This window comes from Triticum urartu, chromosome 4A (genome assembly GCF_056163025.1).
Source record: "Triticum urartu cultivar PI428250 chromosome 4A, HENAU_Tu73, whole genome shotgun sequence".
Classification (NCBI taxonomy): Eukaryota; Viridiplantae; Streptophyta; class Magnoliopsida; order Poales; family Poaceae; genus Triticum; species Triticum urartu.
The window spans coordinates 437853412-437925500 of record NC_141876.1 but is presented as its reverse complement, the minus strand read 5'-3'; the positions used below and the strand labels follow the sequence as shown (position 1 = coordinate 437925500).

The window sequence follows — 72089 nt, the reverse complement described above, 5'->3', positions numbered from 1 at the left end:
TTCTTGTCTCCAAGTCCGGGATTGGTGCTAGTAGGTTGCTAGTAGTGTTAATTACTCCTTGTAGTTGATGCTAGTTGGTTCAATTGGTGGAAGATCATATGTTCAGATCCTATATGCATATTAATACCCCTCTGATTATGAACATGTTTATGCTTTGTGAGTAGTTACTTTTGTTCCTGAGGACATGGGAGAAGTCTTGCTATTAGTAGTCATGTGAATTTGGTATTCGTTCGATATTTTGATGAGATGTGTGTTGTCTCTCCTCTAGTGGTGTTATGTGAACGTCGACTACATGACACTTCACCATTATTTGGGCCTAGAGGAAGGCATTGGGAAGTAATAAGTAGATGATGGGTTGCTAGAGTGACAGAAGCTTAAACCCTAGTTTATGCGTTGCTTCGTAAGGGGCTGATTTGGATCCATATGTTTCATGCTATGGTTAGGTTTACCTTAATACTTTTGTTGTAGTTGCAGATGCTTGCAATAGAGGTTAATCATAAGTGGGATGCTTGTCCAAGTAAGGATAGTACCCAGGCACCGGTCCACCCACATACCAAATTATCAAAGTACCGAATGCCAATCATATGAACATGATGAAAACTAGCTTGACGATATTCCCATGTGTCCTCGGGAGCGCTTAACATCATATAAGAGTTTGTCCAGGCTTGTCCTTTGCTACAAAAAGGATTGGACCACCTTGCTGCACTTTATTTACTTTTGTTACTTGTTGCTCGTTACAAATTATCCTATCACAAAACTATCTGTTACCACTTATTTCAGTTCTTGCAGAGAATACCTTGCTGGAAACCGCTTATCATTTCCTTCTGCTCCTCGTTGGGTTCGACACTCTTACTTATCGAAAGGACTATGATAGATCCCCAATACTTGTGGGTCATCATATGTATGTTGTCTTTCCTCTAGTGGTGTTATGTGAACGTCGACTATATGACACTTCACCATTATTTGGGCCTAGGGTGAGGCGTTGGGAAGTAATAAGTAGGTGATGGGTTGCTAGAGTGACAGAAGCTTAAACCCTACTTTATGCGTTGCTTCGTAAGGGGCTGATTTGGATCCATATGTTTCATGCTATGGTCAGGTTTACCTTAATACTTCTTTCGTAGTTGTGGATGCTTGCGAGAGGGGTTAATCATAAGTGGGAGGCTTTCCCAAGGAAGGGAAGCACCCAAGCACCGGTCCACCCACATATTGAATTATCAAAGTAACGAACGCGAATCGTATGAGCATGATGAAAACTAACTTGACAACAATTCCCATGTGTCCTCGGGAGCGCTTTGCTTTATATAAGAGTTTGTCCAGGATTATCCTTTGATACACAAATGATTGGGACACCTTGATGCACCTTAGTTACTTTATTTACTTGTTACCCGTTACAATTTATCTTATCACAAAATTATCTGTTACCGATAATTTCAGTGCTTGCAGAGAATACCTTGTTGAATACCACTTGTCATTTCCTTCTGCTCCTCGTTGGGTTCGACACTCTTACTTATTGAAAGAACTACCATAGATCCCCTATACTTGTGGGTCATCAAGTCTCTTTTCTGGCGCCATTGCCGGGGAGTGAAGCACCTTTGGTAAGTGGAATTTGATAAGGAAGCATTTATATAGTGTGCTGAAATTTATTGTCACTTGTTACTATGGAAAATAATCCCTTGAGGGGCTTGTTCGGGTTATCTTCACCTCGACCGGAACCACAATTAGTTGCTCCTCAACCTACTGCACCTACTGAAAATATTTATTATGAAATTCCTTCGGGTATGATAGAGAAATTGCTAGCTAATCCGTATGCAGGAGATGGAACATTACATCCCGATATGCATCTAATCTATGTCGATGAAGTTTGTGGATTATTTAAGCTTGCAGGTATGCCCAAGGATGTTGTCAAGAAGAAGGTCTTCCCTTTATCTTTGAAGGGAAAGTCATTGACATGGTATAGGCTATTGGATGATATTGGATCATGGAACTACAACCGACTGAAATTGGAATTTCATCAGAAGTTTTATCCTATGCATCTGGTTCATCATGATCGCAATCATATATATAATTTTTAGCCTCGTGAAGGAGAAAGTATCGCTCAAGCTTGGGGGAGGCTTAAGTCAATGTTATATTCATGCCCCAATCATGAGCTCTCAAGAGAAATTATTATTCAAAAATTTTATGATCGGCTTTCTCATAATGATCGATCCATGCTCGATACTTCTTGTATTGGTTCCTATATGAAGAAGGATATTGAATTAAAATGGAATTTATTGAAATAATTAAATGCAACTCTGAATATTGGGATCTCGACGAAGGTAAAGAGTCAAGTATAAACCTTAAGTTTGACTGTGTTAAATATTTTATGGATGCCGATGCTTTTCATGATTTTAGCACTAAATATGGAGTTGACTCTGAGATAGTAGATTCTTTTTGTGAAGCTTTTGCTACTCATGTTGATCTCCCTAAGGAGAAGTGGTTTAAATATCATCCTCCCATTGAAGTTAAAGTAGTAGAACCTATTCAAGTTTAAGAAGAAACTATTACTTATAATGTTGATCCTATTGTTCCGACTGCTTATATTGAGAAACATCCTTTCCTTGTTAGAATAAAGGATCATGCTAAAGCTTCAGCTGTGGTAAACAAAAGCAATATTAGATCACCCAAACCTTCTGAACAAATTAAAGTTGAACCTAATATTGCTATGGTTAAAGATCTCTTGGTTGATAATATTGATGGGCATGTTATTTATTTCTGCGATGAAGCTGCTAGAATTGCCAAACCCGGTATGAAAGGTAAACATAGACCTGTTGTTGGCATGCCTGTTGTTTCTGTTAAAATAGGAGATCATTATTATCATGGCTTATGTGATGTGGGTGCTAGTGTGAGTGCAATTCCTTATACCTTATATAAAGAAATTATGAATGATATTGCACCTGCTGAGATAGAAGATATTGATGTTACTATTAAGCTTGCTAATAGAGATACTATATCACCAATTGGGATTGTTAGAGATGTTAAAGTATTGTGTGAGAAAATTAAATATCCTACCGATTTTCTTGTTCTTGGTTCCCCAAAAGATAATATTTGTCCCATCATATTTGGTAGACCCTTCTTGAATATTGTTAATGCTAAGATAGACTACGAGAAAGATATTGTTACTATTGGTTTAGGGGATATGTCTCATGCTTTTAATTTCTCTAAATTTCGTAGACAACCCATGATAAAGAATTTCCTAGTAAGGATGAAATTATTGGTCTTGCTTCTATTGTCGTGCCTCCTGCTAATCCTTTAGAACAATATTTGCTAGACCATGAAAATGATATGTTTATGAATGAAACAAGGGAGATAGATGAAGTATTCTTTAATCCGGGACCCATTTTGAAACACAATTTGCCTGTTGAAATACTTGGGGATCCTCCTCCACATAAGGGTGATCCCGTGTTTGAGCTTAAAATGTTACCTGATACTCTGAAATATGCTTATCTTGGTGAAAAGAAGATATATCCTATTATTATTAGTGCTAACCTTTCAGAGCATAAAGAAAAGAGATTATTGAAAACTCTGAAGAAGCACCGTGCCGCTATTGGATATAGTCTTGATGATCTTAAGGGCATTAGTCCCACTCTATGTGAGCACAAAATTAAATTGGAGAAAGATGTTAAACTAGTTGTTGATCATCAACGATGGTTAAATCCTAAGATGAAAGAAGTGGTAAGAAATGAAATACTAAAGCTTCTGGAGGCAGGTATAATTTATCCTATTGCTGATAGTCAATGGGTAAGCCATGTTCATTGTGTCCCTAAGAAGGGAGGTATTACTATTGTTCCTAATGATAAGTATGAATTGATTCCTCAAAGAATTGTTACAGGTTATAGAATGGTAATTGATTTCCACAAATTAAATAAAGCTACTAGAAAAGATCATTACCCTGTGCCTTTTATTGATCAAATGCTAGAAAGATTATCCAAACATACACATTTTTGCTTTCTAGATGGTTATTCTGGTTTCTCTCAAATACGTGTGTCAAAAGACGATGAAGAGAAAACCACTTTTACTTGCCCTTTCAGTACCTTTGCTTATAGACGTATGCCTTTTGGTTTACGCAATGCACCTGCTACCTTTCAAAGATGTATGACTGCCATATTCTCTGATTTTTGTGAAAAGATTGTTGAGGTTTTCATGGATGATTTCTCCGTTTATGGAACTTCTTTTGATGATTGCTTAAGCAACCTTGATCGAGTTTTGCAGAGATGTGAAGAAACTAATCTTGTATTGAATTGGGAGAAGTGCCACTTTATGGTTAATGAAGGTATTGTCTGGCGGCATAAAATTTCTGAAACAGGTATTGAAGTTGATAATGCTAAAGTAGATGTTATTGAAAAGATGTCGTGTCCTAAAGATATCAAAGGTATAAGAAGTTTCCTTGGTCATGTTGGTTTCTATAGAAGGTTTATTAAAGACTTCTCTAAAATTTCCATGCCTCTCACTAATCTCTTGCAAAAAAGATGTTCCTTTTGTTTTTGATGATGATTGTGTAGAAACATTTGAAATACTTAAGAAAGTCTTGATTTCCGCACCTATTGTTCAGCCACGTAATTGGAATCTACCCTTTGAAATTATGTGTGATGCTAGTGATTATGCTGTTGGGGCAGTTCTAGGACAAAGAGTTGATAAGAAATTAAATGTTATTTAGTATGCTAGTAAAACTCTAGACAGTGCCTAGAGAAATTAAGCTACCACCGAAAAAGAATTTTTAGTTGTTGTATTTGCATGTGACAAGTTCAGACCTTCTATTGTTGATTCCAAAGTAACTGTTCACACTGATCATGCTGCTATTAAATACCTTATAGAAAAGAAAGATTCTAAACCTAGACTTATTAGATGGCTTCTCTTGCTACAAGAATTTTATTTGCATATTATTGATAGAAAGGGAGCTGAGAACCCCATTGCGGACAACTTGTCTAGGTTAGAGAATGTTCTTGATGACCCACTGCCTATTGATGATAGCTTTCCTGATGAACAATTAAATGTCATAAATGCCTCTCATAATACTCCATGGTATGTTGGTTATCCTAATTACATTTTTGCTAAATTTATACCACCTAGTTTTACATACCAGCAAAAGAAAAAGTTTTTCTATGATTTACGACATTACTTTTGGGATGACCCACACCTTTATAAAGAAGCAGTAGATGGTGTTATTAGACGTTGTGTACCTGAGCATGAACGTGAACAAATCCTACGCAAGTGCCACCTCGAGTCTTACGGAGGACACCACGCTGGAGATAGAACTGCACATAAGGTATTGCAATCCGGTTTCTACTGGCCTACTCTCTTTAAGGATGCGCATAAGTTTTGTCTTGTCTTGTGATCAATTTCAAAGAATTGGTAATATTAGTAGACGTCAGGAAATGCCTATGAACTATTCACTTATTATTGAACCATTTGATGTTTGGGGCTTTGATTATATGGGACCTTTTCCTTCCTCTAATGGGTATACCCATATTTTAGTTGCTGTTGATTACCTTACTAAGTGGGTAGAAGCTATTCCAACTAGTAGTGTTGATCATAACACTTCTATTAAGATGCTTAAACAAGTTATTTTTCCAAGGTTTGGAGTCCCTAGATATTTAATGACTGATTGTGGTTCACACTTTATTCATGGTGCTTTTCGTAAAATGCTTGCTAAGTATGATGTTAATCATAGAATTGCATCTCCTTATCATCCTCAATCTAGTGGTCAAGTAGAATTGAGCAATAGAGAGATTAAATTAATTTTGCAAAATACTGTTAATAGATCTATAAAGAATTGGTCTAAGAAACTTGATGATGCATTATGGGCTTATAGAACTGCTTATAAGAATCCTATGGGTATGTCTCCATATAAAATGGTTTATGGAAAAAGCATGCCACTTACCTCTTGAGCTAGAACATAAGGCATATTGGGCTATTAAAGAGCTCAATTATGATTTCAAACTTGCCGGTGAGAAGTGGTTATTTGACATTAGCTCATTTGATGAATGGAGAACCCAAGCCTATGAGAATGCCACGTTGTTTAAAAAAAGTTAAAAGATGGCATGACAAGAGGATACAAAAGCGTGAGTTTAATATAGGTGGTTATGTTTTGCTATACAACTCTCGTTTAAGATTTTTTGCAGGAAAGCTTCTCTCCAAATGGGAAGGTCCTTATATTATCGAGGAGGTCTATCGTTCTGGTGCCATAAAAAAAAACAACGCCGAAGGCACGAATCCAAAGGTGGTAAACGGACAAAGAATCAAACATTATATCTCAGGTACTCCCATAAATGTTGAGACCAATATAATTAATACCGTAACACCGGATGAGTACATAAGGGACACTTTCTAGAATGTTTCAGACTCCGAAAAGGAATAGGTATGCGGTATGGCAAGTAAACCGACTCCAAAACGTTTCCAATGATAATTTTTCTCTGTTTTGGAATATTTAAAAAATAGGAAAATTAAAAGTAGTCCAAAACAGACACGAGGCGTCTACAAGGGTGGAGGGCGTGCCCCCCGTCCTTGTGGCCACCTCGTGTGCCTTCCGGACTCTGTTTTCTTGCACGATACTTCTTTTGGTTGGTAAAAATTCATTATATAATCTCTTGAAGGTTTTGACCACCGTACCATGCAAAAATCTCATGTTTTTGTTTCGAGCTGTTTTTCCCGACAGATCTAGATCGCCATGACGTCCCCAAGCGCCCGCAAGGACAAGTTTTTTGAGAAGGTCATCAACCCCTACCTCGCGGAGGTGCTGCGGCACCCTCAAGCCATTGAGTTGCGTGAGGGGGTGCTGCAAACCCGTGATGTTGAGGGGCCGAAGAAGACCGAAAGCTGCTACCTCTTGAGCATTGCGTTGGTTTTCCCTTGAAGAGAAAAGGGTGATGCAGCAAAGTAGCGTAAGTATTTCCCTCAGTTTTTGAGAACCAAGGTATCAATCCAGTAGGAGACTACACGCAAGTCCCTCGTACCTACACAAACAAATAAGAACCTCGCAACCAACGCGATAAAGGGGTTGTCAATCCCTTCACGGTCACTTACGAGAGTGAGATCTGATAGAGATAATGATAATAAGATAAATATTTTTGGTATTTTTATGATATAGATTGAAAGTAAAGATTGCAAAATAAACGGCGCCAGCAATAGCTAGTTGACGGAAGATTAATATAATAGAGAATAGACCTCGGGGCCATAGGTTTCACTAGTGGCTTCGCTCAAGATAACATAAGTATTACGGTGGGTGAACAAATTACTGTCGAGCAATTGATAGAAAAGTGCATAATTATGAGAATATCTAGGCATGATCATGTATACAGGCATCACGTCCGCGACAAGTAGACCGAAACGATTCTGCATATACTACTATTACTCCACACATCGACCGCTATCCAGCATGCATCTAGAGTATTAAGTTCATAAGAACAGAGTAACGCATTAGGCAAGATGACATGATGTAGAGGGATAAACTCAAGCAATATGATATAAACCCCATCTTTTTATCCTCGATGGCAACAATACAATACGTGCCTTGCTGCCCCTGCTGTCACTGGGAAAGGACACTGCAAGATTGAACCCAAAGCTAAGCACTTCTCCCATTGCAAGAAAGATCAATCTAGTAGGACAAACCAAACTGATAATTCGAAGAGACTTGCAAAGATAACCAATCATACATAAAAGATTTCAGAGAAGAAACAAATATTGTTCATAGATAAACTTGATCATAAACCCACAATTCATCGGATTTCGACAAACACACCGCAAAAAGAGTTACACCAAATAGATCTCCAAGAAGATCGAGGAGAACATTGTATTGAGATCCAAAGAGAGAGAACAAGCCATCTAGCTAATAACTATGGACCCGAAGGTCTAAGGTAAACTACTCACACATCATCGGAGAGGCTATGGTGTTGATGTAGAAGCCCTCCGTGATTGATTCCCCCTCCAGCGGAGCTCCGGAAAGTCTCCAAGATGGGATATCTTGGGTACAGAAGGTTGCGGCGGTGGAAATAGGGTTTCGTGGTGCTCCTGGATGTTTTCAGGGTATATGGATATATATATAGGAGGAAGAAGTAGGTCGGTGGAGCTACGAGGGGCACACGAGGGTGGGGGCGCGCCTCCCTGCCTCGTGGCCTCTCCTCGTTGATTTCTTGACGTCCACTCCAAGTCCCCTGGATCACGTTTGTTCCAAAAATAACTCTCCTGAAGGTTTCATTCCGTTTGATATTCCTTTTCTGTGAAACACTGAAATAGGAGAGAAAAAAACAGCAGTTTGCACTGGGCCTTGGGTTAGTAGGTTAGTACCAAAAATAATATAAAAGTGTATAAATAAGCCCATTAGCATCCAAAACAGATGATATAATAGCATGGAACAATCAAAAATTATAGATACGTTGGAGACATATCAGAAGCGTGGAGACGAGGCTCGAAGCAATGGAGCAACAAGTTTTCAAGTGCCAAGGGATGGTGGAGCATGGAATCAACGCAAACCACATGATGATTGCGGAGTTCACCGACAACCACAAGTTGGATCCCAAGAGCATAAGGAGGCCATCTTCAGGCTTCATGAGAAAATCGAGCATCTCCAAGCCCATATCTATGACCTGCAAAACCAAAACTGTGAGTATGAATATAGATTCAAGAGGATGAGTTTGGCTGCACATTCGAGGATCCCGGAGACTCGTTCATCTTTCTATGATGGTGAACATATGCCTTGGAAGATGGATGACAAGCCTACTTCATCAACAATTCTTTCATCACCACCTCCAAGGAAAGAGATCTAAATACATGGGTATGGACACTCCCCTTGGCAACTGCCAAGCTTGGGGGAGTGCCCCGGTATCGTATCACCATCACATCTTTATCTTTATCATTTTTCTTAGTTCAATCCTTTTGGTTATATCTTGATCTAGTAGAATAAAGTTTTGGTGCGATCTAGCCTTGAGTTTTGCTTTATGTTCCCTCTATGTAATCGAGTTCGTGAGTTATATATAATAAAGAGTAGTTTTGAGTTGAGGGCTTTGATTTTTTGCTATGATCTTGAGGGAATTAAATAAAAGAAAGAACAAAAAGAAATAAAAAGATCATATATTAATCTTATGGAGAGTAATGGCTTCACATATAAAGAGTATGATGAATAAAAGTTGTTGAGAGTTGACAAACATAGTTCTGGTCATTCTTGCAATTAATAGGAAGTAATAAAGAAAGAGAGGCTTCAAATATAAATATACTATCTTGGACATCATTTGTAATTGTGAGCACTCATTAAAATATGACATGCTAAAAAGTTGATGTTCGACAAGGAAGACAACATAATAGATTATGTTTTCTTATATCCGAACAGAAGTTATATTGTCATTGATCATACAACATGTTGAGCTTGTCTTTCCCTCTCATGCTAGCCAAATTCTTTGCACCAAGTAGAGATACTACTTGTGCTTCCAAACATCCCTAAACCCAGTTTTGCCATGAGAGTCCACCATACCTACCTATGGATTGAGTAAGATCCTCCAAATAAGTTTTCATCGGTGCAAGCAATACAAATTTCTCTATAAATATGTATGATCTATTAGTGTGAAGAAAGTAAGCTTTATACAAACTAGTGATATGAAAGAAATAAAAGCGACATACTGCATAATAAAGGTCCTTATCACAAGCGGCAATATAAAGTGGCGTTCTTTTGCATTAAGATTTTGTGCATCCAACCATAAAAGCGCATGACAACTTCTGCTTCCCTCTGCGAAGGACCCATCTTTTACTTTTATCTTCTACCCTTATACAAGAGTCATGGTGATCATCACCTTTCCTTTTTATACTTTTCCCTTTGGCAAGCACTATGTGTTGGAGAGATCCTGATATATATGTATATATATATATATATATATGTATGTATGTATACTAGCAAAAATGCCCGTGCGTTACAACGGAAAAAAAATCACATGCCTTTAGCCCAATATGTATGAATCATGACGCATAGATCCATGTCCTATACTTTAACATGGCACCGTAGCTGTGTTGCCGCTTATCCTTCTTAGGCCCTTTAACAGTCGTGGTCGTGTTGTCCACCTGAATGTTGAACTATCATATATAGTAAATGAGCCCGTGCATTGCTACGGGGCATGCATGCTCTATCTTTAGGATGCACATTCTATGGTTCTATGCCAATTGTGTGTATCATATATCTTTAGGACTCATGTACATTAGGCGTCATCGTCGACCTTTTTAACCTTCGAATTACTCCTTCCTCCACTCTACATCTCTGTCTCTCTTTATGTTTGGCGTCATTTCGCAATGACTCTCTCTCATGTATATTCAGCAAAAATAAACTATTAATACTTGTAATAATTATTAACAGTCTAGAAAATACATTATGTTTCAGACGGATTGATCATGATGTTTATCAAGCTGTTAATAATTTCTTCCTCATACACACTTTTTGGGTAGTTGATGTATTTCGCATGAGTAATAATTATTTTTGCTAGACTGTTAACAAATTGATAGTCATATTCAGCAACAAACTTGTAGGTCAATACCTATAAAACATAAGCTATTTCAAATATGATGCTTGGAATAGCTTGATAAAAGTTGGAAGAGCACAATGTGACTAAACAGGCTAACATGGATTGGCATGTGACTGAAAGATCAATCTCCACTGATCCGAACAGAACACCAACAAATGTACCCATGAACTGCCCGCACAGGTGTGATAGCAGAGACCTCAAAGAGCTTCCTGTTTCTTTCCTTGAAATTACAACTCCCGACTATTTAATTATTTATTTACAATAAGCAAGTGAATAGATAAGCAAAACAGAGGGATAACAACTATACAATCTTACTATGAAATAACCAGTAATGTTTTCCAGATCACAAAAATCAAATATTGAACAGTTATGAAAAACTAACAAAGTTATGGCTGATTTATATTGAACAGTTGGCTCTTTGAAGTGCAGCTCTTGGTCAGTTTAGCAACTGAACATGGATTGAGCAAATCTATCATCTTTTTTTAATCTACTTTAGCTTACTATTTGTAATGAATATAGCTCACCTGAATTTAACACTACATGGAAACTAAACTGAGCGAGACTCTATGTGTAAAGCGTACCCGATGCCTTGAGCTCTGGAATGGTACTGCATAAATGTAGAAACACAAATGTCAGACATAAACTGGTTGATCTTTAATCAAGCAACAACTGATAAAATCAGGCCATTTGCAAGTTGTAAACATATAGGCAGAGCCGCGCAAGCATATTTCCGAATGATATATATTGAAGCCATGTCGCCGGAATAATCTATCAACTTCTATTTCACCTGGCTCGGTTTGGCTTCAGTGTAGATCATATTGTAAGCTTGGAACATCAGGTACACTTGTTTAAGGTGCATATCCGACATCAGATACACATGCTTCTTCATTTTCATTTTCTAAATAGAGGTAAGAGTTTGACCAGAAAATTAAAATGTGTCTCAGTCTGTTGTACGCATAACATCAAACAGGTTGTGGGTGGATGCTCATGAATAGCAAAAGATGGTTCACACTAAAGAAAGAACCGAGAAAGTACTTTCCCATTACAAATCCATGTACATGAGAGAGAGGGGCGCATGCTAGCAGCTAGCTAGTTGTCGCTGCTTCTTGCTGCTCCTCCTTGATGCTAGTCACCGCTCCTGCTATCCTACCTCAAAGCTCAAACACCTACGCATGTAGCCAAAGAAGAATCAGAGAGATAAGTTGACAAAATAAGGGCAGAGAGCATGGGGACAACAGGAGAGGATGCGTCGTTAAGCCACCATCACCCCGAGCGCCGTCAACAGGTCGCACACACAATCAAGCTTGGTCGGGAGGAGCAGGAGGTCCACGCGTCCCCATCCAGCCTGCGGCACATCAAACATGGGTTGCAGACGGGGTGTTGTGGAGGAGCTCGGCCAGGAGGAGAATGATGTCTGCGCCCGGCAGCGCCAGTATCCATCCATCCGGCGTTCAAGTTCTGTTTGCCGTGCCCATCCTCTCCTCTATGCTGCACCCAGGAAAGTGGAGCTCTCATCTAAGCAATGAAAAAAATAGCGCGCTACAGCAAAATAGCGGCAACCTAAAAATATGCTATTAGCATGCTATATCGCGCTATAGCGTGCTATTGGCGAGATGTTGTACACCGATATATTTAGCGAGGCAATTCTCAATATGCTATAGCGTGCTATTTTTTCAGTGCATCTAAGCTGCACCCAGGAAAGGGGTGGATCCGGATCGAGCACACACACATAGAGGAGGAGGATCGAGAGGCGATGACTCGTGGGAGTTGGTCGGCCGATGGAGAGGAGCGGCGGCGGCAGAGGAGAAGGAGAGAGAGGAGTTAGGGAAGGTGCAACGCTGGTGGTGGAAAGCTGCAGGGGCTTGGGGCACATCGGGTAAGGGTGGGCGCGGCGGCGGGCAGGGGCGGCGCGGAACGAAAGGGCGGGGGCGGCGCGCGGCGGATGGGTGGGGGCCGGCGGGGGCGGCGCGTGATGGATGGACGGAGACCGGTGGTGGCGGCGCCCTGGAGGTGGTGATGGGCGGCAAGGTCGTGGGTCGTTCGGGTGGTTGTTTTTCTTTTCTGTCCCTGTACCGGTTCGCATAGACTTGAAAATTAGGATTGCGGGTATAATTAACAAAAAAAACAGGGACTTCATTGAAAAAAGCCATGACGGTGAACCCGGAGACTCAATCCGTGCTTTATTATTACTAGCACAAGGGCCCGTGCGTTGCAACGGGAAAAAAAATGCCTCAATCTTAAAAAGATGGTTCAAGTCCCCACACAGGTATACGCCCACCATTTGAACACAGCGGAGAAGCACTAATAGCATAAACCGTGAATATGAAATATTAATCAAGCTTAGTTTCCCTGTTCAAGTTTAATAGTGCCAAAAAAAGTTACAAAGGCATGCATTGTTTTGTACATGGATTGATAGCTATAGAGTATCTACTGCTAGTGTGGATTTTCTAGCTTGAATTGTACCCTTCTTGCATAGAATAAGAGATTTTTACTATGCCAAATCTCATTTCATGACATTAATAACAAATTTTCAAAATTTAAAACACTATCCTACTGTATGAATTTTAAATTAAATTGATGGAATCTAACAGGCTAATATTTCTTTTAGGTGAGACCCTATATTCATTTTTTTTCTTATGAATATTCAAAATCTCATTGTTAGTTTATTTAATTTTCTAAAATGAAGTTTTATTTTTTATATGATCTTCCTTGGTCATTGTACCTGAAATATGACTATGTTTGTAGGAAATATAAAACAAAAACTTAAATGTGTAGTTTATTTTATTTTATTTAGAAATATGAGCATACATGTTTTGATTGTTTGCACCTGATTATATTTTTGGAAAGATGTTTTGATTGTTTACACATAATATTATTTTTTGGTAATAAAAAAAGCCTCAAATGTGTAGTTAATTTTGTCATCCGCATGAGGCAATTTTTTAAGCGTGTGTGAGTTTTATACAGTTTTTTGGTGTGTGTTTGCCTCGGCTTCCATCGCAATCAGCATATGTCCATGCCGGGATCCCGCTACTTCCACCACACGCCGTCGTGCTGCTGAATCTCCATCAACTTCTTCTCCCTCCTTACTGGATCAAGAAGGAGGAGACGTCTCCGCTCCGTACGTGTGTTGAACGCGGAGGTGCCGTCCGTTCGGCGCTAGGATCATTGGTGATTTGGATCACGACGAGTACGACTCCATCAACCCCGTTCTCTTAAACGCTTCCGCTTAGCGATCTTCAAGGGTATGAAGATGCACTCCCTCTCTCTCGTTGCTAGATGACTCCATAGATTGATCTTGGTGATGCGTAGAAAATTTTAAATTTCTGCTACGATCCTCAACATTATGCATAGCCTGTAAATCCATTTTAATTGTAGTTGACACCGCAATGATATTTCTTTGGCCAGTGCTAGGCGCCATCCGGATGTAGGAAGAAAAAAAACAGAAAAACAGGGTCCGCATTCTGATCCGTCTCCCTGTAACTGTTAATCGCTATCCACTTTACACACTTGTTGTTTCACATTTATCCTCATGCGCCTCGTCGATGCACCTAGCTCGCCGACACCGACGACCACTGCTATAACCCCTGTCGCAGTCGGCTCGCCGTTACCCGCCACGGGCATGGTAATTTCTTGGGACTTGGGAGTCTAGATTTTCATTTTGGCGAAATAATAATCAGTTTTATGTCGGTTTTATCTTGTGAAGAGCAAGCAACGTATAGTTTGTACTAAACATTTTGACATTCAGCATATATGTACTACAGTTTGCAACCAATCTCATTTTAATTCGGTATTTTATTTGGTGATTAAAACATTTAGTACCGGTGCATAAAACCTGAGCTTTTGTAGGAAAAGAAGGCTAGCGTAGTATGGGCCTGCTAATTCCCATCAACCAGACGTGCAGCAAGCTTGGAACCACGCGGCACATGAATCGGACGATTGCGTGTGGTATCGTGACGCAGACGAGCCTCGGTGCCCTTGGTCATCCGCGCGCCGTTTCTCAACTCCGGTCCCTCCCCAGCCGGTGATCTGCACCAGCAGTAGCACGACCCTGCCGGTGTGCACCTCACCCCTTGTGACCCGGTCTCCTCTCTTCCCTCCTATCTTTCCTCACCTTTTCAGGATGCTCATTGATTCCTTCTTTGACCAACTCTTTCAACGCTGCTTTTTGCCGTCAACTCATAAACATATTTAAACTGGTGAGATTGAGTACAAGAAGACGATGTGGGACTATCTATTAACCAGAACCTTCTCCCTTTTCACAAGTTTAACAAACACCGGCAGAAATCGTAGCGGACAGAGAAAAAACATAGTCGGGCCGAATCCTGCAGAACTGGGCTACACAGGAAGCATGCGAGGAATAGCAAAACGTGCACCGGGTGAGGATTAGCAGGCAGTGCTCACATTGGGCCAAAAGGCTGTGGATCTGGGCGTTCACGCGGACGGGGCTAGGCCAGGGCGCCTGGGGCAGGCCCATGCGCACGAAGCATGGGGCGGCTGGCGAGCGAGTGCCTCGCTCGTTCCCGAGCGAAACGACACCAGGCGGCAGCGATGTGGTTCCCAAATTAGTACCACCTCGCGTATATGATTTAAATTAAACTGAAAGCATAAATTCATACGAAGAAAGCGTATTGTGACGGTGAACCCACTGAGTCAATCCGTACTTTATTATTAGGGATAGACTAGCAAAAGGACCCGTGCGTTGCAACGGGATAAAAGTATTACTTATTCTTGTCCTCATTGTTGACGGTGGCATGATGTCCATCTAATCGCAATGGGTGTGAACATTGCTCAATCCAAGGCGATCAGCTCGGCCATGACACGACACACATGTCACAAAGCCACGCCGGAGCAATGGAATGTTTAAAACTTTAAAATTCTAACCTCATCGAACTTGACATGGGGGCAGCCCTGCAAGGGATACTCCTTGCACCACCCCTCACATTTCTACTTGTTTTTACTTCTAGTGTTGATAGTAGGCATTAGGAGGATATCTTCATTAAGTCCCCGAATTGCGACACAAAATATGATCGATTATAAAATTCAGCACACACACAATAGAGGGAAACTATCAGTATACACAGGATACACACAATAGAGGGATACTTCCGAGTAGTTAATCTCATGCAGAAACATATTATTGTAGTCAAAATTCATCGAGGTTGAGCATTGGGAGTTCTTTCTAATTGCAAAAGGAATTGGAAACAAATTGTTGGTTTTAGCAAAACCATGAATAAGTTGGTGGACACATGATAAAAGAATACATGATTTAGTTCTTCCGGACATTATACATCAGAATTATACCATGAATAATTTGTATATACACAAAAGAATTTGTCTCATTGAAGACAGCTTTTGCTCCATTCATCACTATGGGCAGCACATATATAAGCATTGGTATTTCGATCAAATTGCAAAAGAAATTGGAAGCAAATTGTTGGTTATAGCAAAACCATGAATAAGTTGGTGGACACGTGATATAAAAAAATGAATCATTTTGTTCTTGATAACATTATACATGAGAATTATATCATGAATGGTTTGTATGTACACAAATGAACTGTCTCCTTGAAGACAATCAAGTTCTGAATTCTAACTGCGAAGTTATCACTTGGCTGCAATTTGGTCCCGGTTTAAGGTACGCCGGTCAGTCTAGACGATTTAAGAGAAAATGAAGGGTTCGATTGGGTCATTTTTTTGACCGGACACTGATCGGACCGGGCATGCGTTTCGAACGTTTAGGGACGAAATAGGGTCCGGCTGTACTTCTCTTAGTATCTCTAACTCTAATGCAGCTTCTCGGTCCTTGGGATCCCTTACCCTATTAAAAACAATCTTGTGTGTCACTTGGTGTGGGTACGGGTGCTAGTGCTATGGAGAGGAGAGAGGTCGTATGTGGATGGGGATCAGTGGAAAGAAAATGACTAGACCAGGAGAGATGAGGTAGCGGTGCGTGGGACCCCCAGTCTGCTGGATTAGATCAATTCCCCATCGAGAGACCTGCAAACAGCTACACAGCGCAGCCCTTTTCTCTCCCAGATCCCACTGCTCCCGAGAGCGCTTCCTCGCACCCTCGTCCACGAAGAAGCAGGCAGCCTCCCAGTCGCTCCTCTCCGGCAGCTCGAACCCGAGTGGGTCGAGCCAGCCAGCCCCGCTGGCGATCTACAGCAACAGCAGTAGGACCCCGCCAGTGAGCCGGTTCTTCCCCGCTTCTCCCTCCCAATTCTAGCACCGGTCTCATCTCTCTCCTCACCCTCTCTATTCTGTATCGAACAGGAAAACTCAGAACAACAACAATGGCGCCGCAACCATAGAGTTTAGAACTGCCACCGTCACGCCCGCGTCCAGTCGCCGGAACCTGCGCACCGACACCTGCCGTTGTGACCCAGCATGCCCGCGTCGGCGGTATCTCCAGCACTGGCCTCGACCGCCTCCCTCTCTTCGAGAACCCCGATGATTCGGACTGCCCAGAAGCATCCGTCACCTGCCCGCTTCATCCTCGAGTTCCTCCTCTGCCGTCGTCCGATCTGGCCCGCCTAGTCGCTGTCCTGTGCTCCGGATCCGGCCAGCAGCCTCCTCCGACCCCTCCTCCTTTGCCGTCTCCGACCCTCCTCCTTTGCCGTCATCCGCTCTGGCTCGCTTCGGATCCGGCCAGCAGGCTCACGCCTCTGCCCCCTCCTCACGCGAGGGATAAACATAACAAAAGATTTTTAGGAAAAAATACTTTATTAGTACCACCTTGGATAAAAAATTAATATAATATGAGTGAACGGATCAAAAAACGGAGAAACGCACCGTGCTTTATTAGAAAAAAAAATGTTTGTGCGTTGCAACTGGAGAAAAATCACATACTCATGCTTTAGGGAGCAAACACCCTTGCTATAAACCAGGTGAAAATATAGCTAAATGGAATGATGAAGATGTAAGGTCACCACGGCCTTCAATGACTGGCGGCGACTGCCCGACACGGCCGTCTATGAAGATGTAAGGTCACCCCAGGCACCAAACCAACCTTCTACACATCCTCACGAGACGATGGCCTAACACCCGCTCGAGTGTTGCTATCGCCGCCATCGTCAACCCACACACCATCCTCCTGCTAGCACCAGGTACAGATGATAATTGAAACTGTAGGTATATCCAAATATTTTCATGTGTTGCAATAGAGAAAAATATTTCTTTGGCATTATTTTTTATGATTATTCCAATAGATTGACTTAAAAAATAATGCAACCATGGATGTTATTTTTCTCTTAATGCATTCTTTCCTCAACATACATTCATAATACTATCAAGTAAGCCCTCGAAAAATAATAAATAACAAAATAATAATACTATCATGTATGCCACGTGGTGATTCCACATTTTACTTCACTTCCCATTTTTAACCATACTTCATGTAGGCTTTTTGATTAATCCGAATAGTCACTTTGGAGCATGGGCACATTGTAGTCGTTTTTAGAAACATGTTTTTATCCAAAAAGTAAAAAAAATGTAGTATATTTGTGTGAATTTTCATCAAAATTCGTGTTTGTATGTGAAAGATTAAAAGGAAGACAACTACATGCAAAAAAACAATTTATTTTTCGCTGGATTTTTGTCTTTTTTTACTTTTAATAAAATTTGGCATGTACTTGGATTTTCATATTTTTCAGGTTTATTATCTCCTTCAATTTTTTGGTGGCGACGTTGTCTAGTCACGCACATACATTTGTTCCTACTTTTATGGATGTACAGATGCATTTTTCCTAGCAAATATTGGGCGTACACATACACTTTTTCAAACCAGCTACCAAATTTTTTTTTGAGAATATTCAAACCAGCTACCAATGCAGCACCATCCCAGGCCGTGCCCACAATCACGTTTTATTAGAGAATCCAATCAGCTTTAATTAAGAGCCATGCATGAGGTGGCTACGCGGCTGGGCCAGGGAGGCTAGGCTTGGGCGCGAGCGCTGTGCTGGGCCTTGGAGGGTCACGCGGCCCACCACACGAGCGGCAGGCTTGGTCGACGTTCTCCTCGAACAAGGGCATAGGCAGGAGGTGGCTTGCGGCGGCGCTGGAGGCAAACTCCGACGAGGACGGCAAGGGGCGGTGCAGATCTAGCGTGGGAGTGGTGGGGATGGGTTTCCCGCAGCCGGATCTCGCCGGATCCGAGCACGGACAACTCGTGGCGGCGGCTGTGGAGCTCCTGGCGTCCTGAAGAGAGAGAGATGTGAGGAAGAGAGCAGAAGGAAGGGAGAGAGAGATGCGCTGCTCATCTGCTGGTCCGGCGAGGGTCTGGTCGCCGGCGGCGAGGCGAGGTGGAGGAGGTCTGGCCGGGGCGGTCGGGCGCAGGAGGGAGCTCGAGGGGTAGCTTAGGGAAGCGACGGCGTACTGGCGCAGCTCGTCCCGAATTAGCAGTACAAAGCGTTTTTTTTTACTTATTTATTGTGGTTATGTAATTTGGTAGCGGTTTTTTTAGTACCACCTCGAGTATATGCTTTAAATTCAAACTGAAAGTGTAAATTCACAAGAAGAAGCGTATTGTGACGGTGAACCCACGGAGTCAACCCGTGCTTTATTATTAGGGATAGATTATTATTATTATTACTAACACAAATGCCCGTGCGTTGCAACGGGAGAAAGAAAATCCTCGGACCCTTTTACAAAATGAACCCAATGTGTAGAACACAAGATTGAATCTGGTTGTGCAGATGTGGTAGCGATAAAAGATCTCAAGTGTAGATGTTTGCCCCCTTGTCTTCGCGGACTTGAAGCTTACACATAAATTTGAGTTCACATACATGTTGTTTATCCTCAATTCTCCATGGGTAGAAGTGCTTAAGCGGTAAGTTTTGATAAATTTACATACTACAAAAAAATTGGGTGCAATAACATCAGAGGGGAAATTCAGTAATTAGTATCTGAAAAATTAGTGACATGCATAAGTGAAGTTTGTTTACTTGATGTTTCGTACGTATACATATAATAGCTGGTTACTTTATTTATAAAGTAGGGTAAAAGCCTATTTCAAGAGATACGTATCGTAGCCATATATAGTATTGCGTTTGCCTTGAACACTAAATTCAGTCTTTCAAAAAAAATTCTGTAGCCATAGTGAAGCCTTCTGGCATGTGCATGAACCAAACACTACATTAGCTTCCCTTTGAATTATGAAGGCACCAACTACAAGTTATGTAAGTGTATGGAAACCAATCATCAAAGCTGCAAAAATAAAAATGCATCAGAAACAGAAACCAATGTAGGAGAAAAGCACTGGCATCATCACGGTCATGCTCATGACCAAAACACACGAAAGATTGGCTGGCTAGAAGCCGTCGACAGCATCACGCACATAGAGCGTGCCGGCTGGCCGTTCCAGCCTATGCATAACACGCAGGCAACATCACCACGACACCTAATCCGCCGGCCCGCCTAAATCACGGCCACTGCACGCGTTGGCTGCCCTGCTGCTACGTAACCTGGTTGTTGCTGTCGCAAGCGCTGGCTCCCACCATCGCGCATGCACCCAGCTGCTTGACGCCTCCTCTGGCCGGCCGCGTCGTGCACTGGCTGTCGCCCGCCAGATGCCACCTCCGCTGGGCCGACAACACTGCTCCTCCCAGTCCCCGGCGAGCACCCCTACCTTGCCGTCTTCTCCTTCCATCCTCCATCAGGAGCCTGACCGCAAGGCTTGTCGCCTCGTCAGCCACGCCTTCGCGCGCCTGTGCGCTGAAGCTCAGGAAAAAAATTCGTAAGGCGAGCGGCGCAAACTTGGTGGCTATCGGGATCACTCTTAGCCGGCGCATGGAGTCTCCTCTCGGCGGCTCTCCTCTGCCCTACCTGCTCGGAGTCCATCGTTTTTGTCAATCTGAAATTTAGTTGAGTTGTTGGATGCTCTTGGTAGGTGAGAGGGAAGATCCATGGAGGGAGATTACAGAGAAAGGCTGAGAAAAGAGAAGAATAGAAGCAGGGAAAGCAGAGGAAAGGATGAGATCTTAATCTTGAACTTGGTGTCGGATGCCGTGGGCCTAGTTGGGGCGCAAATGGTAGAAGATCGAGCCGCCGAGGAGGAATTTGCGCCGAGTCCTTGCTCGGCGCCGCCGCATCGTCAGGTCGTGGCATCTTTGATGCGGATCCCTGTGCCCTGGCTCCCGACTGCTCGCCCGCCTAAGGCGATGATCTTGGCTCTCCGCCAGCGCTCCTTCGTGGCCTCTCTCGGGTTGACCTTGATTTTACCCTCTTTCTCAATCCGATCTCTCTATTTGAGAAATGAATTTGATCCCGGGTTTGATTCCACGTCGGGGAGGACATACAGGATCACCTTTACCTGGACTCCTCGAAGAAATTAAAGAGGGATGGAAGCTTCAAGAGAGTTCGAGCACCATCTCCAGCACCGCCCGCTTCGATGCCAACCACCGTCGGTCCCTGCATCATGCCAGACGATCTCGGCGCTGACCAAGCGCTCAATCTAGAAGCCCACGCGCTCGCCCGTGGGTAATTTTCAGAATTAGTACCATCTTGTTTATATTACAATTTTGTTTATATTAATCGTAAAAGCGTATTATGACATGAGAAAAAGCGTATTATGACGGTGAATCCACGGAGTCAACCCGTGCTTTATTATTAGGGAGAGATTAGGGAAAGATTTCCCTGAGACATCTTATGGAGGGTTTCACCAATAATATAAGGGAACGTTCCAATTTGTAGACTGGGCGCGTTCGTTCCCTGCTGCTGCAGTCAGTCATGATGGATCACTATGACTCCATCAATTAGCTAGCTAGGTGCTGCTAATGGTACGACATGATCAGACTTTAAGCTAAATAAACCAATGATATACGTTGTTTTTAGATAGTTGCGTCCAGCCAGATGAGACCAGAAGAGGAGACCAGAAGTTGCGTCCAGCATGCTATTAGTACCGCCTCGTTTATATTACGATTTTATCTATACAAATCATAAAAGCGTATTATGACATGAGAAGAAAGCGTATTGTGACGGTGAACCCACAGAGTCAATCCGTACTTTATTATTAGGAAAAGACTGGCAAAAAGGCCCGTGTGTTGCAACGGAAGAAAAAGAGACTTAACATCATAAGTAAGCATAACTCGAGGCCCCTTAGCAGACTTGCACGTACTAAATATGCAATACTTGGCAGGGAGGTAACGTTGACAATTCCCTACTAACGCTGATAGTAAACTATAATATATGGATCCTAGAGGTCAAGGAAATGAGCAGTTATTTTTCCCCTGTTTATGTGCTCTGACCGTGGTACTGCCGTTGTTGAAGGCATACATGTGGGCCCCGCTGTCGACAACCGCTATGGTATAAGCTCTGGCCATGATGCAGACCCTGCCACTGTCGAAGCTCTCCACCGCTGACGGATCAATCTTCATGGCGCATCATTCATGTCCAATTCTGACACAAAGTGCGTGAAGTGAACAACACGAGAAATGAAATAGCTTCCCAAACTCACCAGAGTTCTCAGAGATATCTTCTTTTCCTTTTCAAGATCAAATTCAAAGAAGCCTTCATTGGCTGGTGTGTATAGTCCTGGTCTCAATGAAGAACTGTGCAAAGAAAAGAAAATAATTCTCTTTACTCTTCAGACATTTTTAGATATAAATAAAGCATTAAGGAAAAAACCATAAGCATTAACCTTCTTAGATCAGAGCACATGAGTATCATGTAGTTCTGCTCTGACTTGTAACCCAGAAGTGAACAACAGTGTGCTCCTCCATGTTGTCAGAGGTTAGGACAATAAGTCCTAATGGCCGTATGCCGCCCTGAACTGATGCACCCGCTTCCCGGCAGTGCTTCTCCACATCCAAAAGTCAAGAAGGATCGAAAGGAACGGCGATGTCGATTGATGTCAGTTCAAAATCTATCTCGACATCAACCTATTTCAAGAGAACGACGTGTCGGATTATTAGCATGCTCTGAAAAATATACAAAACACCTAAGCATGCCAGTCCTTTTGTTACCAAATATGTAAAATTTTATATAATTACTAACTTCAGAAGACCCTACATCTTTTGCTGGCCTGAAACTTTTTGAGGTAATTTTTTTGTTTGAATGACCAAGGCAAGCCTGTTTGTGTAAAGGAAAGTACCTGAAAACTGTCAGCTCCCTTAATCTCAAATAGACCTCCCTTCTTCAGCTTACAAGAGCAGACAACTAAATAACCCATTTACATAATCTAAAAAACTTTAAGCTAGCAGTCCTGTGATCACAAGTCTATTATACGCACATAGATGTGGACCAAATTTCATCGGCTAGAAGCAATATATCATGTAAATGTAGAATAAAGTGATCGAAGGTCAGAGAACCATGATATCCATCTGCCAGGAGATTGAGAGCATACAGGCTGATGAACACATCAACATTTGGCGAATTAGTCTCACTCCTTTTCAGTTTTGACGACAAAATAAGAGGAAGAGGAAGAAAGGTCCCAGTCTGAATATATGAAACTTACAGTCTCCACGTCGGTATCATCCAGCATCATTGGTGCAAGGTCCGAGAGCCGAACCTCCTTGGCCTCCACCTGAGTTGGATTGGACGCCTTTGCCACCTGCACGCGCATACACAGAAGAGACATGAAAACCAGACCAAATCACTTTTTTATTTATTGCATGGATGGCAGGGCAATTCTGAATATGAAGTGACTCCGGACACTTAATTCTATTGAACCATCAAAAGAGATGCCACACTTTAGTTTCTACAAAAGGCCCCTAGTCAACATATTAACATCACGGGCAATGTTTTTGAATGGCTGAAACGTTACAGTTTGGCAAAGAATTCTGAATTATAGCTGCCTGAAACCGACATGTTTCAGTGAACATCTCAAACTTGCTGGACTTGATGCCTAAGATCGTTTATAAATTCAGGTTCAAAACTGTCGCATCTTAAGAGCGTTTTCTGTAGTTTTTCACTGTGCAATTATTTAGTATATTGTCAACTGAAAATAGGTGCATGAAACAGACATGTTTCTGTTTTCAACACGAATTGGTTCATTCAGATGCCCTGCCCAATATCAGTGAATAACTAAAAAGAAAAAAAATAAGCTCCTACATTCAGCAATATAAAGCTAGCATAGTTATGGCCTGCAGCCCATTGATGTTAGCCTGGCTAAATTACAGATTTATTTGAGTAATAAAAAGAAGAGCACAAAAAGGAATAACAAATTCACTTAAATTTGTTAGTCAAGTCAAAACCTGCGGGAACCTGAATTTTTTTCCAGTTAAAATATATTTAGGTGCATAAGAGATACTAAAACTGTGAATTGTATAGGGTAATCTGTCTTACGAATCACCCCGGGAAAAAAGTCTTAAGATTACTTGCCAACACAAGAAATAACCCTTGTGGCTATGTCCTAGTACATCATAATTCAGATCACAAGAAAAGATGGTCCAGGCCGTTCCCCTCAGAAACTCTAAACTGACTTGCATGTAGCAATCACAGAGACTACTAAATCAGTCTACAAACTTGAGTTTACAAAAATTTGCTGGTGTACTAACCATCCTCCATCAGTTTTCTCATGCTTTATAAATTAAGTAGTGTCCCTAATTTCAGTCTGGCTACAGAACAGAATCGGAGACAAGAGACAGGGGACAAACAGGGGATTTCATCCAGTGAATATGAAGGCGATACATTACCTCTGGTGTAGCCGAGGCATGCGAAATTGGACGGTTGGACAGATGGTCTTGTTCCTCCGGCGAACTCGGCACTTCCTCCTCCGACGAACTCGACGGCGACATTGCACGTTGCGTCAAAAAAAGCAATTTGGACGGGCTTTGATGGAGCTTATGGTCCAAGGACGCAATCTGATGGAGATTTTGGCCGAGGACCGCTCCTTCTTATAGCAAACAACTCAAATCCGGGTCGGGCACTCCATTGCTTGGTGTTCGAGAAGGACACGGCCTCCTATTGTCCATCCAAATCACGACACGGGAATAGCTCGTCCGAGATTGATAAGGATACGGAGGAGGCCGGAGAGGATTGGCGGCGGCGGACAGGTCACAGCGAAGCGCGCCCGCGGCCGGCGTACCCACCAGAAAATGTTTCCCGTTCTACCCTCCATCAAGCGCAGCAAGGTTGGCCGTTCGGCGACAAGGGCACCGGCGATGAACCTCTCCTGCTCCACCACCCATGAACCTCTCCTGCTCCGCTGGCACCTCCCCTGAACTTCTCCTGCTCCTCCCGCCGCGCGGCGCCTGAACCTCTGCTGCTCCACCCGCCACGCCGCGCCTGAACATCTTCTCCGTTTCCAACCAGCTTGCTCTTCTCGTCCTCGCGCACCTGCTTGAATCCTGACGAGGAATGAGACGGACGGTGAGCGGCAAGCAGGCCACGAGAGAGGGGGCGGCGAGGAAGAGGGGTGTACTGAAGCTGGTGGCGGCTGCCGGCAGGAGGTGGCCGTGGCGGCGGCGGAGGCCGGAGGACGCGAGCCTCGTCGCGTCCGCTCGCAGGGCCATGCCCTTCCTTCCTTGGCAGAGCGAGACGGGGGGAGAATGGGAGCACGGGAGCGTCCCCCTCCCTGGCGCTCCTTCTTCTCCTCCGCGGCTCACCGCCGCCGTGGGGCCTCCTGCCGGCGCCCCGACACGGGAGCGACTCTGCCACGCAGAGCACTCACCTCCTTATCTTGTGCGCCGAGGCTGTGCTCCTGTGCTTCTCTCTTTTTAGTCAACCGCTCGCCCGTGCGTCGAAGGATTGCTTGCTCGTCTATTTTCCTTTTTACCCAGGCCCAAGCGACCAAGCCCGTGAGCGAAATAACGTTCTAATAAGGAATTTTGACAAAAATCTTTAGTGCGTACCCCAAATTAGTACCACCTTGTTTATATTATGATTTTGTAAAAGCGTATTATGACATGAAAAGAAAACGTATTGTGACGATGAACCCACAGAGTCAATCTGTGCTTTATTATTAGGGAGAGACTAGCAAAAAAATTCGTGTGTTGCAACGGGAGAAAAGAGCCACCTGTCATTTATTCATATGTAAGAAGTGGTCTAGGGCCTGGATATGCTAATTTATATTCAGAATGGAACCCATTTAAAAGAAAGTGATTTATTCCCTTTTAACTTCATGCTTCAGAGACAACAAAATTGCAAAGATGATCTATAAGCTGCTAGAAGAAATACTCACTATGAAGTTCATTTGTAAGTTCTATATGCAAGGAAATGTACTCTTCCATTGCAAGACAAGCAATAAGGCTTTAAGTAATAGCATACCTATAGTGCATACACTCTGTTGTATGTTCTTCCTGTGTTCCAAAATTCAACTCACGCAAGCAAGAAGTATTTCACTACCTTACTCCAGTAGTTCAGTGCATACATTTGTTGCTCGTTGTGATTGCAACGTGAACAGAGTAACAAAATTGTCAGTTCAGCGCATGGATGGATTAATGGAAAAACACTATTACATTGGCATGCATAGGTGTTCTGAAACTGTAAAAAAATAGCATCTACATCTGCGCATACACAAGGAACAATTGCAGAGAAAATAAAAATTGAACCAGTCAAGGTTTTGATAATCATTAAAAAACTTGAGTTCACAGGAAACCAATTTAGTCGCTTGAGCCTCACCAACTCCTAATAAAGGCAAAATACAGAGGCTTGCTTGAGCCTATGCCAACATACAAGGCTGATTTATTGATCCAGTAATCGGATAATACTAAAATCAAGAGCAATAATAGAGAAGGTGTTCCAGTAATTATTAATAATAATCCTTTGTTTGAAAACTTTGCACAAGACTTTCTAACTATTGGTGCAACCAATTGACTCATGCCCATACACCTGTCATGTATCAACATATAGGACTGTCTGCTACATATGAATGCTTGCCAATTCTTTAGGTCACAACAAGCAACTAAAGGATAATACAAAAAATCACAAATAGTCTTTGTTCTTCATGATGGAGGTATTTTGATAATCATGATAAAGAGGAAGCTTGAGTTTACAGGAAAACAATTGGCTATCATGATCGAGGGGCACAACTAAAACAGCTAGTAACCAAACAAATAGAACATCTTTTGATGGTGAAATTATAGAAAAAATAGTAGATAATTTTATATGCATCAATCTACAGAAGGCACTGAACCATGTACCATGGATGGAGAACAGGCGGACAGAATTCCGGCGAAGTCGAACGGCGAGATTCTAGCGAAGTCGGCAAAACGACGACAACAATGTCGAGCATGGGAAGCAATCGAATAGGGGTTTCGGCCGGGGGAGTCAAGGCGTTCTTATAGCCAAGGCGATGCAAAGTAGTTTTTGTACTTTAATTTCCTGCTTGCAGTATTTTTTTTTGACGAGATGCTTGCAGATATTGCTGTCAATCTATCCCCATAGCTCCCCTTGCGCCATCTTATGAAGGTCCAAGTATCAAGTCCTGGCAACATATAATCTGTCTATATATGCATCGAATCACATGAAACAGAAAGGGCATCACACAGCTAGCTTCAACAACAACAAAGGGCTGCAAGACTCATAGAATAAATATCTTCACAGGATGTAATGCTTAGATTAGCATGCATTAGCTGATGGATTAGCAGAAACTCTTCACTGTGAATCACTAAGCTTTATCCATGATTTTTGTTTTCCAACCGTGCTTCACCAATGAAATTCAGATTTAATAGAATTAGTAATGACAGCTGTAAACAAAATTAGTGATGAGAATTAGCCGAAAATCTTATGGATTAGCAAAAAATCTTAACTACAAACAACCATCAGTGATGAGAATTAGTAATGACAGCTGTAAACAAAATCAAAATTTAACAATGGGTTCTTCACAAGTTCATAACAATCCAACTGAACAAATGTTGGACTAAAAAATTAATATCAGGACACAATCTCTCGACAACATAAACTCCATGTACAGAATTTTAACCACTTCTTCAATTATCCAGAATAGCAAGAAACATATACGCTGATGCATGAACAAAAAATAGCAAGAACAAAAGTTGTGGAAAATCACAAAAAACATATACGCTGATGCATGAAGGAAATTCAGAAGAAAAAAAAGTGCATGGATATTACTCTAACAATGTGCATGAAGAAAAGCAAATCTAAGTCGCTCATATACAGACCTTTGACCAACAACACAAAAACCTAACCCGGAGGATGTAATTAGAAGATCAAAAGCACCTCCCGTCCATGAACAAAGGTGCAGATGTAATTAATCGAAAAAGGCTAAAAATTAAAGTCTTTGAATCTTAAGGCACTATTCGATGATTCATCACAAAATTATGATTAAGCAAATAATCAATCAGTACAGGAGCACATCTTGTAATTTACTGAAGATTACCATGTGATTTTGCTCTGATAATTGCAGTCAAAGGACTCCGGTCCTACACAAATAATCAATCTGTACAGAAAGATTACCATGTGATTTTGCTGAGATAATTGCAGTCAAAGAATGCCGTGGAAACAACTGCAGTCAAAGCATGTCTTGGCCAAGGCCGGTGTTGCACGCCACCTGCTGCTTTCCTGTTGATGGCCCCCTATTGCCTCTCCCCGATTCCCTTCCGCTCGCGCAGCCTGCACTTGACCCCCCACTCGGCCACTTTGACAGCCCGCGCTCACAGCGCTTGAGCTCGTTCCTGCTATGGTGCTCCGCCGGGCAGCCAATGGTGCAGGTGTGGATCATGTCGCTCGCCCTCTGCTCCTACGCCTTCCGCTTCATGCTTTGCATCTGGCGGAGCTGGTGCCTCTGCACCGACCTGATCCGCCTCTCCTACGGCCCCCTGCCCGTGCCTACTTCGTCGCCGGCCATCTCGGTGCCCCCCGCGCCGCCGTCTTCATTCTGCACGCCAGCACGGCGTTCGCCGCCGGGTACGCGGGCTACCCCCTGGCCTGGCCAGGCACCGCGTGCACGTCAGCGGCACCGTGCCGGCCCTCGCCCTCCTGCCCAACCTGTCCCCCACAGCAGGCAAGACGCGGAGGGGCACATCAATCTGGTGCACAACTTGACGGTCGTCGTGGTGGTGCTTTTGGTCGCGTTCATGGCGCTCATCGTCAGGGTAGTCCAGCCGACCGACGAACTGATGACCGCGTTCGTCCTATCGGCGGTAGGGTGGATGCACGCCGCCTTGTGGGCGGTGGGGGTCTCCAGCGGGCTCATCGGCGGGGTTCCCCTTGATCAGCCGACGCCGTGGGTGTCCTCACTCATCCCACGTTTGTTTGGCTCTCCGTTCATGGGGTTAATCCTCGGCCAAGTCCCGTTCGTCTTGTTCCATTGGCTGTTAATGCTCTCCCTGCCCTTCTTCTTCCCTAGTTCTACCACTTGAGACAGCCTGCATGGGGTCGAACAGGTAGCGGGCGTACGGACCCCGGCATCACGTCCGCCGGGACCTAGGTCAACCCCGCTCTCCCTGCCCTTCTTCTTTCCTAACACCTCCTCTATGTATCCCATCGACGACTCGCTGGAGAGGAGCGGCGCCATTGCAATCCGTGGCTGGCGACGGGAGCGTTGGTGGCGCGGTCGGGATAAGAAAGGGATTCCCGAATCGTTTCTTTATTATTACTTCTACTGGACTGCGGGTTGAATTCCCCACACCATAAGGGGTTTTATATAAAAGGGGCGCGACAAATTCTAAAAGCGTATTATGACATGAGAAGAAAGCGTATTGTAACGGTGAACCCACGGAGTCAATCCGTGCTTTATTATTAGGGATAGACTAGGGAAAGAGCCCGTGCGTTGCAACGGGTATACATATTCTATGCTCGTGCTTTTCTACGGAGCGAACACAAATTTTCATGAATCACAACTGGGCGATTTGCTCTCCTAGCTAGAAATTCAGCAACCAGACCCATCTTCCATCACCAATGCATCCCTCCCCACTCATCGGTTCCCTCCCATTTACTTTGGTGAGTTCCATGCCATCTCTCCTCAATCCCCCCTCCCCCGTGACCACTTACACTTTTAGCCGCAACCGTATGATCAATCTTATTGTCGTCTATCTTCGCGTGCCTGTGCTTGAGGGGCACGTGATCAGCGCGAAACTCTTGCTACCCACTGATCTACATGCCAATCTTCTCTTTCCTCCTTACAGGGCTAACCACTGCCACCATGGTACGCAACAGGCGGCTACACGGCCGGCCTTCCGATTCACCACCGCGAGCAATATCGGCACATAACTACGCAACAGACGGCTACACGACCGGCTTTCCATTCACCACCGCAAGCAACATCAACACACAAACAACTGCCTTCTCATGAAATTCGCCTTCAAACTTCTTCAAAAACCTGACCTACCTTGGGTCAACTGGTTCTTTCAACACTACTCTCTCGACTTCACATCTAGGCCACCAAATCCCCCCCTACCTCTGGAAAATCGTTAACCAACAACTATACCACCTTCGTAAAATTTCTTTCGTCCTTACTAACAATGGCACTTCCACTTTCTTCTGGCTCGACACTTGGCTCTTGCCGACTCCGCTTGCAGAAAAATACCCCCACCTTTTCTCTCACTCCACTGCTCCCTCTGTCCTGGTATCTCATGTCATGCATAATGGTTTACTCGCTACTTTGCGGAACCGCCTAACCAATGTGGCTTCTGCCGAGCTTGTGTCTGTTTTGTCTTTTTTGCAGGATGTTACCACAAGCAATGCGCCCAACGACAGGTTCCTCATCCACGGCTCCTCGTTCACCTCGAGGTGCGCCTACTCTTTGCTCTCCTCCGACCATGAGCTTGACCTCAACGCTGGGCACATTTGGGGATCCAAGGCACCAATCAAGGTGAGGATCTTCAGCTGGCTCCTCTATCGTGACAGGGTAAGAACGATGGCGAACTTACATCGCAAGACCATTACCTCGGGATTGTCTTACCCTCGATGTGACTTGTCTTCTGAGGATGCGGCGCACCTCGCTCTACTCTGCCCATGCACGGGCCAGGTCTGGTCCATACTGGGACTCCAGGCCCCTAACCGCATCGACCTCATCTGGGATACTCCTACTCCGGTAGGCCTCGACATCAACATTTGGCCTACTGTCGCCCTTGCCGTCCTGTGGAAGCTCTGGGATTCCAGAAACGCTCGTGTGTTCCGTAACGAGATACACTCCCCCTAGATACTATTCGGAACATTATCTCCGATTTCACGCTTTGGTCCTTCAGATTTAAGGACCACGTTAGTAGGGAGGCTGTCGTGTCTTGGTGCATGTACCTCTCCTCTCGCTGTAATCTATAATGTATTCTGCAATTTGCCCTCGGGCACCTTTGAGTAATATATTCAGGTGGGGATCCTCTCCCCCCCGGTGATTGTTCAAAAAAAACATCAACACACAAACTGCAAACTCTCACAGTGGGGCCTCCCTCTCAATTTCTCTACCACAAATTACAAGCAGTGGGAAATAAATCACCCCAGACAAATAAAACAAAATTGTGACAGACCCTTGTAAAAACTAACAAAATAAGGAGAGTTGCATACACATATCAGCATAGATGTCATTGTTCTACATATATACACTAAATATGCACTCGGAGAAGAAGCCGTAGAAAGTAAATAAAAATACGATGAAATTGCACCCGATTCTTAAGTATACGTAACTCTGCATATGAGGCGTAACTCTGCATATGAGGCATGATCCCTCTACCTCTGCAAGCATAGCAAGAAGAGTAATTAAGTGCTAATTAAAGCTTCATACTGTAGCTTGAGCACAATAGTAATAAAATCCAGTATAAGCTAGCTTTGTTGGCATATATATGTGCACTTGCAGAACTATGTAATCCATATAAAAAAATACAACATGCAATGGGAGGGACTTGCATTGTTATCATATGCATTGGCACTGTGCATATACATACATTGCTATATGTACGATGAAATTAAAAAATTGTGAAGAGAAACAAATAGAATACGTGTGTAATATATGTAGAAATATTACTGTTTGGGAGCTGCCTCGAGTGTTAGCCAGCGTGCAGCCGTTCCCGAACAGGTTGCACTCGCCGCCGTGCTTTGGCTCCGCAGCAGTGCATGCTCGGGCTGTCAGGCAACTGCTGGAATGCTGGTTTTCGCATCACGGCTCGATGCAGCCGCTCGCTGCGTTGTTGGCTGCCGCTGGTGTGCCGGTGCCGAGCCTCAATGCCATTGCCATCTGATGTGCGTCGCCGGCTCTCACTCGCATGCCTCCGCCTCCCGTGCGCTGTCGCGAGCATCACACGTCTGTCTGCAGGAGTCACTGCTGCACTGCTCCTGACTGTCACCACCATGCACCAACGGCAACCGCGTTCCCGAACAACCCACGCGCCTTGGCCTACCTGGCCGCGAGCATCGCGTTCTTGGCACCACTGCGATGGGCCAAGGCCGCGTCGCATGCACCATCGTGCCGCCGTGCCACCACGAGCCATTCTGCCGCCCAAGTACCCAGGCCACGCCGGCCAGCAAGAACTTGGGCGGGAAACCATGGCCGTCGGGGGTAACGCACGAGGCCCCGTGTGGCGGAGCGCCCGGGGTGCGACGGCTTGGTGAGCCCCAGCCATCTGGCCACCGCGGAGACGGAGTTGATCCCGTCGCAGCCGACCAACACCTTTGCCCGGAGAGTCGAGCCGTCGGCGAGGTGGAGCATCTTGGCGCCGTCGTCGATGGACACGATCCTGGAGGAGTAGCGGATGGTGTCCGTCGGCAACTCCGCCGCCAGGACCTACAGCAGCACATCACGCCTGACGCAGCGGAACTCGTCCCTGAAGTCCACTTCCTTCGCTATCTCACCCGTGGACGCCGACATGACGCGCGGCCCTTGGATGTGCAGGTGGAGCTTTCTGATCTGGTCGTCGATGCCGAGGGCATCGAGCGCGCGGAAGGCGTTGGGCCAGGTGGCGAAGGCGAACCCCGAGGCCCAGAGCGCCGGGGATGACTCCAGCACCACGCTCCTCACCCCTTTCATGTGCAGCCCGAGCGCGGCGGCGAGCCCGGCGAGCCCGGCTCCCACGATCACGATGTCCTTGTTGGACTCCTCTTGCCGTTGTATGCTTGCCGCCGCTGCTGATAGCAATGAGGTCGAGGCCACGTAATCGGTGGACTTTCGGAAGAGAGCGCCTGTTGACACGAATCAACCAACCAATCTAGCTAGAGCTAATTAGTACCACCTCGTTTATATTATGATTGTGTCTATATGAATCGTAAAAACGTATTATGACTGGGCGAAAGCGTATTGTGACGGTGAACCCACGGAGTCAATCCGTACTTTATTATTAGGAGGAATAGACTAGCACAAGGGCCCGTGCGTTGCAACGGGAAAAAAATGCCTCAATCTTAAAAAGATGGTTCAAGTCCCCACACAGGTATACGCCCACCATTTGAACACAGCGGAGAAGCACTAATAGCATAAACCGTGAATATGAAATATTAATAAAGCTTAATTTCCCTGTTCAAGTTTAATAGTGCCAAAAAAAGTTACAAAGGCATGCATTGTTTTGTACATGGATTGATAGCTATAGAGTATCTACTGCTAGTGTGGATTTTCTAGCTTGAATTGTACCCTTCCTGCATAGAATAAGAGATTTTTACTATGCCAAATCTCATTTCATGACATTAATAACAAAATTTCAAAATTTAAAACATTATCCTACTGTATGAATTTTAAATTAAATTGATGAAATCTAACAGGCTAATATTTCTTTTAGGTGAGACCCTATATTCATTTTTTTCTTATGAATATTCAAAATCTCATTGTTAGTTTATTTAATTTTCTAAAATGAAGTTTTATTTTTTATATGATCTTCCTTGGTCATTGTACCTGAAATATGACTATGTTTGTAGGAAATATAAAACAAAAACTTAAATGTGTAGTTTATTTTATTTTATTAAGAAATATGAGCATACATGTTTTGATTGTTTGCACCTGATTATATTTTTGGAAAGATGTTTTGATTGTTTGCACATAATATTATTTTTTGGTAATAAAAAAAGCCTCAAATGTGTAGTTAATTTTGTCATCCGCATGAGGCAATTTTTTAAGCGTGTGTGAGTTTTATACAGTTTTTTGGTGTGTGTTTGCCTCGGCTTCCATCGCAATCAGCATATGTCCATGCCGGGATCCCGCTACTTCCACCACACGCCGTCGTGCTGCTGAATCTCCATCAACTTCTTCTCCCTCCTTACTGGATCAAGAAGGAGGAGACGTCTCCGCTCCGTACGTGTGTTGAACGCGGAGGTGCCGTCCGTTCGGCGCTAGGATCATTGGTGATTTGGATCACGACGAGTACGACTCCATCAACCCCGTTCTCTTAAACGCTTCCGCTTAGCGATCTTCAAGGGTATGAAGATGCACTCCCTCTCTCTCGTTGCTAGATGACTCCATAGATTGATCTTGGTGATGCGTAGAAAATTTTAAATTTCTGCTACGATCCCCAACATTATGCACAGCCTGTAAACCCATTTTAATTGTAGTTGACACCACAATGATATCTCTTTGGCCAGTGCTAGGCGCCATCCGGATGTAGGAAGAAAAAAAAACAGAAAAACAGGGTCCGCATTCTGATCCGTCTCCCTGTAACTGTTAATCGCTATCCACTTTACACACTTGTTGTTTCACATTTATCCTCATGCGCCTCGTCGCTGCACCTAGCTCGCCGACACCGACGACCACTGCTATAACCCCTGTCGCAGTCGGCTCGCCGTTACCCGCCACGGGCATGGTAATTTCTTGGGACTTGGGAGTCTAGATTTTAATTATGGTGAAATAATAATCAGTTTTATGTCGGTTTTATCTTGTGAAGAGCAAGCAACGTATAGTTTGTACTAAACATTTTGACATTCAGCATATATGTACTACAGTTTGCAACCAATCTCATTTTAATTCGGTATTTTATTTGGTGATTAAAACATTTAGTACCGGTGCATAAAACCTGAGCTTTTGTAGGAAAAGAAGGCTAGCGTAGCATGGGCCTGCTAATTCCCATCAACCAGACGTGCAGCAAGCTTGGAACCACGCGGCACATGAATCGGACGATTGCGTGTGGTATCGTGACGCAGACGAGCCTCGGTGCCCTTGGTCATCCGCGCGTCGTTTCTCAACTCCAGTCCCTCCCCAGCCGGTGATCTGCACCAGCAGTAGCACGACCCTACCGGTGTGCATCTCACCCCTTGTGACCCGGTCTCCTCTCTTCCCTCCTATCTTTCCTCACCTTTTCAGGATGCCCATTGATTCCTTCTTTGACCAACTCTTTCAACGCTGCTTTTTGCCGTCAACTCACTGGTGAGATTGAGTACAAGAAGACGATGTGGGACTATCTATTAACCAGAACCTTCTCCCTTTTCACAAGTTTAACAAACACCGGCAGAAATCGTAGCGGACAGAGAAAAAACATAGTCGGGCCGAATCCTGCAGAACTGGGCTACACAGGGAGCATGCGAGGAATAGCAAAACGTGCACCGGGTGAGGATTAGCGGGCAGTGCTCACATTGGGCCAAAAGGCTGTGGATCTGGGCGTTCACGCGGACGGGGCTAGGCCAGGGCGCCTGGGGCAGGCCCATGCGCACGAAGCATGGGGCGGCTGGCGAGCGAGTGCCTCGCTCGTTCCCAAGCGAAACGACACCAGGCGGCAGCGACGTGGTTCCCAAATTAGTACCACCTCGCGTATATGATTTAAATTAAACTGAAAGCGTAAATTCATATGAAGAAAGCGTATTGTGACGGTGAACCCACGGAGTCAATCCGTGCTTTATTATTAGGGATAGACTAGCACATATACCCGTGCGTTGCACCGGAAGACAAAATTAATATGTATTCAAATGTAATTAGAATTTTATGGACAAAATATAACGGCTCATGAACAATTTAATGTTTACAAAGATCTATGGACGCACATTGTCACAAAATAACTTATATATCGGTTGCACTTGCACTCGAATGTGTTAAAATAAACCTATACTTCCACATCATATGCAATTAAAAATATAACTGATTATCTTTGATCCAACGCGCATACCTTAAAAAATATTTTCTTAGTCGAAAGCACTTCCTAGATTTCAAACAAAATGTCAAACTCTATGGTTCACAACAATGTTCCTCAATTGTCAACACACCCCGGGTATTGCTTAAAATCGACACAAAGCGCTCCTTCTTCTGCCAAATTGTGACAAATTCTATATCTATATTGATAGAGAAGGTAAAAAAATTTGAAAAAAAATCTAGTGCACTCTATATCTTAAAAAAGTCACAAATATGGTTACTCACCCCACCAAAAAAGGTTACTTTCCTCTCTAATGATTGTTCTTGATAGTCTAAACATAATGTAATTCTTGTCATGTCTGCCAGAGTTTTACTAAAAGGGAAAAAAGGAAAAATTAGCTAAAATTAGGAACCGAGGAAGAAAATTATGAAACTTAGAAACTTTTGTTCAAAATTGTACAATTAAAAAGCTTGATTTTATCTAAAAATCAGATTAATAACAGAAAGTTAAAATATAAAATAAAATAATTTAATGTTGGATTTCCTACTAATTAATTTCGTGATATGCATATATATGCCCGCTTTTTAAATAGGAAGGCAATCAGCGACAATAATTATCCAGCGTGCATCTTGCTTTTTTTAGATCTGCATCTCCGCTTTTAAGTAGGAAAGCAATCAAGCTGCACTAATTAAATCATTGCCTTCCCGTGGAGTCAACTTCTTCATTTGCCTTTTTTTCTTGGCGTTATTCCTTCCTTTCTTGTCTTTCTAATTGCAGAAAATCATTTATTTCTTAGACTCTCGGGGCAGCTCTGCTTATTTCCCAGGAAATTCATAAGCTAACGCGTGCCTGGCTTTAGCCCAGTTGGTTGTGCATGTTGAGATTAAATGGCAGTTCTTGAGTTCGACTCCCATGAAAATCAACTAATTTTTGCTGCGGTCCTCTACAATCTCGGCCCATATGCAAGGGCGAAGTCGCAGCTCACAATCTTGGCCCATGTGGGGCAAAGCCCGTGACGGATAAAAATCATAATTTGTGAAATCTATACCAATGGCAACATTAGTACCACCTCGTGTATATGTTTTAAATTCAAACTGAAAGCGTAAATTTACAGAAAGAAAGCGTATTGTGACGGTGAACCCATGGAGTCAATCCGTGCTTTATTACTAGGGATAGACTAGTACAAATGTCCGTGCGTTGCACCGGGCAAATAAAGGCACAACCAGCTTCATGTGCCATTGTGCATCAGTTTTTATATCCAAATTTAATAAACATCTATAGTAAGATTAAACATCAAAATATTAGTGCTCATCCGAAAAGGAAGGAGTGCTATAAAATATTATAGCAGGACACAACCGAGATTTTCTGACCCGACTTAACTTCTGCTGCGAGTTTCGGGAGGAGAACAGAGGAAAAAGGAGAAGGAGAAGGAGAGAAGCAGTAGTTTGGGCTCCATTTTCGCAGCGCCGCCGAACATCGGGGCGGGAGGAGTGCCGCCGGCGCCGAAGGTCGGGGTGGTAGGTGGGAACGCCTCGCTGGTGTGGCCTCCACTCCCCCACGACCTCTTCCTAGAAGCTGCACACATCGGCCACAACCATGCTAAGCGGGGTACGCCTCCGACCTTGCGCTGCTCTACTGGCGAGGTGGATGAACGCAACCGCGACCGAGCTCGCGCCCCCACCATCGAAACCTTCATTGTTCCCTTCGTTGTGTGTTCGTGCTCTCCTGCGTGCCGAGGGAAGACACCGGTGATGGGGCGTGATAGGCGACACGGCGAAGGTTCGGGTGGGAGGTGCTCACGGAGGAGACCGGCCAGGACAGGGGCTTGAACGCAGTGCAGAGCGCAGGGGCGCGTCGGAGGTTGGGGAGGGAGGCGTGAGGACAGGGTTGGGAGGTTGGGGCGCAAGAGCGCCGCTAGAGGTCGGTGGGAGGTGTGTGTGCGGGGGGCATTTTTTAAGGGAGGGCGGCGATCGAGAGGTCAGGATAAGGAAGGGACCTACGGCTGATGCGCTCCTCTACAATCTCGGCCCATATGCAAGGGCGAAGTCGCAGCTCACAATCTTGGCCCATGTGGGGCAAAGCCCGTGACGGATAAAAATCGTAATTTGTGAAATCTATACCAATGGCAACATTAGTACCACCTCGTGTATATGTTTTAAATTCAAACTGAAAGCGTAAATTTACAGAAAGAAAGCGTATTGTGACGGTGAACCCATGGAGTCAATCCGTGCTTTATTATTAGGGATAGACTAGTACAAATGTCCGTGCGTTGCACCGGGCAAATAAAGGCACAACCAGCTTCATGTGCCATTGTGCATCAGTTTTTATATCCAAATTTAATAAACATCTATAGTAAGATTAAACATCAAAATATTAGTGCTCATCCGAAAAGGAAGGAGTGCTATAAAATATTATAGCAGGACACAACCGAGATTTTCTGACCCGACTTAACTTCTGCTGCGAGTTTCGGGAGGAGAACAGAGGAAAAAGGAGAAGGAGAAGGAGAGAAGCAGTAGTTTGGGCTCCATTTTCGCAGCGCCGCCGAACATCGGGGCGGGAGGAGTGCCGCTAGCGCCGAAGGTCGGGGTGGTAGGTGGGAACGCCTCGCTGGCGTGGCCTCCACTCCCCCACGACCTCTTCCTAGAAGCTGCACACATCGGCCACAACCATGCTAAGCGGGGTACGCCTCCGACCTTGCGCTGCTCTGCTGGCGAGGTGGATGAACGCAACCGCGACCGAGCTCGCGCCCCCACCATCGAAACCTTCATTGTTCCCTTCGTTGTGTGTTCGTGCTCTCCTGCGTGCCGAGGGAAGACACCGGTGATGGGGCGTGATAGGCGACACGGCGAAGGTTGGGGTGGGAGGTTCTCACGGAGGAGACCGGCCAGGACAGGAGCTTGAACGCAGTGCAGAGCGCAGGGGCGCGTCAGAGGTTGGGGTGGGAGGCGTGAGGACAGGGTTGGGAGGTTGGGGCGCAAGAGCGCCGCTGGAGGTCGGTGGGAGGTGTGTGTGGGGGGAGCATTTTTTAAGGGAGGGCGGCGATCGAGAGGTCAGGATAAGGAAGGGACCTACGGCTGATTTTTTTCTAACGAATCGTTATTTTACTTATATGTGGATTGCGGGTTTAATACCTAAAAGTGCAAGGACTGTTTTGCACATACATCGTTGCAACGGGATGTGAATCAAGGCTCGAAGACATATGATCCTATTCTTCCTTAGATAGCATGTCAAACTGCCTTTAGGATCCTATGCACATCAGATAGCATTGTTGGTCTTCATTTACAATTAATCAGGGGTGGCAAGGTCGAAGCTCGGGGATGTATGTGCTTTTGTACAGAGCAAGTGCATGTTGTTATGAATCAGGGGTGGCAAGGTCACCTAAAAGTGCAAGGACTGTTTTGCACATACATCGTTGCAACGGGATGTGAATCAATGCTTGGAGACATATGATCCTATTCTTCCTTAGATAGCATATCAAACTGCCTTTAGGATCCTATGCACATCAGATAGCATTGTTGGTCTTCATTTACAATTAATCAGGGGTGGCAAGGTCGAAGCTTGGGGATGTATGTGCTTTTGTATAGAGCAAGTGCATGTTGTTATGAATCAGGGGTGGCAAGGTCGACAAACTGGGTCATGGGAGACATGTTGCTGATGACAATAACAATGGACCGAATGATAGTTGAGTTATTCAAAATGGTAGTTCGGAACATGAAACATGACATAGTACGTGCTAGATATATCATTGATTACTGTTTAGGCATCTGGATAGTGAAGATTGCTCACATATGTCAAACTATTGTTTTTATATAGTGGACACTAAGAAATTCACAACCTTACTAATAGGCATGACAAGAAGAATTTAAACTTTTCTGTAAAGAAAAGCAGCAATACAATATTTTCATATTTCAAAGAAAGCTAAATTTTATCAGCTTGAAAGCGAGCGGAGTTTCTAGATCGAAGCTGAACCTGAAAGCTTCCATCGATATCGCTCTGCTCCAAGTCCTTTGTTCTACTCCGAGTTGTAGACGGATCGCTCACTCTCCTCCAAATCCTATGTTCTACTCCGAGTTGTAGACGGATCGCTCGCTCTGCTCCAAGTTCTACACGAATTGGTTTTTCAGAAAAATATTTGAAATCAGTTTCTAAAAGAACTAAAAAGATATCTCATTATGACCTAAATGGTTTCTAATTAAAAACTTTCATGATTAGGTGGAAGGAAAAGGAATGATGGAGCCGGTGGCCATAGTTGTGCATAGCGAGCATGTCCGGCCGATTAGGATGTACTTTTACAGTAACACCACCAGTCCAATTTTTTTCAATACCGAAATCCCTCTTTCCTTCTTGGATTCAATTTCATTTGCTTCCCTCTTTCCTTCTTCAAGACCGAAATCCCTCTCTCTTTTTCCTTCTATGAATTCAATTCCATTTGCTTATCTGCTCTTCCCTCTTTCCTTCTCCATTTGCTTCCTTATTTACCTATCCACTCTTTCCTTTCTTTTCCCTCTCTTTCCATCATTATTTCTTCCTCTTTTCCTTCCTTATTGGGTAAATTATTTCCTTCCTTATTGATTCCCGAATCTGCTCCTTGATTCCCAGGAAACTCGAAGATCCTTTTAAATTACAAAGTTTGGTTTGGAGGGAGCGATGTGGGACTATTTGAAACCTGAATGAACTTTCCTTATAGCACAGATGGAGCTAGCTTAGTTGGTTGTGTCAAAGGTTGTTAGGCACGAGGTTGCGATCGACTCTGACGGATGAAAGAAAACAAAATTTAGTACCACCTCGCATATGTTTTAAATTCAAAGTGAAAGCGTAAAATCACGGGAAGAAGCGTATTGTGACGGTGAATCCACGGAGTCAATCTGTGCTTTATTATTAGGGAAAGATTAGGGATTAGGGATATATATATATATATATATATATATATAGGGTCGTGCTATTTGTCACCCTGGGTGAGAAATAATTATTCTTCACCCCCTTTCTATTTTGACATCAATGCATCGTATTTTTACGTTACATAAATTTTGTCTTATTTCATACATAAAAAGAGAACGTAAGAAAATGTGTACTTGCCGTAAAAAATATTTTATGTTACATAAAATTATGAATGTAAAAACATACATAAAATGTGGTTTTTCTGGTCTTATAACCTATATTTTTGCTTTTTGATACCAAATTTTACATATTGAATCAATATGCATGTAACTATTTATATTATAAACGTAATTTATTTAGGAAGCGATCGTAAGATTACCTCGGGTGAAGAATAAGTTATTCTACACCCTGGATGATGAATAGTAACACTATATATATATATATATATATGAGTAGGATTTTCTACAAGTGCTTACCACAGAACTAGTTAAGGGTTTCAACGGTGCAAAAGTTCTCAAAAATTCTGAAAAAAATACTGAACCAACACACCTATAATATAACAAGATCCAACGGAGGGATTAGAAAAATACAACTGTATGTGTCCTAGACAAAAAGAACAAATAGTTCAGTATATATTTATGTCGCAGTGAGCTGAAATGCTTATTATTTTTGCCGAGGACACATAGATGCATATTTTGATAATCCCTCCGTTGGATCATATTATTACATTAGAGAGATACTCCCATATTTATTTCATATTTTTTGATAACTTTTAAACCGTTAAAAGTTTAGCGAACCTTAACTAGTTCTGTGGCAAGCTATGGTAGACACAGTTTTACCTATATATATATATATATATATATATATATATATATATCCACTCGGATGTAGGTTTTCATAAGGTATTATTGTTGACATAACCCTTAAGGTAAGAGGTTGGGAGGTGAGACTATAAGCCCCTATCTTTCTTTGTGTTCGATTGAAACTTTGTACCCATAAGTATCGCGTGAGTGTTACTAATTGCGAAAGATTATATGATAGTTGAGTATGTGGACTTGCTGAAAAGCTCTTATATTGACTCTTTCCGACGTTATGATAAATTGCAATTGCTTCAATGATTAAGATCATAGTTTGTTAGTTTTCAATAGTTTCTGATTCATACTTTACCTTGTGAACGAATTGTTACTTTAGCATAAGAAATTATATGACAATATATGTTGCTGTTCTAAAGATGATCATGATGCCCTCATGTCAGTATCTTATTTTTATCGACACCTCTATCTCTAAACATGTGGACATATTTATCGATATCGGTTTTCGCTTGAGGACAAGCGAGGTCTAAACTTGGGGGAGTTGATACATCCATTTTACATCATGCTTTTATATTGATATTTAATGCATTATGAGTTGTTATTACACATTATATCACGATACTTATGCCTATTCTCTCTTATTTTACAAGGTTTACATGAAGAGGGAGAATGCCGACAGCTGGAATTCTGGGATGGAAAAGGAGCAAATATTAGAGATCTATTCTGCACAACTCCAAAAGTCCTGAAAGTTCACGGAGCATGATTTTGGAATAAATAAGAAATATTGGGCGAAGAAAGTACCAAAGGGGGGCCACCAGCCAGCCACAAGGGTGGAGGGCGCGCCCTACCCCCTGTGCACGCCCCCGGCCTTGTGGGCCCCCTGGCAGGCCTCCGGTGCCCATATTTGGCTATATGGTGTCTTTTACCTTGGAAAAATTAAGAAGAAGCTTTCGGTATGAAGCGCCGTCATCTCGAGGCGGAACCTGCGTATAACCAATCTAGGGCTCCGGCAGAGCTGTTCTACCGGGGAAACTTCCCTCCGGGAGGGGGAAATCGTCACCATCGTCATCACCATCGATCCTCTCATCGAGAGGGGGTCAATCTCCATCAACATCTTCACCAGCACCAACTCCTCTCAAACCCTAGTTCATCTCTTGTATTCGGTCTTGGTCCCAAAACCTCAGATTCGTACCTGTGGGTTGCTAATAGTGTTGATTACTCCTTGTAGTTGATGCTAGTTGGTTTATCCGGTGGAAGATTATATTTTCAGATCCTTAATGATAATTAATACCCCTCTGATTATAATTATGAATATGCTTTGTGAGTAGTTACGTTTGTTCCTGAGGACATGGGAGAAGTCTTGTTATAAGTAATCATGTGAATTTGGTAGTCGTTCGATATTTTGATGAGATGTATGTTGTCTTTCCTCTAGTGGTGTTATGTGAACGTCGACTACATGACACTTCACCGTTATTTGGGCCTAGGGGAAGGCATTGGGAAGTAATAAGTAGATGATGGGTTGCTAAAGTGACAGAAGCTTAAACCCTACTATATGCGTTGCTTCGTAAGGGACTGATTTGGATCCATATGTTTCATGCTATGGTTAGGTTTACCTTAATACTTCTTTCGTAGTTGTTGATGCTTGAGAGAGGGGTTAATCATAAGCGGGAGGCTTGCCCAAGGAAGGGCGGCACTGATACGTCCATTTTGCATCATGCTTTTATATCGATATTTATTGCATTATGGGCTGTTATTTCACATTATGTCACAATACTTATGGCTATTCTCTCTTATTTTATAAGGTTTACATAAAGGAGGGAGAATGCCGGCAGCTGGAATTCTGGGCTGGAAAAGGAGCAAATATTAGAGACCTATTCTACACAACTCTAAAAGTCCTGAAACTCCACGGAATACCTTATAATAAATAATGAAAAATCCTCGCCAAAGATGAAGACCAGGGGGCCCACACCCTTTCCATGAGGGTGGGGGCGCCCCCCGTAGGGCGCGCCCCCCTACCTCGTGGGCCCCCTGGTGGCTCTCCGATGACCATCTTATGCTATATGAAGTCTTTCGTCGAGAACCTTTCGGGACGAAACTCCGCCGCCATGAGGCGGAACCTTGGCGGATCCAATCTAGAGCTCCGGCAGAGCTGTTCTGCCTGGGAAACTTCCCTCCCGGAGGGGGAAATCATCGCCATCGTCATCACCAACGCTCCTCTCATCGGGAGAGGGAAATCCCCATCAACATCTTCATTAGCACCATCTCATCTTAAAACCCTAGTTCATCTCTTGTATCCAATTCTTGTCTCCAAGTCCGGGATTGGTGCTAGTAGGTTGCTAGTAGTGTTAATTACTCATTGTAGTTGATGCTAGTTGGTTTAATTGGTGAAAGATCATATGTTCAGATCCTTTATGCATATTATTACCCCTCTGATTATGAACATGAATATGCTTTGTGAGTAGTTACGTTTGTTCCTAAGGACAAGGGAGAAGTCTTGCTATTAGTAGTCATGTGAATTTGGTATTCGTTCGATATTTTGATGAGATGTATGTTGTCTAGCCTCTAGTGGTGTTATGTGAACGTTGACTACATAACACTTCACCATTATTTGGGCCTAGAGGAAGGCATTGTGAAGTAATAAGTAGATGATGGGTTGCTAGAGTGACAGAAGCTTAAACCCTAGTTTATGCGTTGCTTCGTAAGGGGCTGATTTGGATCCATATGTTTCATGCTATGGTTAGGTTTACCTTAATATTTTGTTGTAGTTGCGGATGCTTGCAATCGAGGTTAATCATAAGTGGGATGATTGTTCAAGTAAGAACAGCACCAAAGCACCGGTCCACCCACATGTCAAATTATCAAAGTACCGAACGCGAATCATATGAACGTGATGAAAACTAGCTTGACGATATTCCCATGTGTCCTCGGGAGCGCTTTTCCTTATATAAGGGTTTGTCCAGGCTTGTCCTTTGCTACAAAAAGGATTGGGCCACCTTGCTGCACTTTATTTACTTTTGTTACTTGTTGCTCGTTACAAATCATCTCATAACAAAACTATCTGTTACCACTTATTTCAGTACTTGCAGAGAATACCTTGCTGAAAACCGATTATCATTTCCTTCTGCTCCTCGTTGGGTTCGACACTCTTACTTATTGAAAGGACTACGATAGATCCCCTATACTTGTGGGTCATCAAGACTCTTTTCTGGCACCGTTGCCGGGGAGTGAAGCGCCTTTAATAGGTGGAATTTGGTAAGGAAAAATTCATATAGTGTGCTGAAATTTACTGTCACTTGTTACTATGGAAAGTAATCCTCTGAGGGGCTTGTTCGGGGTATCTTCACCCCACCAGTAGAGCAAAGAGTTGCTCCTCATCCTACTGAACCTATTGAAAATAAAATTCCTTATGAGTATCCTTCGGGTATGATAGAAAAACTGCTAGCTAATCCTTTTACAGGAGATGGAACAAAGCATCCTGATGAACACCTAATATATGTGGATGAAGTTTGTGGATTATTTAAGCTTGCAGGTATACCCGATGATGTTGCTAAGAATAAGGTCTTCCTTTATCTTTGAAGGGAGACGCATTGACATGGTATAGGCTATGTGATGATACGAGATCATGGAACTATAGAAGATTGAAATTTAAATTTCATCAAAAGTATTACCCTATGCATCTTGTTCATCGTGACCACAATTATATATATAATTTTTGGCCTCGCGAAGAAGAAAGCATTGCTCAAGCTTGGGGGAGGCTTAAATCAATGTTATATTCATGCCCCAATCATGATCTTCCAAGAGAAACAATTCTTCAAAAAATTTATGCTCGTCTTTCTGAAAATAATCGCACCATTCTCGATACTTCTTGTGTTGGCTCTTTTATAATGAAGACTATTGGATTTAGATGGGATTTATTGGATAGAATTAAATGCAACTCTGAAGATTGGGACCTCGACAATGTTAAGGAGTCAGGTATGACACCTAGTTTTGATTGTGTTAAATCTTTTATGGATACATATTTTCCGTAAGTTTAGCACTAAATATGGACTTGATTTTGAGATAGTAGTTTCTTTTTGTGAATCTTTTGCTACTTATGTTGATCTCCCTAAGGAGAAGTGGTTTAAATATCATCCTCCCATAGAAGTAAAAGTAGTTGCACCTATTAAAGTTGAAGAAAAGACTATCACTTATAATTATCCTATTGTTCCTACTTGTTATGTTGAGAAACCACCTTTCCCTGTTAGGATAAAGGATCATGCTAAAGCTTCAACTGTGGTTCATAAAAGCAATATTAAAACACATACACCTCCTGAGCAAGTTAAAGTAGAATCTAATATTGCTATTGTTAAAGATCTCTTGTCTGATAATATTGATGGGCATGTTATTCAATTCTGCGGTGAAACTGCTAGAATTGCTAAACCTTGTGCTAAAGATAAAAATAGACCTATGGTAGGTGTGCCTGTTATTTCTGTTAAAATAGGAGATCATTGTTATCATGGCTTATATGATATGGGTGCTAGTGCTAGTGCAATACCTATTGACTTATACAAAGAAATTAGGCATGACATTGCACCTGTTGAGTTAGAAGAAATTGATGTTACTATTAAACTTGCTAATAGAGATACTATTTCACCAATGGGAATTGTTAGAGATGTTGAAGTCTTATGTGGGAAAACTAAATATCCTGCTGATTTTCTTGTTCTTGGTTCCCCACAAGATAGCTTTTGTCCCATTATATTTGGTAGACCCTTCTTAAATACTGTTAATGCTACCATAGATTGCACAAGGGATATTGTTACTGTCGGCTTAGATGATATGACTCATGAGTTTAACTTCTCTAAATTTAGTAAACAACACCGTGAAGAAGAATTGCCTAGTAAGGATGAAATTATTGGTCTTGCTTCTATTGCCGTACCTCCTAGTAATCCTTTAGAACAATATTTGCTAGACCATGAGAATGATATGTTTATGAATGAAAGAACAGAAATAGATGAAGTATTCTTTAAACAGGAACCTATTCTGAAACACAATTTGCCTGTTGAAATCCTAGGGGATCCCCCTCCACCTAAGGGTGATCCCGTGTTTGAGCTTAAACCGTTGCCTGATAATCTTAAATATGCTTATATTGATGAAAAGAAGATATATCATGTTATTATTAGTGCTAACCTTTCAGAGCATGAAGAAGAAAGATCATTACCCCTTACCTTTTATCGATCAAATGCTAGAAAGATTATGCAAGCATACACATTACTTCTTTCTAGATGGTTATTCTGGTTTCTCTCAAATACCTGTGTCGGCTAAAGATCAATCAAAGACTACTTTTACATGCCCTTTTGGTACTTTTGCTTATAGACGAATGCCTTTTGGTTTATATAATGCACCTGCTACCTTTCAAAGATGCATGATGGCTATATTCTCTTACTTTGTGAAAAGATTTGTGAGGTTTTCATGGACGACTTTTCCGTCTATGGATCTTCTTTTGATGATTGCTTGAGCAATCTTGATCGAGTTTTGCAGAGATGTGAAGAAACTAATCTTGTCTTGAATTGGGAAAAGTGCCACTTTATGGTTAATGAAGGTATTGTCTTGGGGCATAAAGTTTCTAAAAGTGGTATTGAAGTTGATAAAGCCAAGGTTCATGCTATTGAAAAGATGCCATGTCCCAAGGACATCAAAGGTATAAGAAGTTTCCTTGGTCAAGCCGGATTTTATAGGAGGTTCATTAAGGACTTCTCAAAAAATTCTCGGCTTTTGACTAATTTATTACAAAAAGATATACCATTTGTCTTTGATGTTGATTGTGTAGAACCATTTGAAATACTTAAGAAAGCATTAGTCTCTGCACCTGTTGTTCAGCCACCTAATTGGAATTTACCCTTTGAAATTATGTGTGATGCTAGCGATTATGCTGTAGGTGCTGTTTTAGGGCAAAGAGTTGATAAGAAATTAAATGTTATCCATTATGCTAGTAAGACTCTAGACAATGCTCAAAGAAATTATGCTACTACTGAAAAAGAACTTTTAGCGGTTGTATTTGCTTGTGATAAGTTCAGATCTTATATTGTTGATTCTAAAGTAACTATCCACACTGATCATGCTGCTATTAAATATCTTATGGAGAAGAAAGATGTTAAACCTAGACTTATTAGATGGGTTCTCTTGCTACAAGAATTTGATTTGCATATTGTTGATAGAAAAGGAGCTGAGAACCTCGTTGCAGACAACTTATCTAGGTTAGAGAATGTTCTTGATGACCCACTACCTATTGATGATAGCTTTCTTGATGAACAATTAAATGTCATAAGTACTTCTTGTAGTACCCCTTGGTATGCTGATTTTGCTAATTACATAGTTGCTAAATTTATACCACCTAGCTTCACATACCAACAAAAGAAAAAGTTCTTCTATGATTTGAGACATTACTTTTGGGATGACCCACATCTTTATAAAGAAGGAGTAGATGGTGTTATTAGACGTTGTGTACCTGAGCATGAACAGGAACAGATCGTACGCAAGTGCCACTCCGAAACTTATGGAGGACACCATGCGGGAGATAGAACTACACATAAGGTATTGCAATCCGTTTTTTATTGGCCTACTCTCTTCAAGGATGCCCGTAAGTTTGTCCTATCTTGTGATGAATGTCAAAAAATTGGTAATATTAGTAGACATCAAGAAATGCCTATGAATTATTCACTTGTTATTGAACCGTTTGATGTTTGGGGCTTTGATTATATGGGACCTTTTCCTGCCTCTAATGGATATACACATATTTTAGTTGTTGTTGATTACGTTACTAAGTGGGTAGAAGCTATTCCAACTAGTAGTGTTGATCATAATACTTCTATTAAAATGCTTAAAGAAGTTATTTTTCCAAGGTTGGAGTCCCTAGATATTTAATGATTGATGGTGGTTCACATTTTATTCATGGTGCTTTCCGTAAAATGCTTGCTAAATATGACGTCAATCATAGAATTGCATCTCTGTATCACCCACAGTCTAGTGGTCAAGTAGAATTGAGTAATAGAGAACTCAAATTAATTTTGCGAAAGACTGTCAATAGATCTAGAAAGAATTGGTCCAAGAAACTTGATGATGCATTATGGGCCTATAGAACTGCATATAAAAATCATATGGGTATGTCTCCGTATAAAATGGTTTATGGAAAAGCATGTCACTTACCTCTCGAACTAGAACATAAGGCATATTGGGCTATTAAAGAGCTCGACTATGATTTTAAACTTGCCGGTGAAAAGAGGTTATTTGATATTAGCTCACTTGATGAATGGAGAACCCAAGCTTATGAAAATGCCAAGTTGTTTAAAAAAAGGTTAACAGATGGCATGACAAAAGGATACAAAAGCGTGAGTTGAATGTAGGTGATTATGTATTGCTATACAACTCTCGTTTAAGATTTTTTGCAGGAAAACTTCTCTCTAAATGGGAAGGCCCCTATGTTATCGAGGAGGTCTATTGTCCCGGTGCCATAAAAACCAACAACTTCGAAGGCACAAATCCGAAGGTGGTAAACGGTCAGAGAATTAAACATTATATCTCAAGTAATCCCATAAATATTGAAACCAATATTATTGAAACCGTAACCCCGGAGGAATACATAAGGGACACTTTCCAGAATGTTTCAGACTCCGAAAAGGAATAGGTATGTGGTACTGTAAGTAAACCGATTCCAAAACAGTTTTTAAGGCAATATTTCTCCGTTTTGGAATATTTAGAAAAATAGAAAATTAAATAGCAGTCCGGGAAGGACACGAGGGCCCCACGAGGGTGGAGGGCGCGCCTCCTACCTCGTGAGCACCTCGTGTGCCTTCCGGACTCCGTTTTCTTGCATGATACGTATTTTGGTCGGTAAAAATTCACTATGTATTCTCCCAAAGGTTTTGATTTCCGTATCACGCAAATATTCTCTGTTTTTGTTTCGAGCTGTTTTTCTGACAGATCTAGATTATCATGACGTCCCCAAGTGCTTCCAAGGACAAGTTTTTCGAGAAGGTCATCAACCCTTACCTTGCGGAGGTGCTGCGACACCCTCAAACCATTGAGATGCGTGATGGGTTGCTGCACATCCGCGATGCTGAGGGACCAAAGGGAATCGGAAGCGTGGAGACGGGGCTCGAAGCAATGGAGCAACAGGTTTTCAAGTGCCAGGGGATGGTGGAGCGTGGAATCAACACCAGCCACACGATGCTCGCGGAGTTCACTAACAACTACAAGTCGGATGCCAAGAACACCGAGGAGGCCATCTTCAAGCTACATGAGAAGATCGAGCACCTCCAAGCCCAAATCTATGACCTGCAAAACCAAAACTGTGAGTATGAATATAGATTCAAAAGAATGAGTTTGGCTGCAGATTCGAGGATTCCGGAGACTCGATCATCCTTCTATGATGGTGAACCTATGCCTTGGAAGATGGATGACAAGTCCGCATCATCAACAACACCTCCACCTTCTTCACAAACCAAGGAGATATAATCACATGGATATGGGCACTCCCCTTGGCAACTGCCAAGCTTGGGGGGTGCCCCGGTATCGTATCACAATCACAACTCCTATCTTTACCGTTTTCCTTAGTTTGATCCTATTAGTAGTATTTTGATCTAGTAGAATAAAGTTTATGGCATGATCTAGTTTTGAGTTTTCCCTTATGATCTCTCTATGTAATCGAGTCCGTGAGCTATATAATAAAGATTAGTGTTGAGTCAAGGGCTTGATTTTCTTGCTATGATCTTGGGTGAATAAAAGAGAAGAGAAAAAGAATAATAAGAAACAAAAGTTCATATTGATCTTATTGATAGTAATGACTTCACATAGAAAGAGTGTGATGATTAAAACTTGTTGGGAGTTGGCAGACACAGCTTTGGTCATCGTTGCAATTAATAGGAAGTAATAAGGAAAGAGAGGTTTCACATATAAATATACTATTATTGACATCTTTTATGATTGGGAGCACTCATCAAAATATGACATGCTAAAGAGTTGATGTTGGACAAGGAAGACAACATAATGGGTTATGTTTCCTTATATCTGAGATAAACTATGTTGTCATGGATCATCCAACATGTTGAGCTTGCCTTTCCCCCTCATGCTAGCCAAATTCTCAGCACCAAGTAGAGATACTACTTGTGCTTCCAAATACCCTTAAACCAGTTTTGCCATGAGAGTCCATCATATCTACCTATGGATTGAGTAAGATCCTTCAAGTAAGTTGTCATCGGTGCAAGCAATAAAAATTGCTCTAAATATGTATGATTAGTGTGGGAGAAATAAGCTTTATACGATCTTGTCATGTGGAAGTAATAAAAGCGACGGACTGCATAATAAATTTTCATATCATAAGGGGCAATATAAAGTGACGTTTTTTCGCATTAAGATTTTGTGCATCCAACCATAAAAGCGCATGGCAACCTCTGCTTCCCTCTGCGAAGGGCATATCTTTTATTATTATCTTCTACCTTATGCAAGTGTCATGGTGATCTTCACCTCTCCCTTTTTAATTTTATCCTTTGGCAAGCCCAGCATGTTGGAAAGAACCTGATATATATATATATATATATAATTGGATGTAGGGGGCATGAGTTATTATTGTTGACATTACCCTTGAGGTAAAAGGTTGTGGGGCGAAACTATATCTTCTCTGTGTCCGATTAAAACTCCGTAACCACAAGTATTGCGCGAGTGTTAGCAATTATGAAGGACTAGATGATAGTTGAGTATGTGGACTTGCTTTTTAGCTCTGACATAAACTCTTTCTGATGTTATGATAAATTGCAATTGCTTCAATGAATGAGGTTATAGTTTTTTGGTTCTTAATAAGGTTTTTGATTCATACTTTTCCATTGTGAATAGATCATCACTTGAACATAAGTAATCATATGACAATATCTATGTATGTTGCTGTTATGAGAATAATCATGATGCCCTTATGTCCGTATTTTATTTTTTATCGACGCCTCTACCTCTAAACATGGGGACATATTTATTGTTATCGGCTTTCGCTTGAGGACAAGCGAGGTCTAAGCTTGGGGGAGTTTATACGTCCATTTTGCATCATGATTTTATATCGATATGTATTGCATTATGGGTTGTTATTTCACATTATGTCACAATACTTATGGCTATTCTCTCTTATTTTATAAGGTTTACATAAAGGAGGGAGAATGTCGGCAGCTGGAATTCTGGGCTGAAAAAGGAGCAAATATTAGAGACCTATTCTGCACAATTCCAAAAGTCCTGAAACTCCATGGAATACCTTATAATAAATAATGAAAAATCATCACCAAAGATGAAGACCAGGGGGCCCACACCCTTTCCACGAGGGTGGGGGGCGCCCCCCTAGGGCGTGCCCCTACCTCGTGGGCCCCCTGGTGGCTCTCCGATGACCATCTTCTGCTATATGAAGTCTTTCGTCGAGAAAAAAACAAGAAGCAACCTTTCGGGACGAAACTCTGCCGCCACGAGGCGGAACCTTGGCGGATCCAATCTAGAGCTCCGGCAGAGCTGTTCTGCCGGGGAAACTTCCCTCCCAGAGGGGGAAATCATCGCCATCGTCATCACCAACGCTCCTCTCATCGGGAGAGGGCAATCCCCATCAACATCTTCATCAGCACCATCTCATCTCAAAACCCTAGTTCATCTCTTGTATCCAATTCTTGTCTCCAAGTCCGAGATTGGTGCTAGTAGGTTGCTAGTAGTGTTAATTACTCATTGTAGTTGATGCTAGTTGGTTTAATTGGTGGAAGATCATATGTTCAGATCCTTTATGCATATTATTACCCCTCTGATTATGAACATGTATATGCTTTCTGAGTAGTTACGTTTGTTCCTGAGGACAAGGGAGAGGTCTTGCTATTAGTAGTCATGTGAATTTGGTATTCGTTCGATATTTTGATGAGATGTATGTTGTCTAGCCTCTAGTGGTGTTATGTGAACGTCGAGTACATAACACTTCACCATTATTTGGGCCTAGAGAAAGGCATTGGGAAGTAATAAGTAGATGATGGGTTGCTAGAGTGACAGAAGCTTAAACCCTAGTTTATGCGTTGCTTCGTAAGGGGCTGATTTGGATCCATATGTTTCATGCTATGGTTAGGTTTACCTTAATATTTTGTTGTAGTTGCGGATGCTTGCAATAGAGGTTAATCATAAGTGGGATGCTTGTTCAAGTAAGAACAGCACCCAAGCACCGGTCCACCCACATGTCAAATTATCAAAGTACCGAACGTGAATCATATGAACGTGATGAAAACTAGCTTGACAATATTCCCATGTGTCCTCGGGAGCGCTTTTCCTGATATAAGAGTTTGTCCAGGCTTGTCCTTTACTACAAAAAGGATTGGGCCACCTTGCTGCACTTTATTTAATTTTGTTACTTGTTGCTCGTTACAAATTATCTCATCACAAAACTATCTGTTACCACTTATTTCAGTACTTGTAGAGAATACCTTGCTGAAAACCGTTTATCATTTCCTTCTGCTCCTCGTTGGGTTCGACACTCTTACTTATCAAAAGGACTACGATAGATCCCCTATACTTGTGGGTCATCAGGCACCCAAGCACCGTTCCACCCACATATCAAATTATCAAAGTAACGAACGCGAATCATATGAGCATGATGAAAACTAACTTGACGACAATTCCCATGTGTCCTCGGGAGTGCTTTGCTTTATATAAGAGTTTGTCTAGGCTTGTCCTTGCTACAAAAAGGATTGGGCCACCTTGCTGCACCTTAGTTACTTTATTTACTTGTTACCCGTTACAATTTATCTTATCAGAAAACTATCTGTTACTGATAATTTCAGTGCTTGCAGAGAATACCTTGCTGAAAACCACTTGTAATTTTCTTCTGCTCCTCGTTGGGTTTGACACTCTTACTTATCAAAAGGACTATGATAGATCCCCTATACTTGTGGGTCATCACCACATACTACGCACCTGTCTAGGAGCCTCTCATATTTTAACTTTACAGATTTGGCGCTCTGAGTCCCGGATCATGGATACAACGTATTTTAGAGGCTTGTGGACATTGATTCTGACCCAGCGAAATCTTGGTTCTGCGTCTCAACGAACATAGCCTCTCCAACTTTCCCTGCGAAGGCCGACACTAGATGGCTATATTTGTGAGGAACATCTAGGATTGAATCCAAATATCCAGAGTATCCAGCTTCACCAGCGTGGGTTTTGTGATGCCATCATATGGTGTTATAATCACAGCGTCACCCCTAAAGTTCCAGGGTCAATCCTGCATCACACGTTCCCAATCTCCAAGATAGAAAAATCGCATAGTATAGAGATTGTCCTCCAGCGGCCTGAATTTCACATCATGTGCCAGATTCCATGATATTCTCATGTTATTAAAGAACGAAAAGTGGCTATGGCTTGTCGATGTGAACTCGAGCAAGTGCCATCCATCTAATCGCTCCAGAGGTGCCTCCTTTTCATCATAGACGACGCCCTCAAGGTCCTCCTCACGGAGTCCTAACTCAGCCATCATCCTCTCAACGTCGGTCGCTGACCTCGAGCTCGCCCCAGCCTCTACCGGTGGCATGCCCTTAGTCGCCTTGTTTGGAATCCTAACCCAAAGATTAGATCGGGTGTTGCTGAACGAGTCCTATTCCACCAATCACCTCGAGGACTCAACCAAGGCCGGGTGGAGATACAAAGACCCCCCTTAATCTGCCCGAGTCTCCTGCCTGAGATAGCGGTCGTGGTTGGGAACAACTAATTCAACGAGACATGGCGTCGCCGAGAGAACAAGAAACCCTAACACCGAAGGAAAACTTTTCAACACATATTTGGTTTATACACTTCCTGGAGTTTCATTTAGCTGATAGCCCATGGATCTAATCTAGTTGGTATTTTTCCAGTAAAGTGCAGCCCATGGAGAGGTAGTCAAGCAGGTTAGTATCATTCACTACCTTTAAAAAAAGGAGGATTACCTCCTCTGCATCAATCAATGCACAGAACCATCTTTATTATTATTTAACAGAGTCTAACTACATAAATACATAGATCAATCTGAAGCCTCCTATCTAGCGAACAAAGTCGCAACACCTACACCTGATACTGTGCCTGGACTGCATGAACGTGCATCGGGCCGAGAGCACCATATGGTCAGGCTGACCCGCAACATGCATCGCATGCGCATGCTCTCTATCTGCCACTACCTTCTTCCATCGTCCCATCTTCAGGAAAGATCAACATATTCACCTTGCCAAGCCATACTGTTGTGGACGCTACCACGACGCTAGACAGTGTCACCCTCCTGCACGCATCCATCCACCCGCTCCCGTCGCCGAAACTCTGCTGCGCCGCGCCACTGCCCATCGTTGGCCTTGCGGTAGATGTAACACTGCTCCTCCTCTTGTCCCCAACCAGCCGTTGCTCCAAAACTATGCCCCCATGAGGGAGAACAACACCGAAGACACCATCATCGTTCGACCCGGGAGACCCAGATCTAGAGTTTTCCTTGGAGCATCATGAGCATGGTGCCACAACCTTCCACGAGGATGCCTCGAGAAGGAAACGATGCCACAGACACCGCCATCGTCTTCCATGACCACAGTCGACGCGATTCACTGGAAGTCGCGTCACCCCGATCTCGTGGTTGGCTGGATCCGTGCGGAGCCTCGCCGTAAGACGAATATCGCCGCCGGTACTCTGATATGGAGCCTCCAGCGCCCCTCACAGGTCCCTCCATGCACCGTGGGCCATTCAAGGCCACACCGCGACGGATCTGGACGGGACTCCAGATTTGTAGCCACCGCTGTCAGCCATCTCCATGCCGTGCAGCCCATCACAAGGCAACCACTCCGCCAACCATGGAGCTCCCTCGCCGCCACACAGTAGGGGTGCCGCCCTAACTGCCTCCCCGGCTTCCCCACAAGATGCGCCCCTGCCACCTATTGGGAGATCCCGTCGCATCCACCCGTCCTAGAGCCTTTGGCGCCGGGCCCGCCGCCTCCGCGGCCCTTGCCAGCGGCAGGAGCAGGCTAGATCGAGGGCTGGCGGCGCTAGGGTCTTAGGACCCCTGGCGTCGCCCAGGGGAGGCGACGCGAGGGGTACCAGAGCTAACCACTGCTGCTCCCTACCATTCACTACCTTAAAAAGAGGCGTCATCTTAGGCTCCTTCATCCTTCAGATCTAAATTGTATTCCGATAAACATCATTGATCAACAAAGTGAAGCATGTGTTAGCCCAATAAAACTTTTAAAAAATAGAGGTCACCACTCTTTTTTTCCTTTTTAAAAATGAACACTATATTATTACATCAATATTCAAGATGATCCAAATACAACCGGCCTCTGCAACAATAAAACACTAAGAGACTATTTAAACTTCGAAAACCCACACAACCAATCATGTTGGAGGATGATAATTCGTCATATAACTATAGCACTGTTGCACTACTACATTTTCTCCTCCCACTTTATTCTTACATGGTCTGAAAAAGGAGGGATAATTCCCAGCCTCTATGTCAAGTGTTTCACACATATAAAAGAACACTATACAATCGCTTGTTTGAGAGAAATGTATGCATCACACATCCTATTGCTAGACTACTGCTTCTAAGTGGTTGTACCGATATTTTTGTGTGTCATGCGCCTCCACACTTGCAGTAGAGCTTTACTACACTTACAGTGAGGTTAGCTATGAATATTGTGTGTGTGTGATGTGGCTTTGTTTAATTGGATAGTACAAGCCACCCTGAAATTCATAGAGGGGATTAGTGGGGATTGGGGAAGGAGATGTCGTTTTATAAGTAAGATACGTAATAATTTCATTGATGTAGCACTTTTGCTTGTAGTAGAGCCGTGCTATGCATACGGCGATTTGTGTCTGATGCGTGTCCGATGCACAATAGGCACCATCCGAAGCAGTTCGCTGACACCTTGAGTCTGTTGGATATGAGTGACATGCGCATGTTGTACAAAAAGCGTCGGATGCAGATCAATTCCGCTTGCAGTAAGCACCATACTGTTCCAATGAATAGCCATGTAACCTATAAAAACACAACTCTATGTTTATTAAATGCAATATCATTACAACTATTTCACGTGGCTTGAACATAAAACATAGACTCCAACTACAGTTTGGACCTTAAGTACTTTTGTCTAGTGATAACCAATTTTTGTACATATCCGAAATACTATAAGACCAACTAAATAAGAGATACTATAAAATCATAAAGATTGGGAGCCAAGATATACCACATATCACACTAGCCGAGTGCAAAAAGGGCATTGCAAGAGCAAGTGTTTAATCTAGAAACTCTTTACTTTTGCATGAACAACAAGATGTGGGGGAAGTACAAAGAAACTTATGTCTCATGGGTGTTTATGGCTGCTTGAAGACATTGTTGGGGGAAGTAATTGACTTAGTCATGGGTGGTATTCATATCTTACAAGGGTTCAACCATAGTTGTCTCTGTCTTATACTCTGCTCAATAATTCATAAAAAGATGGTTCTGTGCATTAGAATGATGGACACGCCGATAGTTTAAACTCCTTTATCATTATTGTTTTTTGAAAATTCTGCCTTTCGGTTGGATTGCATGTAATAGACTCCTTAGGGCATCTTCAAAGCGGACTCTCAAACCTTCACTATATGTCCGGACCATAGTGTTCGGACCACTTTTGCCATCCAATGGGAACCTGCATATGTCCCCTTAGCAGTTCAGACGTACGGATTTCGGTATCCAAGAGACAAACATGAGGGGGCTTTGCCGGAGTCCGAACATGTACTTGACCAATCACATGCATGGTCCCTCTCTCCTCTCAACCTCACATGCATGGTCCCCCCCCTTTCTCTCTTCCAACCGGACACATCACAAATATCCCACCACGTGCATGGTCGCCGCTTACTTTTTCTATTTCCAACCAGATACTTTATGATTAACATTGGATGACTCTTTCTCGCATCATGTCAGCAGACCATGTCCGGACATAAAATGGACATATACCCAAGACATTTGCAGGTCAGCTTTGGAGATGCCTTTAGTTCGTAAACTAATTCTAGTGTGGCATGTCCTGTTTTGTTTGATTTGGCAATTTCACCCTGTTTACACTAAACTATGAAATAAATTATGGCCTTTGCATCTTGATGCAAACACCATATACTACGTACTGAAGCCTAATTTTCAAAAACTAAAATAAAATATAAGGACATGGCACAAACTATTTGTCATCAGTTCATAGCCGACAGCAGGCAGGTTCACATCACGAATGGATCAAATAGATCCCCACCTTAGACCACATACACATGCATGCATTGTGCCTAGTTTTAGTTACGAAATATCAATGGCAATCCCTTGCAAAGTCTTCCTTGCAAAGTTCGTATTGTGCGCCATCGCAAATCATCACCTCATTGCGCTCTCGCTTCCCATTTGGGCAATCCAGAAGCTCAGTAAGATCACTCGTAACTTCATCTGGTGTGGGGAAGACTCGGAAAACACGTCTGGCGGACATTCTCTGGTCAACTGGAAGACTGTCTGCCGGCCTAAGCCCATGGGGGGCCTGGGAATCACTGACCTTGAGAGATTTGGTCGGGCGCTCCGACTGCGCTGGCCTTGGCTTATGTGGACTGATCCTGGCCGCCAATGGGTGGGCTCTGCGGTGCCCTGCGATGAGACGGATATGTCGCTTTTCAGGGCTTCTACCACCATCTCCTTGGGCAATGGGAGAAAATCCTTATTCTGGCACGACGACTGGACAGGACGGGGCCCCCTGTCCCGGGCCTTCCCGGAGCTGTATAAAATTGCCACCAAGAAGAGGAGAACTGTGATGAAGGAGCTCCAGGAGGAGAACTGGATCAGATCGGTGGCCCGTCTTTCATTGCCTACCCATCTGCAGGAGTTCATTGCCCTCGCATCAGCTATCTCTCAGGTTGAGTTGAACCCGGACCAGGAGGACTCCATCACTTGGCGGTGGACCCCAAATGGCATATACTCTGCTGCTTCGGCCTACGCGGTCCAGTTCTCTGCATCCTATCCCAGGTTTTCCCCCGCCAAGATTTGGGAGGCACACGCTGAGCCAAAATGCAAGTTCTTCGCCTGGCTTGTGCTCCACGAAAAAATCCTCACGGCCGACATGCTAGCCGTTCGTGGCTGGCCGCACGACCCTCGCTGCCCCCTTTGCCTTGGGGCACCGGAGACGGCCACTCATCTCTGCAAGGACTGCCCGTTTGCCGCCGCAATTTGGTCTCACGTCCAAGTGTGGACGGGAGAGGATTCTGGGGCCACGCCCACGTTGCCCCCTTCGATGGGGATTTCGGACTGGTGGGATTCGTTCACCACCAATTTGCCCAAGGACGACGGAAGAAGGCGGAGCGGTCGCTTCCTTTACACCATCTAGAACATCTGGAAAGAGCGAAACCGACGCATCTTCAATGGAACTCGCCTCACGCACCTAGAGGTAGCAGCTATTGCCTTCGACGACATCAAGCAAAGGACTTTGGCCTTTGGCCGAGCACAGGTGGCAGCCGGTATCAGTTGATTAGTTCCTAGGGGTTTTTGTCCGGTTTCTCTCAGAAAACCGGAACTCTCTTGTACATAAACTTTATCCTCCTTCTTATATGAAAAGGTAGTGCTTCTGCCGGTTCCTAAAAAAAAATATCAATGGCAATCGACCGCATGACACCACTTGATCAAGCTGGATCGGAGAAAGCGAGGGAGCGAACGTGACACGTTCGTTTCGTCTGGAGACCTAGTCCTCGAAGGCATAGCTAGTGGCCCGCTGCTCACTCGTCACTTGCACATCCAGGGAACAGTTTTCATGCTCGCCCAGTTGCTGGCCTGGACGGACTACGACGCAGTGCTATTGCCAATTGCCACTGGCTAGGACATTTCCTTCTCCTATGATTTGATGAAGACGACCCATCGTTTCCTTCCTCCCCTGTTGTCGAGTACTTTCGGTGATTAATCCCCAACTCGTGCAAGATTAGGTTTTTCTCCGAAAAGGATGATAACCCCCGGTCTCTGCATCAAGGCAAGATTAGATGTTCTGTCGAATTTTTCAATAGCAGGCACGACATCGATGTTACGATCCAATTGGAATGAAATACATTGAGTGCTGAAAATTAACATTCCAGCGCCCTAGAGTAGTGGCCTGCGATAGCGTGGGGGTGCTTGAACCGAACTGCTGTTTCGGAGCTTTGCCTTAGCCTTAGCCTGAAAGGAGGACGATGAGACGACCAAGTACGTACATCCATTATTTATCCGCACAAACTGATTTCATTTTGTTCAAAACGTAATAAGTTGAGTATGAACAGTATAGTACAATAATGTAGAGCTATATAATTAGGGTGGTTCACAGTTGACCATATACATATATAAGAAACCACAAAAATCTGATGCCAGCCACAAGTACATGCATACAAATACATAAAAGCTCATGCATATGGACGTCGACTCCGAAAGGCAAGTGAGCTGGTTCGTGGGTATTGCTTTTCCGGCTCGCCGGTACAATTTACAGCGCCTAATAATTCAGATAGGTACACGCATGAGTATGAAACTATGAAAGTTCAGTCGAACAAGGCACATGTTTCAGACCTGCAGTCCTCCAGGATCCAGAATGCCCATCGATCTCATTGCCGAGAGAGCAGCTATCATATCGGATTATCTGGTGGCATGCTGTCACGCACATCACAGAGCCAAAGATCAAAAAGCTTATGTGCGTCTCGTGTAGCCAGTGAAATCCTCAACTTTTCTCAAACGAAGTAAAGTATAACTTGTTGGATTTTCTAAAAACCGCTCCTTTTTTGTACAAAAGGTGCTGAAAGCCTGAAGTGCTCTCCAACAGCATGTTCAGATGACCCAGTTCAGAAGCAAAGGCAAGGCCCCAAGATAAGAAAAAAAAGAAAAACCAAGACGAAAACACAGACGGCTTTTGGGTCAACCGCCTTTTACACGTCGGAAATAATTGGGAACGGACAGTTCAGTTGGAAAAGAAAAGAAAGCAGAAAAGTGGGCAATTGTGTGAAGGAAATTCCAGACTTGTTGTGTTCCTCAAGTGCCATCGGGAATCCAGCAAACTTCACATCAAGGATTTGTTTGGTGCGTGCTACGCTGAAAGCAACACCCTCAACTTTCCCCCGGATACGGGAGGCTTTCCGCCGCTCTGGTATGAATCTCTGCATCCGTGTACTTGGTTTATCCAGACCTTTTGGTTTCCTGCAAGCTTGGATTTGTTCCCTACGTATGCATTTTTTGTTGCCAAGAATATCTGAGAGGTGCCACTCTTAAGGAAGCATCAGTTCCTGGCTCAACAAGTTTTCAATGTGTGGTCAAATCAAATCAAGAGGGAGTAGCTCTGTACAGCTGAAGACCGGTCATGACACCAAGGAAACAGGAAAGGAAAAAAAAATGAAGGTGACACGTCACACATTGCTTGAGGCTCCAATACAATATACTACTTTTATTCAGCTGCAAGAGCAAGCCATTGCCGCAGTAGCAGGAGTACACACCATAATCCATGATCTAGACCAAATAAATCACGCTGCTAATTCAAGCACGCAAAGCAACTCCTTTGACTTCTAGTTTACTCATTCGTAGGCGTAGGCTCTGTTGTTAGATGGCGAGGACGAGGCCCGGCAGCGACTTGCGCGCGCGGTCGGTGCGGCGGCTCTGCCACAGGCACTTGGGCCACTTGGGCGTGTGCGCCGGCGAGGAGAGGCCCGAGGACGTGGACGAGGAGGGGGAGGAAGAGGCAGAGGAAGAGGAGGAGTGGCTAGGGGAGCCCGCGCTGGCGTTGTTGGTGGCCGCCGCGGCGGAGAGGCGGGTGACGGTGAGGTCGGTGTTGAAGTACTCCCTGAGCTGGGTGATCACCCCATCGGGCCCGACGGTCCAGGCGTGCACCCAGTAGAGGAGCTGGCCGGCGCTCCCCTCGGCGATGACGGTGGAGCCGAAGGCGTCGACGGAGCGCGGGCAGAACCTGAACTCGGCGTTGGTGCCGGCGCCGGTGAGGAGGCGCATCATGTGCTGGTGCGCGGGCGGGCCATGGAACCACCACTCGAGGTCCGGGGCGAGCAGCTCCTGCGCCCGGCGCGCGTCGCGGGCGTTGAGCGCCTCGTAGAGGCGCAGCACGAGGAACTTGCCGCGCTGCTCCTCCGTCTCCCCGGCCAGCTCCGCGTCCGGCGCCGGCGCCGCCGCGAGGGACTGCTGATGGTTAGCCAGCTCCTGGCGCGAAGCCCCGCGTAGGCTTCGGTCTGCACTGCTTGAAGGAGAGGTCGAGGAAGCCTCTTGCGACGGGAGCGCGGTACTGGAGGCTGGTGGAGGCGATGGATTGAGCTTGGAGCTGCTGGAGACTGGCGAGAGGGGTGGAGGGTTTAGCGGGCGCGGAGCAGCTTATATAGGCCGCGCGCGTGCGTGCTTATCCCTGGGGAGGGCGCGTTTTTGAAGCGTTACTATTAGCGAGTCCCTATCTGCCATTTTCATTTGTGTCGTCGGGACAAGTTTAGGAGCGGTGGCAAACATGCGTTTTTTCCCCAGCTTAGTGCAAGATACGGTGCAACGCTAGGTGCGTCAAAGTTCGTGTGTGAGCCATAAGCCATTGGATGAGACCTCTACAGCTGCAGTGTGTGCCTCAGATCCGGCAAGTGGCTAAGTTGGAGTCTTAGGTCTTAAATGTTAGGTTTGGTTGCGATGTCTGTTTGATATTAGGCCCAGGCTATCTACGTTCCTTCATCAACTGGATAGATGTAACGACAGTTTGTTGCTTAGACGACGTTTTTAGTTTTACTGTTGTATGACTTTGTAGAGTCTTGTGAGATGCAGAAGACCGGAGTTCATCCTTCTTTTCCAAGAAAAAAGTACAACAGCCACTGCTGCGTAACAATCTGCGGGCACGCCGGTGGAGAGACATGTGATGCCAAAGGGCCGAGTAGTAGTACAGTACAGTACAACGCAAACAGTTTTGAAAGGAGATGGGCTCGTGAGCCGTCACTTGTCAGAAGGCAGAGGCGGCCCCAGCCACATCTTGGGGCGGTGAGCTTCGGGGTAGGTGTCGCTCGCTCGGTCCGTAGCCACGAGCAGTGTCTCCGCGAAGGACCGAGGAAAGTGGTTGGTTCCTTCTCAAAGGATGATCGCCCGCCATGTCGTGCGTCTAGGCTAGACTCTAGAGTAGCAGCGCGCGCGCTGCAACATTTGCACCCATCGATCCGATCCAATCCGGTGCTCCCTTCCCTGCGTCTGCATCTTGAGGAGTAGGAGTGTACGCACGCACGTACGCTGTGGCATGCATGCATGGCACTAGGGCATGGCACTGTACAGTAGGAGCAGTAGAATACTCGCAATAATGCGGCGCCTTTTAGGCAGCATGGTTTGTCGTCTGCCGGGGGCGTGGCAATCGGGGGAGGCCCAGGCGGAGGCAGAGCCGTCAGTCGTCACCGGACCGGCCGAGACCGAGAGCACGCACGTAGTACGTACTAGCAGCTCATCCGCCAGTATGGCCGCACTACGGAATAATGAATTCCGTTGGGGGAAAGGAGGAGGAGGAGCGAAAACACCCAGTTCGATGCATTGGTTGGTTGGTGGGCGCTCACGATGAAGCAGCAAAATCTTCAGCCAGAAAATGACTACTACTAGTATATACTGCTCCGTTGAGACGAGCCGCGCTGTCTGACGCCCCACGTCTGTGCATGCATGGATAGCCTTCGCAGCATCTGCTTAGGCTGGTTGTAATAGGGAGTATCCTATATTAGTATCATGCATATGATACTAGTCTATGATACTACATCCCTAATGCATAGTATCATATGTTGATATCATGGAGGACTACATTTATTATCATACATGACACAAAGTAGCACATCATTTATATGATATAGTATCATGATATGATACTCAAGCCTCTCTTTCTTTATTTAAAAATATGTCATTTTATTAAAATTGCTTAGTTGACATGCATGATACTATTTATGATACTCCCATTACGGGCAGGCTTACAGCTAAAGACTGGGTGAACTGAATGAACTCAAATACAAACGGTCAAACTAGTTCTTTGACTCTTCTTCGTCTTCTGACCAGGCAAGCAGCCAAGTACACATCCATGCAGACCGCTTTCGTCCTTTACTTGCTTTTGGCCTTTTACCCCGCCAGCGCTCGGCTATAATCACCTCCACCGTGTCCGTGTGGATAATCAACACCATCTGATCTGGACTCCAATTGGCCACGTCAACTCTGCTCTTTTGCGCTGAGATAGATATTTCCCCACTAATTTGACGACATATAAGTAATGCTTTATCCTTATTACTCGTATTTATCTTAACATGCACCCATGCCATCTTATGAAAGGCTCACCTCAATATGCATAGATTTTTTTTCCATTATTAGCCCATCCCCACTAATTATCTCAACATGTGCACACATTCTCCATCACCACAAGTGTCACCTTATCAAAGACCCACAATTATGTTGTGTTATACTTATTTTCAATTACTAATTTTCAATTATCACCACATATGTCACCTTATCAAAGACCCTCAGTTGTAGTAAAGCAGCGACAAGTAGTATGAATCATAGCGAGTACATACTTTCAATTAATTTTAAATGTTACTCCCTCCGATCCAAAATAAATGCAGTTCAAATTTGAACTCGAACCACAACACTTCTTTTTGATCCGGAGCGAGTATTAATTTAAAATTTCATGTTTCATATAATTTTTTTTAAAATAAATTGTAACCGAACCCCGCAGCAGTGTAGTGTATCATCTATGTAACCGCATCTAGTTGGTGTAGCTGTAAATGGGTTGACTTTCTAGGAGTGCAAATTTCTTGCATTGTCCTGTCCGTTGCGCAGACAAGACAATATCATCTTACAAAATCTCTGTTACCATTACTTGTATTCCCTCCGTTTCTAAATATAAGTCTTTTTAAAGATTTCACTATAGACTACATACAGAGCAAACTGACTGAATCTACACTCTAAAATATGTCTATATACTGTTAAAGTTGTGTCGAATATTGTGTACAAGGTAGGTTATAGTTGGACTAGGAGTTGTATTGCGTTTAGATAGGCCTCTCATATATAGTGGGGGTAGACACACGATGTAATTTATGCCAACATAATAGCACCAGAACGCAGGGGAAGCCGGCGGCTTGTGTCGGTGTCCAGGATAGGGATGAAAATGGAGTGGAAACTTTCCGCTTTTTCGGAGGAAAAATGGAAGCGGAGAGGAAATATGAAAAGGGAAATGGAAATTTGCAAAACGGAAGTGGAAATGAATTTTTTATGTGGAAACGGAAACAAAAACGGAATGATGTTTTCCGGTGGAACATGCATGGAAATGGAACTTTCCGTTTCCATGAATATGGAAATTCTGTTTTTACTATAGTCCTATAGCTGCTTTGTAGCCCAAGCACCAAAGATAACACAATGACACAATTAGTAGAATGGATCTAAGGCCCAACTTCTACTACCACACATGTACTCAGCTTGACCCTATACGCAATTGTCCGGTACTACTACAATACTACACTAAGTTGCTAACATAATGATATTATTTTGTAGCCATGTTAACTCATTAAATTTGTTTGTTTTTGTGTGTATTTCTGTATGATTCAAGGGGTTTTTAAGTTCCGATCAATGCCTATTTTTGTTTCCGTATCCGCTTTGTATTCGCTCCGTGTCCGTTTCCGGCAGTATTTGTTTCCGTATTCATTTCCGGGGTTTCTGTATTCGTTTCCGCTTCTGCAAAAAAATATGAAAATAAATATGATATCACTCAGTTCCGTCCGTTTCCGCTCCGTTTTCATCCCTAGTCCAGGGCGATCGGGTGCGGTATTGTGACGGTGTCACGGGGAGGAGCGCCCGTAGTCAGGCCCCGGGAATGTAGCCATATCGGTGAACCTCGTTAACAGATCTGGGTGTCATGCTCGTATGATTGCTTGATCCTCGGATGATCGACGGTATGCCTCGGGTTTATTCTACCAAATGATATCATGAGCAAGGTTCGATACGAAGAAGCTGTGAAAGTTGATCTAGAGGAAGGTTTGATGTGTTGGTCGGTATCGTCTGCACAAGAAGTTGCCGTAGTGCAATTGGTGTGCGCGGTTGAGATCGACTGGGAATACGTCAGACGTTTGCAATCTTGACGGGTTTGTGGAGATCGGATCGTGACGCAGCTAGCATGTGCGGCTCGATCGCATCGCAAGGCGTTGCGGTGCAGAGGTGCGTGTGGCACAAAGCGACGCTCAGACGCAGCACAGAAGCCAGGCGGCTGAAGCAGAGGTGGCGACGCGTGTGCGGGGTGGCCCAGCGGGGCTAGCTGGTGCATTGTGTGGCGGGGCTAGGCATGCTACACGGCGGAGCTCCGCTGCAGGTCTGATCGACTTAGGAATTTGTTTTGAAAAGAAAAAGAGGACCGAGTCCTCATGGACGACGCAAGGTGCATATCTAATTCGATCAGAGAAAATTCATCATTGGTTCGGTGCATCCATCGGGAAGGCAAGGGCTGGGCTAAAGCAATTAGCTTAGCATTGGAGTTGAGCCACGGGAGCCACACCGCGTGAAGGCCAAGAGTGTTTTTGGTTGGAATTGCTATTAGTACATGGAGACTGTTCGTGTACTTGGGCATCACATTGGTAGCTCGGATATTTTTCATGGTCAGTCTACAAAGAACAATGGTGTCAATGAGTGTTAGGTTTGAGATGGAGAAGTTTGTGGAACTGAAAACCTTGGATTATGGCAGACATGGGTGAAAAATTGTTGGCGCGACAGGGATGCTTGAAGGAGTTGCAGGAAGTCATGTCAGCTAAGATGGAATTGTCACGTGATGGATGAAAATTCGTGGAAGACGGTTTGGGAGCCTTGAGTGTGTCGTACAGTCGAACGAGTTCGGCTGGGTCGAACTAGGCAGTCTGATGGATCGACGTGAGTCGGTTGATACAGAAGACGGTGGTGAGATCGGCGACGACGACATAGGAGCGTGATGCTGATGGTGACCGACTTCTGGACGTGGAAACACGTGGCGCAGGCCCTGAGGGTTTGTGTGACTTCGACAAGACTATGGCGCGGGGTTGATTCAAGATAGCGTACGCATGTGAGCTTGAAGTCGACGGGACACACGGGTGGGCTGATCATCTACCATGGAGTCTTGTTGAAGGTGGAGCTGGATTGAGAGGCTACGACGTAAGTGCACAGGGAGTCGAAACCTATTCAGCTGGGGGAAAGCAAGTGACACGCAGTTCGGGCTGGAGCCCAGTGGTCTGATGGAAGCATGAAACTCGTCATCGGCCGGCGACGACCGATGGTACTCTGCAGTGGGGTTGAGTGATGTGGGTTCGCGACCCTTGAGACTCGACCAGGACAGTGGAGGCTCGACGCGGTAATAGCGGCGAGGCGTGCGGTATGCACGGGGCGTGGAGACGGGCCAAGGCTCTGGTGGTCATACATGTGGTGAGACAACTGCGAATTTGACTCGGGATGACTACAAGCAACGGTGAAATTTCTTCAAATTTCAGACAGGCGGTCAAGAAAGGAGCGGTGATGTTGAGTTTAGGTAACTCTTATGTGTGTCACCCAATATGTGAGTTGTTCACTTTCACGCAGGTCAGTGATCAGTGTGTGATAATGTTGACGGATACTCTGGAAAGTTGGGAGCACAAACTAAAGTAACAAGGAACTTAATTTTGCTCGAGTGTTGACTATGGTAAAAAAAAAGAAGGGACTACAAGTTGCAGGTGAAGTCACATAGAGTCTTTGGAGTAACAGCGGTACTCATGGGATAAACTCAAGTCCAATGTACATGGAAGTTTGACGCATTGACAAATTCAAGATAGTGGAGGATATTCGCCAAGGTGAAGTTTGTTAGAGTTGTGTTGAATATTGTGTACAAGGTAGGTTACAGTTGCACTAAGAGTTGTATTGTGTTTAGATAGAATATGGAGTCGTGTCCTAGTAGGACACTTTTATCCTAGGCCTCTCATATATAGCGGGGGTAGACACACGATGTAACCTATGCCAACATAATAGCACCGGAACGCAGGAGAAGCCGGCAGCTTGTGCCGATGTCCAGGCGACCGGGTGCGGTATTGTGATGGTGTCACGGGGAGGAGCGTCCGTAGTCAGATCCAGGGATGTAGACATATCGGTGAACCTCGTTAACAAATTTCGATGTCGTGCTCGTATAATTGCTTGATTCTCGAATGATTGACGGTATGCCTCGGTTTATTCTAACATATACATCTGTATATAGTTTGTAGTAGAATCTTTAAAAAGACTTATATTTAGAAACGGAGAGAGTATATAAGAAGACCACTGACGATGATCGGCGACAAATGGACGCAACACAAGAGGATAATCTATGACATTACACGTTGACACTCGCTTGCTTTTAGGCTTGAGTAATTGATTAAGTAGAGTTAGTGCGCCTCTATTCATTTCCACATCCACTTGCTCGAATCAGGCCGGCGCGGCGCGCCTCATCCTCATCCTCCTTCGTCAAAAGCTGGCCTGCTCATTCGCCTCATTGCCTGCAGTGAGAAGAAAGATAATAAATACTACTGCTGCTGCAATTGATGAAAGTAATTAGGTCCAACAAGGGGGCTGTAATAAGAGTCGATCCTGCCTGCAGACGCATGTATATGCACCCATCCCACCCATGTAAAGCATTGCTTTCGGTGGTTCGGTGAAAAGCTGTGGGACGATCGAGCCGCCCATTAGCTCCTCCATTAGCCAAGGTCAAAAACTCCTCGAGGCACCAACGCCTGGCGCTGCTAAACTAATTTGCAGTGGTGTCACCCGCACTGCATGGGAGGTTGATAACGTTTTTGGCATCGACCCAGCGCCACATATTGGAGACGAACGTCTCGGTGAAAATGCCGGTCCTTCTATCATTTTGCATGTGCGCCTGGTCTCGTGGAAGGGTCGGTGATCAACGCGCATTACTTTGCTTATTGGTTTGCGTCCTTTTTGTCCGGAGTAGTTGTTAGCCGGCGGATGCATCGTTGACGCCTGGCCCTGAAAATGTTCAGGGCTCTTGTTGAATGGTCGGCAGCGTCGGCCGGTGAGCAACACGCTTGATCACACATCTGTCCGGTGCGCGTGGTTCACTTCCCAATAGAATAGTAGTACAGCCACAATGGCTATATGGGTTGGCACATCTTTGTTCCTAAATGTAAGACGTTTTAACAGTTTAATTTAAATTGTCAAAACATCTTATAATAGAGTGTATGTCATTACTATGTAGCCCACTTTTCTCTCTTAGAGAGGGTGTTGAAGCCGGCTACAAATCTATAACCCATTTCTCTTCTTCCCTCTTCTCACTTCTTCAACTAGGAAAAAAAATCTGACGTCTTACGAGGATGTCAATTCCCTTTAGCAAGCATGATAAATCTCGACAAAAAACTGAACATTGCAAGGATTTACCATGCTTGTCGAACGAAATTGCCATCCCCGCGACAACTTAATTTACCATAAAAATTAGTGGATTTGCCATGCTAAAAAATCTGCAGTTCTCCTGTAGCCCGTCCATGTCATCCTATTATACTTGCTTCAAAAATATGCCATTTGATTTGTAGCGAATCCAAAATCTAATGTGTTATCTCATGTAGCCCGCTCACGTCACCCTATTATACTTGCTCTTACAGCCTTACTAGTGGCTAAAATCATGTTTTGTTTTTGGGAAACGCTTTCTATCTGTAGTCTGATGCGAGGCCCTTGTCAGACCACACGTAAACCATTGATTTATGTTTCATCTCACGGCCAAGAGACAAAAATAAAATCCTCTTTTAACACCTTCTCCCTTTTTCATGCAGACACCTTCCATAATCCCTCGCCCTTTACCTTTCTCCTGAATCAATCACCTCCGGCATTTATCTTTGCTACCTTCGACCCTCCTCTATCGCGGTAAGCATAGACCTTAAAGGCTTCACATTGAAGAAGATCAAAGCTCAGGCAGGGGCACTGCAGCTTCTACCCACCGGTGTCGTGGATCACACCTTCCATCACATGATGGTTATGTCACATTTGAATTAGCGTAATCTGGAAAAATAATTTGTTCAGTAAAAATAATGTGAATTAGCATAATTGTGGAACCTTACTTTTTTTAAAGTTTTTCTATTTGATACGCGCCTGGAAATATAATTTGTTCAGTCAAATTTTCATGTTTTTATGCGTGTTTGCCTCTATGTTTTTTCCTTTTTACTGGGTCTTTATTTTCCTTTATGTGTATATTTTGATGTTTATGTTTGTGTAAGTGCATGCTGCAAGTACTATACAATACGTGTGTAAATTTTATTGGAAGGATTTTTTTTATTCTTGCATATTTTAAGAAGTGCATTTTTTTCTCTAAATTCTGTGCAGTTCTTTTCATTATTTGTTCTAAGTTTTTCTTCTTATTTAAGGGTAATACTAATGCTACTAAATCATTTTATCTTAGAAAAATTCAAAAAAAAAGATTTTGTTTGTGTGGGTATACACACAAGTAGTATATAGTGTGCACATGAATATACTAGAGTGCAAAAATTGCACTATCATTGCTTATTTTATTTTATTTTTATTTTTTATTTAAGATTAATACCAATGCCAGTAATTTGTTCATCCTTAGAAAACTTTATATTTTGATTTTGTTTTAATTTTCAAGGAACAAAATATAAATGGAAGAACAAGATGAATAATGACCTTTACTTTTCAATCTAATGTTCCCAACGAATTTCACTGAATGTCAAAAAAAAGATGCCTAATAGACAGTCGTCCTTTTTTTTGTTCCTGTCCAGTTGTAGATTGTTCAGTTCACTAATGTGAATTGAAATTATTAGTTTTGTTATTTAACTAACTACATGGTACTTGAATTTGCATGTAGTATTTTGGTCTACAACAATTTTGTTTAACCACCTTGTTGGATTGATCACAAATCCACGTCTTAAAGCGAATGGTGTAAAATGTTAAAGAATTTTTATATGACAAATGCAATTTATTGTGTGATTCTAATTAAAAGATTTAGCGTGATGGTTGCTAAATATTACATAATAGAATTTGGGTCTTAATCCCCCCCCCCCCTTTCCTCTCTATTATTACTTTTAGTTATGATGTATGTGTGTGAAGCAAATATACCTGTCAAAGCAACTAGTTTTTTTTAAACAAGGCAAAAGACTTGTCATTTCATTGATTAAGGGAGAAAGTTTTAGACAGAAACTGCAAAGCGGCTAATAAAAGGACTACTCTCGCGGCATTACAACACCCAAATGTTTGCTCCAGCCAAAGCCCAAAGCGATACCTCCTGCTTGATTTTGTTGATGATGGTCATGGAAGGGGCCGCTGAGTTGCGGAAGACTCTAGCATTGCGCTCCGACCAAACCTCCCAAGAGATGAACATCATGAGGGAGGCGAGCGCCCTGGGCGGGCCGAGACGGATCTACAGGTTAGCGTTCCACCATTCTCTGACCGAAGCCCTTGTCACCCAAGTATACGTGGTGATGTGATGCATGCCGAGCCATGGGAGGACGTGAAGGAAATATGCCCTAGAGGCAATAATAAAGTTGTTATTTATATTTCCATATATCATGATAAATGTTTATTATTCATGCTAGAATTGTATTAACCGGAAACTTAGTACATGTGTGAATACATAGACAAAACAGAGTGTCCCTAGTATGCATCTACTTGACTAGCTCGTTAATAAAAAATGGTTAAGTTTCCTAACCATAGATATGTGTTGTCATTTGATAAACGTGATCACATCATTAGAGAATGATGTGATGGACAAGACCCATCCGTTAGCTTAGCATAATGATCATTTAGTTTTATTGCGCTTTCTTCATGACTTATACATATTGCTCTGACTATGAGATTATGCAACTCCTGAATACTGGAGGAACACCTTGTGTGTGCTATCAAACGTCACAACGTAACTGGGTGATTATAAAGATGCTCTATAGGTGTCTCCGAAGGTGTTTGTTGAGTTGGCATAGATCGAGATTAGGATTTGTCACTCCGTGTATCGGAGTGGTATCTGTGGGCCCTCTCGGTAATGCACATCACTATAAGCCTTGCAAGCAATGTGACTAATGAGTTAGTTGCGGGATGATGCATTACGGAACGAGTAAAGAGACTTGCCGGTAACAATATTGAACTAGGTATGATGATACCGACGATCGAATCTTGGGAAAGTAACATACCGATGACAAAGGGAATAACGTATGTTGTTATGCGGTTTGACCGATAAAGATATTCGTAGAATATGTAGGAGCCAATATGATCATCCAGGTTCCGCTATTGGTTATTGACCGAAGATGTGTCTCGGTCATGTCTACATAGTTCTCGAACCCGTAGGGTCCGCACGCTTAACGTTCGATGACGATTTGTATTATGAGTTGTGTGTTTTGGTGACCGAAGTTTGTTGGGAGTCCTGGATGAGATCACGGACATGACGAGGAGTCTCGAAATGGTCGAGAGGTAAAGATTGATATATTGGAAGGTTATATACTGCTACCTCTTGAGCATACGTTGGTTTTCCCTTGAAGAGGAAAGGGTGATGCAGCAAAGTAGCATAAGTATTTCCCTCAGTTTTTGAGAACCAAGGTATCAATCCAGTAGGAGATTACACGCAAGTCGCCTAGTACCTGCACAAACAAACAGGAACCTCGCAACCAACACGATAGAGGGGTTGTCAATCCCTTCACGATCACTTACAAAGTGAGATCTGATAGAGATAATAAGATATATATTTTTGGTATTTTTATGATATAGATTGGAAAATAAATATTGCAAAATAAACAGTAATAGAAATAGCAAGTTGACGGGAGATTAATATAATGGAGAAGAGACCCAGGGGCCATAGGTTTCACTAGTGGCTTCTCTCAAGATAGCAAATTCTACGGTGGGTGAACAAATTACTGTCGAGCAATTGATAGAAAAGCGAATAATTATGAGAATATCTAGGCATGATCATGTATATAGGCATCACGTCCGCGACAAGTAGACCGAAACGATTCTGCATCTACTACTATTACTCCACACGTCGACCGCAATCCAACATGCATCTAGAGTA

At 43.6% G+C, this 72089-nt stretch overlaps 2 long non-coding RNA genes and 2 pseudogenes across 5 annotated transcripts; all 4 read right to left on the bottom strand.

Moving 5' to 3' along the window:
• Positions 1-11402: 11402 nt before the first annotated feature.
• Positions 11403-12042, bottom strand: LOC125553921 (uncharacterized). The gene is made up of 2 exons (XR_007304264.2): positions 11797-12042; positions 11403-11701 (listed from the first exon to the last, which is right to left on the bottom strand). It is a non-coding gene; the product is annotated as an uncharacterized LOC125553921 (long non-coding RNA).
• Positions 12043-21519: 9477 nt separating this feature from the next.
• Positions 21520-25210, bottom strand: LOC125551997 (uncharacterized). 4 transcript variants are annotated; one of them, XR_015601318.1, is made up of 6 exons: positions 24895-25210; positions 24167-24820; positions 22624-23082; positions 22171-22411; positions 21988-22081; positions 21520-21901 (listed from the first exon to the last, which is right to left on the bottom strand). It is a non-coding gene; the product is annotated as an uncharacterized LOC125551997 (long non-coding RNA). The 4 variants fall into 4 exon arrangements; XR_015601315.1 differs by having other exon boundaries at positions 21520-22081; positions 22624-22878; positions 22987-23082; XR_015601317.1 differs by having other exon boundaries at positions 21520-22081; positions 22987-23082.
• A 6412-nt stretch (positions 25211-31622) lies between these two features.
• On the bottom strand, positions 31623-54432 carry LOC125554791 (monooxygenase 2-like; annotated as a pseudogene).
• Positions 54433-60457: 6025 nt separating this feature from the next.
• LOC147976098 (senescence associated gene 20 pseudogene) lies at positions 60458-61437 on the bottom strand (annotated as a pseudogene).
• Positions 61438-72089: the final 10652 nt, after the last annotated feature.